We start from the raw sequence: 71,912 nt of genomic DNA on the forward strand, positions 1-71,912 counted from the left end.
CTATTCAATAAATGAAACTGAAACTGAGCTACTTGTGTAAAAGGCAAAACCCCCTAGCTATATATTTGGCGCCATCTCATGGCCATGTAGGGAAACAGCGTTTGCCTGGAGCACCAATGAGATTGAGGGAGCGGGGAAAATACAGTTCATGGCGGAAATGAGACGAAACAGACAAATTGACGCTCGTCACTAGTTACCACAGCCACAAAGTTGGAAAAAAATAAAGTCCTAAGTCAAAAAATGTATGAAAACAAAAATGTGCTTTTAGGTCTTAATTTAATTTTAGGCATAATGTTAGTAGTGTGATTAGGGTTAGTGCTAAACAGCGCACTTGCACTTGATATACGATTTTAGGCTATGAATGAGAAAGTGAATGTCATTTCCAAACGTTTAACTCAGTCTTATGCTGCTTTGCGAACTAGGTTAACAGCAAGGTTTGCATTTGGCGATGTTCAATTCATTCGCACATAACGTATTAACAAAAGCAATCACAGCGAAAGTTAATACATGTAGGCCCTTCATATATAAACTATGAGCAGCACTTTGTTAAATGTATCGAATCAGTTAATGTTTTTTTGCTCAAACTGCGAGCAACACTTGTCAAAGTCAGACATACATCTCTCAAAACACAAGGATGTCGATTCGCAAAGGACTAGTATTATCAGAGGATTTTGGAGTTAGCCAAAAAAAACAAAAAAAAACATTAGGTTATTCTGTCTGGAATTGTTACTCTACTGCCGTGTAACAATTATTGACATGGCAGATTCGGACGGGACTAAAATGACAGATTTGGTGTTTTGTGCTCGTGTACATAATGACATTACTCGAGCTCGCCCAGTAAAACTAACCCCGTCCGAATAGGGCTTTATATCCTGTTTCCCATATACACATCTACCTCCACCATTCCAATATCCCTGCACGTTGTAAATATGGTATTGGAACTGACCCTGTGTATATAGTATGCTTACTGTTTTTTCCTAGTATTACATTGTTATTGATTGTTGCATTGCTGGGTTTTGAGTTTACAAGAAATGTATTCCACTGTACTTGCTTATGTGACATTAAAAAGGCGGGGTTTAACCATAATTATGATTTTGTGATAACTAGTGATGACCCTAGTTGACAAACTCACACTTGGGAGTGCTTGGAAGCAGAATTACAGTGTAAATTAATGTTGACTTTGGCACTAAAATGCTGGTATTTATTTCGTAGTGAATACACCATATAACAACAACACTATAAATTATTTTCAAGTCACGAATTGGTTGTCAACTAAACCAGTGCTAGCTAAACACGATAGAATTTGATCAGTGGATTTAACAGCTGCTAGCGGGCAGATTTGAGGCAAATGTCGATTCAGTACGAAGATCCTGTGCAGGCAGAGAGATATGGTGTTGTACAATCTTTCGCAAATGATTAAGGCTACGGACAGTAAACCAAGGACTGCGGAGAATTGGTAAATCGTACATTCAAAGGGTTTGTTGTGTTCCTAGTTCAGGTTAGTTATACAATGAGCCTGTGCATCGTTGCCGCCTAGTCATACAAACTATAATGTTTATGCATGGCACACGACTCAAATTGATAAACTAGCTAGTCAAGTCATCTACACTAAAAGGCTCTATCGTTAATCTGATGTCTGAAGTGGCCGTACAGCATTTACTGCGATGCAGACGTGAGGGCTGTCCTACTTCTTGCACTTAAACGGAGCAGAGCTAAGGTGATGGAAGTTGTCAAGGAAGTGTGTTTGTACAGGATTTACCGCCCCCACCTACCGTCAACCAATCATGTCAATGCGAAGCTATACGGTGCCCTCCACAGAATGTAAGAGGCCATGCTGTACAGAGCTTGATTTGGCCACTGCGTGTCTCTGGCAGATTCGCAATTGCGTCACACCCGCTACACGAAGCCTCCGACCACATTTCGGATCAAGCATAAATTTGCTTTGTCTATTGTGCTCCACTATCCAGGTTGTATTCCACAAGATGTCGCCAAACGAGACCCTGTTCTTGGAGAGCACCAACAAAATCTACAATGTTGACATCTCCAGTAGCTTTTTCGTCAATTTCCAAATCGGGGATTTGCCTGGTCAAGTGGACTATGAGATGATCTTCAGGGGTACGGGGGCTTTGATCGTGTCATTGATGCTCAAGTGAGACTATTAGAACAGTTAGATGTTGCACTACCCATGGCAAACATTGAGAAGGCTGTATAGCCTACAGTTTCAGATTTGTATGTAATTAAAAATAGGTGACTCTCCTCTGCTTAGAGGGGTTTGTCTTTGTTACTTTTTTGACCGGACCAGGGCCTGGTCAAAAGTAGTGCACTATATAGGGCAGGGGTGGACAACTCCAGTCTCCGAGGGCCTGATTGGTGTCAGACTGTTTCTCCATCCCTAACAAACACAGCTGATTAATCACATTGCATTCTAAACTGAAGATCATGACTGGGTGATTATTAGAGTCAGGTGTGTTGACTGAGGCTGGGGCTGAAAAACTGTGACACCAATCAGGACCTCGAGGACTGGAATTGCCCACCCGATATAGGGGATAGGGCGCCATTCAGGACAGCCATTATGATTATATGGTTTGTCAATCATCTGACAACCCATTGGGTTGATTCTGCTGGTTCTACCATTGTGAGATTATGCTTGCATTGCTTTGTTCTGCTTTTGAGTGCAAACGGAGTGAATCATATCTAATATGATGTCAGATGCCATAAGGTTATAAATACCTTGTTTTTTTAGTATATAAAAAAAAATAGAGTAAATTAAGCATTTAAAGGGTTTGAATTACAAGAGAAATGTGAATGTCTCCCACAACATTTTTCTGAAATTGTGTGAAGCATTAAAGATATTTTTTCATTTGAATATTGTCGTTCATCACTGTAACGTCACCGTTTTAAGCATCCAGTCTACCATTTCGGATCCTATGGTAAATGTATTGTCTTGATCGAAACAAAATTTCCTCAGTGGTTGGAACAACAAGCAACTTGTCTAAAAGGAAGAAATTAAGTTTGTTTTGGCTCGTCATGGTGTAAAACTTCCATCCCTCTCCTTGCCCCTACCTGGGCTCGAACCAGGTACCCTTTGCACACATCGTTACCCACTGCTCCACAAAAAGCGCGACCCTTGCAGAGCAAGGAGAACAACTACTTCAAGGTCTCAGAGCGAGTGACGTCACGGATTGAAACGCTATTAGCGCGCACCACCGCGAGCTAGCTAGCCATTTAACATCGGTTACAATAGCACTGTTGGTGTGTCATTGGGAGCAGTACTGTACATGACTATTGATCTACTAAGGAAAAGAAGCACAAAAAAGCAGAGTATGGTGTCTGTAACCAGGTTACCATCCGATCGTTTTATGCACGTAAAGTACATATTGGATAAAATATAAAGTGTTAACGACAGTCCTGATGGATACAGCAATTTTTTCGGTAAACTTTCCAAATGTCGACAGCAAAAAAATACGCTAGACAAGGTGGGATGTTTTTTTGGCGGTAAAATGAATGATGCGAAATTGGGGGTGGAAACGCCCATCGTGCACAAATAATAACCATCATATTGAAGTGAGTCACGCGATGACGTCGTGTGGTCCTCCCACTACGACTCGAGAACACGTGCAGTTTATTAGGCTACAGATTAAATAAATTACAATGAACTTCATAGGGTGGTGAAATGCAAGATGATGAGCTTCATGCTACTTTCCAATAAATATCAAGGGTTTTATTCTGGCGACATGATGATCGATGCTTGGCTGCCGTTTGGCAAATAAAAAATGATCTAGCGCTTTTGTCCATAATAATCTCCTGCAAGGCTATACCAGCACTGTATCTGCGAGCTGTTGACTAGAGAGCATATGCCAATCAATATCAAGAGTGGGTACGTTCGCTATATTACGCAACATTCTTTATGACAAAACCATCAGAAGAGTTGAAATAGAAATGGAAACCCATTTCACTTGTATTTTTTTATTTGGTACATGCGAATGTAAAAAGAAACGTTATATTTATGTGCACTACGTCATCACGGACAGACAAGTCAATTTGAAGGAAACACATCAATGGGGGGAACATTTGCATATTTTATTTAAGCATATTTTATCATATTTGCATGAAAATCTGTCATTAATTGGATGGAAACCTAGATAAAAATTAAGTTTCCATCCACAGTTTTTATGCGAGTAAAGACATACCATATACAAAATGACAGTGATGGATGACAGTGATGGAAACAGAAAGTTACGATACAATTTTACAAATGCCAACAGATCATTTTTTTCAGTGAACATGGTGGGATCTTTTTGTGTCGGTAAGATTAATTATGCCAGTGGAAATGCCTTTATACGTAAATATTGATATAATAATCATAATATTGAAGTAAATCTACCCCCACAGCCTACCTGTACTGTATCTTGGCTAGAGAATACGTGCCAAGACCAAAGTGGGCACATTTGCTTTTTAACACAACAGTTTTTGTGACGAAACTATTAATAGAGTTGAAAATGCGATGGAAACAAATTGAACTTTAGATTTTCATTCCGTATGTGAAAACTTAAGTGAAAAGGTACATTTTGTGTGCACTATGTCATCACTCACAGATTTTTATCTACAGCAAGTCAATTTGGTGGGAACACACCACTGGTGGGAAAATGTCAATATTTTCTTAATGCAGATTTTAGAATATTCACATGAAAATCTGTCACCAATCAGATGGAAACCTAGCTAGTGTTACTCTACCCGTGACTTTGTCTCAACATTGGTGACCTTACTCTATGTACAGTTGAAGTCGGAAGTTTACATATACCTTAGCCAAATACATTTAAACTCAGTTTTTCACAATTCCTGACATTTAATCTTAGTAAAAATTCCCTGTCTTGGGTCAGTTAGGATCACCACTTTATTTTAAGAATGTGAAATGTCAGAATAATAGTAGAGAGAATGATTTATTTCAGCTTGTATTTCTTCAATCACATTCCCAGTGGGTCAGAAGATTACATACACTCAATTAGTATTTGGTAGAATTGCCTTTAAATTGTTTAACTTGGGTCAAACATTTCGGGTAGGGTAGCGGCAGGGTAGCCTAGTGGTTAGAGCAAGTTCAAACCCCCGAGCTGACAAGGTACAAATCTGTCGTTCTGCCCCTGAACAGGCAGTTAACCCACTGTTCCTAGGCCGTCATTGAAAATAAGAATTTGTTCTTAACTGACTTGCCTAGTTAAATAAAGGTAAAATAAAAAATAAAAAAACATTTCGGGTAGCCTTCCACAAGCTTCCAACAATAAATTGGGTGAATTTTGGCCCATTCCTCCTGACAGAGCTGGTGTAACTGAGTCAAGTTTGAAGGCCTCCTTGCTCACACACTCTTTTTCAGTACTGCCCAGAAATGTTCTATGGGATTGAGGTCAGGGCTTTGTGATGGCCACTCCAATACCTTGACTTTGTAGTCCTTAAGCCATTTTACTACAAATTTGGAAGTATGCTTGGGGTCATTGTCCATTTGGAAGACCTATTTGCAACCAAGCTTTAACTTCCTGACTGATGTCTTGAGATGTTGCTTCAATATATCCACGTAATTTTCTTTCCTCATGATGCCATCTATTTTGTAAAGTGCACCAGTCCCTCCAGCAGCAAAGCACCCACACAACAGGATACTGCCACCCGTGTGCTTCACGGTTGGGATGGTGTTCTTTTTTTTCATCAGACCAGAGGACATTTCTCCAAAAAGTACAATATTTGTCCCCATGTGCAGTTGTAAACCGTAGTCTGGCTTTTTTTATTGCGGTTTTGGAGCAGTGGCTTCTTCCATGCTGAGCGGCCTTTCAGGTTATGTCGATATAGGACTCGTTTTACTGTGGATATAGATACTTTTGTACCTGTTTCCTCCAGCATCTTCACATGGTCCTTTGTTGTTGTTCTGGGACTGATTTGCACTTTTTGCACCAAAGTACCTTCATCTCTAGGAGACAGAACGCATCTCCTTCCTGAGCGATATGACGGCTGCGTGGTCCCATGGTGTTTACACTTGCGTACTATTGTTTGCACAGATGAACGTGGTTCCTTCAGGCGTTTGGAAATTGCTCCCAAGGATGAACCAGACTTGTGGAGGTCTACAATTTTGTTTCTGAGGTCTTGGCTAATTTCTTTAGATTTTTCTATGATGTCAAGCAAAGAGGCTCTGAGTTTGAAGGTAGGCCTTGAAATACATCCACAGCTACACCTCCAATTGACTCACATGATGTCAATTAGCCTATCAGAAGCTTCTAAAGCCATGACATTATATTCTGGAATTTTACAAGCTGTTTAAAGACACAGTCAACTTAGTGTATGTAAACTTCTGACCCACTGGAATTGTGACACAGTGTATTTATTATAAGTGAAATAATCTGTCTGTAAACAATTGTTGGAAAAATGACTTGTGTCATGCACAAATTAGATGTCCTAACCGACTTTCCAAAACTATAGTTTTTTTTAAATAAATTTGTGGAGTGGTTGAAAAACTAGTTTTAATGACTCCAACCTAAGTATATGTAAACTTCCGACTTCGACTGTATATGTATGTGTAACCGATGTGAAATGGCTAGCTAGTTAGCGGTGGTACACGCTAAGTTTCAATCGGTGACGTCACTCGCTCTGAGACCTTGAAGTAGTGGTTCCCCTTGCTCTACAAGGGCCGCGGCTTTTGTGTAGCGATGGGTAACGATGCTTCGTGGGTGTCAGTTGTCTTTGTGTGCAGAGGGTCCCTGGTTCAAGGGGTGAGGGGACGGGCGAAAGTTATACTGTTACATATGGGACTCCCGAGTGGCGCAGCAGTCTAAGGCACTGCATCTCAGTGCTTGAGGCGTCACTACAGACACCCTGGTTCGAATACAGGCTGTATCACAACCGGCTGTGATTGGAAGTCCAATAGGGCGGGGTGTAGGCCGTCATTGTAAATAAGAATGTGTTCTTTAACTGTCGTGTCTGGTTAAATGTTAGATTTCAAAAAGCTTACGTTTAAGATGTTCAAAATTAATGAGCCATGAGTTGTTGTCCCTCAGGTAGATCTTCTGATGTTGGGAATGATTAGGTCAGGTGGTTGATATCAACCATAGAGGATGTTTCATTATTCCATTGCATAATGTGACCCCCCCCCCCCCCTCATTATTTAAATAATTGAAGCATTATAGAACCCCCCCTGAAGCATATCCACAAGCTTTTTAACAGTACAGGGTAAACTATCAAGATAACTAGGTTGAAATATGTATGTGACACAACGCCTCGTTAATACTCCACATGTGCTCATACATTTTGTCATGCCTAATGAGTAGTGGCAGGATGGAGCCACATCGTATTGAACGTACATCTCTAATCAACCCCAGACCTGCAGTTTGGAGTGGTGGAAAATGGGAGGTACATTTTTTTAGGGGGGGGGGGGGGGGGGTGATATCTTGCATGCTAGAGTTTCTCAGGGACCAGCAGTTTCTTGTGACCGCAGAGAATGTAATCTGGTGAGTAAATCAGTAAGGAACCCTAATTGAGTCTGAATGAATGACAACACAAAGTTTTTCACCTTTATTTAACCAGATATGCTTGTTGAGAACAAGTTCTCATTTGCAATTGCGACCTGGCCAAGATAAAGCATAGCAGTTCGACACATACAACAACACAGAGTTACACATGGAATGAACAAAACATAGTCAATAATACAGTAGAGAAAAAGAAAACAAAGTCTATATAAAGTGAGTGCAAATTAGGTCAAATAAGGGAGTTAAGGCAATAAATAGGCCATGGAATGGTAGATGTGCAAAAGATGGATGTGCAAGTAGAGATACTGTGGTGCAAAAGGAGCAAAATAAATAAATACAGTATGGGGATGAGGTAGATGGGCTATGAACAGGTGCAGTGATCTGTGAGCTGCTCTGACAGCTGGTCTTAAAGCTAGTGAGGGAGATGGGAATCTCTCTCCAGCTTCAGTGATTTTTGCAGTTCGTTCCAGTCAGTGGCAGCAGAGGACTGGAAGGAAAGGCGACCAAAGGAGGAATTGGCTTTGGGGGTGACCAGTGAGATATACCTGCTGGAGCATGTGCTACGAGTGGGTACTGCTATGGTGACCAGCGAGCTGAGATAGGGTGGGGCTTTACCTAGCAGAGACTTGTAGCTAACCTGTAGCCAGTGTGTTTGGCGATGAGTATGAAGCGAGGGCCAGTCAACGAGAGCATATAGGTCGCAGTGGTGAGTAGTGTATGGGGCTTTGGTGGCAAAACGGATGGCACTGTGATAGACTACATCCAGTTTGCTGAGTAGAGTGTTGGAGGCTATTTTATAGATGACATCGCCGAAGTCAAGGATCGGTAGGATGGTCAGTTTTACGAGGGTATGTTTGGCAGCATGAGTGAAGGAAGCTTTGTTGCAAAATAGGAAGCCAATTCTAGATTTCATTTTTGATTGGAGATGCTTAATGTGAGTCTGGAAGGAGAGTTTACAGTCTAGCCAGACACCTAGGTATTTGTAGTTATCCATGTATTCTAAGTCAGAGCCGTCCAGAGTAGTGATGCTGGATGGGCGGGCAGGTGCGGGCAATGATCGGTTGAATAGCATGCATTTAGTTTCATTTGCGTTTAAGAGCAGTTGGAGGCCACGGAAGGAGAGTTGTATGGCATTGAAGCTCGTCTGGAGGTCAGTTGACACAGTGTCCAAAGAAGGAAGTATACAGAATGGTGTCGTCGGTGTAGAGGTGCATCAGAGAATCACCAGCAGCAAGAGCGACATCAACGAAAGTAAAGCCTTATGGTAGTTCACTGCTTCAGTTTTTACCCAATCAGCTTCTTATCAATCAATATTAGTGCGACATACAGCCTGGTCCCAGATCTGTTTGTGCTCTTGGCAACTCCATTGGTCATGGTCAAGCAAAACATGACATGTCAATTGGGAGTTGACACGATAGTAAAGACTGGCACTCATTCACTCAGGCTAACATAAAGCAGGGACGAAGACATGAGTGGTCTGTGATCCAGAAGTAGCCTATACAGAAGCCTATGGAGTTCTGTTCGTGTTTGACTTTTTCACATTCAAGTCAAAAGCAGCTTCTACAGTGACAACATTGACATGTTGGCTAAAGAAACACGTTTCAAGTTAACGAAAAGCTCAGTAAAGTTTTGTTTGTCTGTGCCATTTGCATTTACTTATGGAAGCCAGTTGACCGCCACCCCCCAAACAATCTGACTTTTGGGGTAAGACTGTTGCTCATGAGGCATTTCCAAGTTACATTCTTCAAGAATCGCTGGTTATATATTCATAATTTAAAATTAAAAAAATATATTAATTAAATCTCATGTCAACCAGATGTCATCAAACAGGTACCAACTCACATCAACAAAACGGTCCATTCCATTAATATGGAACATTATCACCACAAACTCTCTCTCTCTCGTGAACACTCACACACACACAAACACACACACGTGAGATTGACTATAGGATATACATAAGGTTATCCTTGAAAGTTGAGCACATTGGATTCAAATGATATGTTTAGGCAATCTGTATCTCATAATAATGACTTACTGTCTCATAATGATGACTTACTGTCTCATAATAATGACTTACTGTCTCATAATAATGACTTACTGTCTCATAATAATGACTTACTGTCTGGTAATGATGACTTACTGTCTCATAATAATGACTTACTGTCTGGTAATGACTTACTGTCTCATAATAATGACTTACTATCTCATAATAATGACTTACTGTCTCATAATAATGACTTACTGTCTGGTAATGATGACTTACTGTCTCATAATAATGACTTACTGTCTCATAACTATTACTTACTGTATCATAATAATGACTTACTGTCTTGTAATAATGACTTACTGTCTCATAATGATGACTTACTGTCTCATAATAATGACTTACTGTCTCATAGTGATGAGTTTCCTGTTACCTATGCTTCAGCAGTAGAGCGAGGAGGGAGATTTTTTGGGCGGGATTTTACGGCTTTGATTGATGCTGCTGCGCACAGGGAGGTAGCAGGCTCATTATGCATTTCATAGTAGTTGAAGTAGAGGAGGGTGCGCAACTTCTTCCGAGGAGTGTGATCTTGATTGGAGTCAATTCAGCTGCCGGAGAAAAACTGCAAGCCACAGATTGGCGACTGAAACCAAGGGACTACATTTCGCAAAGTTCCCTGACACGCAAAGAGCTGGTGGTAAGATATTTGACATTTGTGAACGTGTTAATAACGAATAATAACACACTTATAGGACTCGATATTATCAGTATTCGATTTAAAACGTGAATTGCCTTATTTCGTTTTAATTTTACTAGACTAAATGTCAACTTTCAGGCAAAGAAAGCACCTAGATAATGCAGTGTCAGTCATGCGAATCGATTCACTGTTCATCCGTTGATATTTATCAGATAACATATTTGGTATATGTTAAATACTTTCATAAATTGGGAAAGGTAACCTGTGTGTTTTTATCAAGAGAACAGATATTCCCGTGGCTTTGTAGGTCAAGAAATCTGGACACACAAAGATAGGCTATCTATCACAGCTGTAACGAGACCTGTCTGACTGTGAGTCAGTAACTAAGGAGGAAAAAGACTCCTGAGCTGAGTCCCGACATCCGTTTTTAAGTGGAAGCGGAATTTAGATTGAAAATCTGTATCCCTTAAAATCTAAAAACGTCCCTACCGTTGACCCCGCAGAGAGTAGTGTTGGTGTGATACCAAACCAGTGATATGAATGCGGGTTGAAAACGAAGCAGATACAGTGCTCTTTAGGAGAGATGTAGTGCTCTTTAGGAGAGATGTAGTGCTCTTTAGGAGAGATGTAGTGCTCTTTAGGAGAGATGCAGTGCTCTTTAGGAGAGATGCAGTGCTCTTTAGGAGAGATGCAGTGCTCTTTAGGAGAGATGCAGTGCTCTTTAGGAGAGATGCAGTGCTCTTTAGGAGAGATGCAGTGCTCTTTAGGAGATATGCAGTGCTCTTTGGGAGAGATGCAGTGCTCTTTAGGAGAGACGCAGTGCTCTTTAGGAGAGACGCAGTGCTCTTTAGGAGAGACGCGGTGCTCTTTAGGAGATACGCGGTGCTCGTTAGGAGAGACGCAGTGCTCTTTAGGAGAGACGCAGTGCTATTTAGGAGATACGCGGTGCTCTTTAGGAGAGACGCGGTGCTCTTTAGGAGAGACGCAGTGCTCTTTAGGAGAGACGCAGTGCTCTTTAGGAGAGACGCAGTGCTCTTTAGGAGAGACGCAGTGCTCTTTAGGAGGAACATTTTATTGGGTGTTGTTTTACACAAGACACAGGCAGAACATGTGACTTATTTCTCTCATAGCCTCTCTCTATCTCTCGCTCTCTCTTTCTCTCTCTCTCTCTCTCGCTCTCAATTCATTTCAGTGGGCTTTGTTGGCATGGTAAACATATGTTTACATTGCCAAAGCAAGTAAAATGGATAAACAAAAGTGAAAAACAGTTTCTCTCTCTCTTACATATTCTCTCTCAGCCTCATGCGCTCTCTCTCTCTCTCTCTCTCTCTCTATTTAGTCGTCATGCTCTCTCAATTCAATTCGAAGAGCTTTATTGGCATGGGAAACCTATTTCACTTGCCAAAGCAAGTGGAATAGATAATAAACAAGAGTAAAATAAGCAATAAAAAATGAACAGTAAACATTACACTCACAAAAGTTCAAAAAGAATAAAGACATTTCAAGTGTCACATTATGTCTATACAGTGTTGTAACGATGTGCAAATAGTTCAAGTACAAAAGAGAAAATAAATATGGATTGTATTTACAAGTGTTAGTTATTCACTGGTTGCCCTTTTCTTGTGGCAACAGGTCACAAACCTCTCTCTCTCCATTAAATGTTTTCTCTCTCAGCCAACAAATGGTTAAATGTCCTCTTTATCTCTCTTTAAACTTTATTTCCTGTATAGACAGTGTCCTGACTAGTATAGGTGTCACAACTTCCGCCGAAGTCGGCTCCTCTCCTTGATCAGACGGCGTTCGGTGGTCAACGTCACCGGTCTTCCAGCCATCGCCGCTCCACTTTTCATTGTTCCATTTGTTTTGTCTTGTTTCTCTGCACACCTGGTTAACATTCCCTAATCACACTACATATACAGTGCCTTGCGAAAGTATTCGGCCCCCTTGAACTTTGCGACCTTTTGCCACATTTCAGGCTTCAAACATAAAGATATAAAACTGTATTTTTTTGTGAAGAATCAACAACAAGTGGGACACAATCATGAAGTGGAACGACATTTATTGGATATTTCAAACTTTTTTAACAAATCAAAAACAGAAAAATTGGGCGTGCAAAATTATTCAGCCCCTTTACTTTCAGTGCAGCAAACTCTCTCCAGAAGTTCAGTGAGGATCTCTGAATGATCCAATGTTGACCTAAATGACTAATGATGATAAATACAATCCACCTGTGTGTAATCAAGTCTCCGTATAAATGCACCTGCACTGTGATAGTCTCAGAGGTCCGTTAAAAGCGCAGAGAGCATCATGAAGAACAAGGAACACACCAGGCAGGTCCGAGATACTGTTGTGAAGAAGTTTAAAGCCGGATTTGGATACAAAAAGATTTCCCAAGCTTTAAACATCCCAAGGAGCACTGTGCAAGCGATAATATTGAAATGGAAGGAGTATCAGACCACTGCAAATCTACCAAGACCTGGCCGTCCCTCTAAACTTTCAGCTCATACAAGGAGAAGACTGATCAGAGATGCAGCCAAGAGGCCCATGATCACTCTGGATGAACTGCAGAGATCTACAGCTGGACAACAATCAGGACAACAATCAGTCGTATATTGCACAAATCTGGCCTTTATGGAAGAGTGGCAAGAAGAAAGCCATTTCTTAAAGATATCCATAAAAAGTGTCGTTTAAAGTTTGCCACTAGCCACCTGGGATACACACCAAACATGTGGAAGAAGGTGCTCTGGTCAGATGAAACCAAAATTGAACTTTTTGGCAACAATGCAAAACGTTATGTTTGGCGTAAAAGCAACAGAGCTGAACACACCATCCCCACTGTCAAACATGGTGGTGGCAGCATCATGGTTTGGGCCTGCTTTTCTTCAGCAGGGACAGGGAAGATGGTTAAAATTGATGGGAAGATGGATGGAGCCAAATACAGGAACATTCTGGAAGAAAACCTGATGGAGTCTGCAAAAGACCTGAGACTGGGACGGAGATTTGTCTTCCAACAAGACAATAATCCAAAACATAAAGCAAAATCTACAATGGAATGGTTAAAAAATAAACATATCCAGGTGTTAGAATGGCCAAGTCAAAGTCCAGACCTGAATCCAATCGAGAATCTGTGGAAAGAACTGAAAACTGCTGTTCACAAATGCTCTCCATCCAACCTCACTGAGCTCGAGCTGTTTTGCAAGGAGGAATGGGAAAAAATTTCAGTCTCTCGATGTGCAAAACTGATAGAGACATACCCCAAGCGACTTACAGCTGTAATCGCAGCAAAAGGTGGCGCTACAAAGTATTAACTTAAGGGGGCTGAATAATTTTGCACGCCCAATTTTTCTGTTTTTGATTTGTTAAAAAAGTTTGAAATATCCAATAAATGTTGTTCCACTTCATGATTGTGTCCCACTTGTTGTTGATTCTTCACAAAAAAATACACTTTTATATCTTTATGTTTGAAGCCTGAAATGTGGCAAAAGGTCGCAAAGTTCAAGGGGGCCGAATACTTTCGCAAGGCACTGTATATTCCCTCTGTTCCCTCCCCATGTCTTTGTGTGGAATTGTTTCGTTACGTGTTTTGTGTGACGCGCCAGGCTGGTTTTTCCCCGGGTACCGTGTTCAACCCGAAGTATGTTTAATTGCTAAACATTTGTATCATTGTGACTGTTGTCACACTTTTCATTTTGCCTTTGGCTGTAGGTTTTTTGACGCAGTTGCGTCCGTCTGTTGTTTGCTTCTGCCAAATAAAGTCTGCGCCTGATCACAACTCTCTGCTCTCCTGCACCTGACTTCTATACCAGTAGAGCACAACTCTCCGCTCTCCTGCACCTGACTTCTATACCAGTAGAGCACAACTCTCCGCTCTCCTGCACCTGACTTCTATACCAGTAGAGCACAACTCTCTGCTCTCCTGCACCTGACTTCTATACCAGTAGAGCACAACACTCCGCTCTCCTGCACCTGACTTCTATACCAGTAGAGCACAACTCTCTGCTCTCCTGCACCTGACTTCTATACCAGTAGAGCACAACTCTCTGCTCTCCTGCACCTGACTTCTATACCAGTAGAGCACAACTCTCTGCTCTCCTGCACCTGACTTCTAGACCAGGAGAGCACAACTCTCTGCTCTCCTGCACCTGACTTCTACACCAGTAGAGCACAACTCTCTGCTCTCCTGCACCTGACTTCTATATCAGTTGAGCACAACTCTCTGCTCTCATGCACCTGACTTCTATACCAGTAGAGCACAACTCTCTGCTCTCCTGCACCTGACTTCTATACCAGTAGATCACAACTCTCTGCTCTACTGCACCTGACTTCTACACCAGTAGAGCACAACTCTCTGCTCTCCTACACCTGACTTCTACACCAGTAGAGCACAACTCTCTGCTCTCCTGCACCTGACTTCTATATCAGTTGAGCACAACTCTCTGCTCTCATGCACCTGACTTCTATACCAGTAGAGCACAACTCTCTGCTCTCCTGCACCTGACTTCTATACCAGTAGATCACAACTCTCTGCTCTACTGCACCTGACTTCTACACCAGTAGATCACAACTCTCTGCTCTCCTGCACCTGACTTCTATACCAGTAGCACACAACCTGACAATAGGGGAGTCCTTGTTCTGTTGCACATATTCCTAGGGCTCTAAACTGGATAGATTGGATAGACAGAGATCATCAACTTGATTCGATCCACAGGCCACCAGTTGGGGAACCCTAATTTCCTGGATCATTCAAACTAAGAGCTTGATTGACCGTGTCCTGACTAGTATAGGGGAGTCATTGTCTAATAGGAAGAATACAATAGGTTTGTTTTCTACTGTTTTACTTTTGTGTGATTTGCCGGCCTTATCAGCATCACCGTTAAAGCAGTTCTGTATAGGATGCCTATGTATCCATCTAAACTAACCAATATCCTCGCCTTCATTCGATCCACTTTGGTCCAACTGTACATATATTGGTTTGATAATTTAAACAATTGGCTTTTTGTGAGGTGTCTTTCCCTGTGAGTAACCAGCAGAAAGGTGGCGGCAGACAGAAAGAACTCACTCATTATTTGTAGGAAAAGAGGAATTTGCCATTTTTAGAACAGAGGGGTGATGGTAGAAAATACATTTTGTCAGCTTTTTTTAATCCTAACATTGCAGCCACATGATTCTGCCCCATTCGGACCACAGTGGCACTCCCCTGACATTCTCCTCATTGGGGAAGGTTGGTTTTGTGTACAATCATTGAAGCTGTGCCAGACGGTTGGCAGGACTTCTAGAGATGGAGTCTTTCCCAGAAACTGCCCGAGAGGGTACACTCTTAGAAAAAATGGTTCCAAAGGGGTTCTTCGGCTGACCCCATAGGTTAACTCTTTTTAGTTCTAGGGAGAACCCTTTTGTGTTCCAGGTAGAACCCTTTTTTCCCCCCTGGAACCAATAATGGTTCTTCAAATGGTTAGCCTATGGGGACACCCAAAGAACCCTTTTAGGTTCTAGATAGCACCTTTTTTTCTAAGAGTGTTTACATCTCAAATGGCACTCTATTCCCTATATAGTGTACTACTTTTGACAAAAGCCCTATGGGGAAGTAGTGCACTATATAAGGAATAGGGTGCCATTTGGGATACACCTCGATACTGGCTCAGGCCATGAGCAGGGGCCATTGACCGACAGGTTGTGAATCATTCACTATCATTATACTGTCACTTCTGTTTCCATTTCCTACTTGCCTGGATAGTTATATAGTGTCAACTCCTTGCTTGGCTAGTGGTGTAGATGAGGCTGGGTCTAGTCATGCTATAGAGGGTGGTGTAGATGAGGCTGGGTCTAGTCATGCTAGAGATGGTGGTGTAGATGAGGCTGGGTCTAGTCAGGCTATAGAGGGTGGTGTAGATGAGGCTGGGTCTAGTCATGCTATGGATGGTGGTGTAGATGAGGCTGGGTCTAGTCATGCTATGGATGGTGGTGTAGATGAGGCTGGGTCTAGTCATGCTAGAGATGGTGGTGTAGATGAGGCTGGGTCTAGTCAGGCTATAGATGGTGGTGTAGATGAGGCTGGGTCTAGTCAGGCTATAGATGGTGGTGTAGATGAGGCTGGGTCTAGTCAGGCTATAGATGGTGGTGTAGATGAGGCTGGGTCTAGTCATGCTAGAGATGGTGGTGTAGATGAGGCTGGGTCTAGTCAGGCTATAGATGGTGGTGTAGATGAGGCTGGGTCTAGTCATGCTAGAGATGGTGGTGTAGATGAGGCTGGGTCTAGTCATGTTATGGATGGTGGTGTAGATGAGGCTGGGTCTAGTCAGGCTATAGATGGTGGTGTAGATGAGGCTGGGTCTAGTCAGGCTATAGATGGTGGTGTAGATGAGGCTGGGTCTAGTCATGCTAGAGATGTTGGTGTAGATGAGGCTGGGCCGAGTCAGGTAATGGATGGTGGTGTAGATGAGGCTGGGTCTAGTCATGTTATGGATGGTGGTGTAGATGAGGCTGGGCCGAGTCAGGTAATGGATGGTGGTGTAGATGAGGCTGGGCCGAGTCAGGTAATGGATGGTGGTGTAGATGAGGCTGGGCCGAGTCAGGTAATGGATGGTGGTGTAGATGAGGCTGGGTCTAGTCATGTTATGGATGGTGGTGTAGATGAGGCTGGGCCGAGTCAGGTAATGGATGGTGGTGTAGATGAGGCTGGGCCGAGTCAGGTAATGCTAGTGGATGAGGAGAGTATAGTGGGGAAGGGTAAGCGACTAGGGGTGTTGGAGGAGGGTGTCATGCAGAAGAGGAAAAAGGTGGAGAAGAAAGAAGGTGGGAGAGGAGAGGCCGGTGTGGTCAACGGCACTAAGGAACCTTTTCCTGGTGCTGGGGAGGAATCCCCGACTAGAGAGAAAGGGCAGGTGGTCAGGATGGGAGGTGAAGATGAAGAGGACGATGAGGAGACTTTCTTTTCAGACTCCTCGTCAATGGGTCCTGAGCTGACAGCCAGAGGGGTCAAAGTCCACAGTGAGAGAACTGTTAAGGTTCCTGAATGAGACTAAAAGGAAAAAGGTTCATCTTTAAGCTTTTTTTGCGATCTGGGAAAGTTTGTAAGATCAGTACAACACACTATGAAAATCAAATCAAAGTTTATTTGTCATGTGCGCCGAATACAACAGGTGTAGTACAGTGAAATGCTGAATACAACAGGTGTAGTAGACCTTACAGTGAAATGCTGAATACAACAGGTGTAGTAGACCTTACAGTAAAATGCTTACTTACAGGCTCTAACCAACAGCGCAAAAAAGGTATTAGGTGAACAATAGGTAAGTAAAGAAATAAAAACAACAGTAAAAAGACAGTGAAAAATAACAGTAGCGAGGATATAACAGTAGCGAGGCTATATACAGTAGTGAGGATATAACAGTAGCGAGGCTATATACAGTAGAGATACTATAACAGTAGCGGGGCTATATCAGTAGTGAGGCTATATCAGTAGTGAGGCTATAACAGTAGTGAGGCTATATACAGTAGTGAGGCTATATACAGTAGTGAGGCTATATACAGTAGTGAGGCTATATACAGTAGTGAGGCTATATACAGTAGTGAGGCTATATCAGTAGTGAGGCTATATACAGTAGTGAGGCTATATACAGTAGCGAGGCTATAACAGTAGTGAGGCTATATAGAGTAGTGAGGCTATATACAGTAGTGAGGCTATATCAGTAGTGAGGCTATAACAGTAGTGAGGCTATATACAGTAGTGAGGCTATATACAGTAGTGAGGCTATAACAGTAGCGAGGCTATAACAGTAGGGAGGCTATATACAGTAGTGAGGCTATAACAGTAGCGAGGATATAACAGTAGTGAGGCTATAACAGTAGTGAGGCTATATACAGTAGTGAGGCTATAACAGTAGTGAGGCTATATACAGTAGTGAGGCTATATACAGTAGTGAGGCTATATACAGTAGAGAGGCTATATACAGTAGTGAGGCTATAACAGTAGAGAGGCTATATACAGTAGTGAGGCCAAATACAGTAGAGAGGCTATATACAGTAGTGAGGCTATATACAGTAGAGAGGCTATATACAGTAGTGAGGCTATATACAGTAGAGAGGCTATATACAGTAGTGAGGCTATAACAGTAGTGAGGCTATATACAGTAGTGAGGCTATATACAGTAGTGAGGCTATATACAGTAGAGAGGATATATACAGTAGAGAGGATATATACAGTAGAGGCTATATACAGTAGTGAGGCTATATACAGTAGAGAGGCTATATACAGTAGAGAGGCTATATACAGTAGTGAGGCTATAACAGTAGTGAGGCTATAACAGTAGAGAGGATATATACAGTAGTGAGGCTATAACAGTAGTGAGGCTATATACAGTAGTGAGGCTATATACAGTAGTGAGGTTATATACAGTAGAGAGGCTATATACAGTAGTGAGGCTATATACAGTAGTGAGGCTATATACAGTAGTGAGGCTATATACAGTAGTGAGGCTATAACAGTAGAGAGGCTATAACAGTAGTGAGGATATAACAGTAGAGAGGCTATATACAGTAGTGAGGCTATAACAGTAGTGAGGCTATATACAGTAGAGAGGCTCCATACAGGCACCGGTTAGTCGGGCTGATTGAGGTAGTATGTACATTAATGTATAGTTAAAGTGACTATGCATATAAGATAAACAGAGAGTAGCAGCTGCGTAAAAGAGGGGTTGGGTGAGGCACACAATGCAAATAGTCCGGGTAGCCATTTGATTACCTGTTCAGGAGTCTTATGTAAAAACTGTTGAGAAGCCTTTTTGTCCTAGACTTGGCACTCCGGTACAGCTTGCTATGCGGTAGTAGAGAGAACAGTCTATGACTGGGGTGGCTGGGGTCTTTGACAATTTTTAGGGCCTTCCTCTGACACCGCCTGGTGTAGAGGTCCTGGATGACAGGTAGCTTAGCCCCAGTGATGCACTGGGCCGTACGCACTACCCTCTGTAGTGCCTTGCGGTCGGAGGCCGAACAATTGCCTAACCAGGCAGTGATGCAACCAGTCAGGATGCTCTCCATCTTGCAGCTGTAGAACCTTTTGAGGATCTGAGGACCCATGCCAAATCTTTTTAGTTTCCTGAGGGGGAATATGCTTTGTTGTGCCCTTTTCACGATTATCTTGGTGCTTGGACCATTCTAGTTTGTTGTTGATGTGGACACCAAGGAACTTGAAGCTCTCAAACTGCTCCACTACAGCCCCGTCGATGAGAATGGGGGCGTGCTCGGTCCTCCTTTTCCAGTAGTCCACAATCATCTCCTTAGTCTTGGTTACGTTGAGGGATAGGTTGTTATTCTGGCACCACCCGGCCTCTCTGACCTCCTCCCTATAGGCAGAGGGTTCTACATGAAGCCCTGGCCACTAGCAGGACTAACATCTAAGGGGACCTCCAGTGGAGGGTTCTACATGAAGCCCTGGCCACTAACAGGACTAACATCTAAGGAGACCTCCAGTGGAGGGTTCTACATGAAGCCCTGGCCACTAACAAGACTAACATCTAAGGGGACCTCCAGTGGAGGGTTCTACATGAAGCCCTGGCCACTAACAGGACTAACATCTAAGGGGACCTCCAGTGGAGGGTTCTACATGAAGCCCTGGCCACTAACAGGACTAACATCTAAGGGGACCTCCAGTGGAGGGTTCTACATGAAGCCCTGGCCACTAACAGGACTAACATCTAAGGGGACCTCCAGTGGAGGGTTCTACATGAAGCCCTGGCCACTAACAGGACTAACATCTAAGGGGACCTCCAGTGGAGGGTTCTACATGAAGCCCTGGCCACTAACAGGGCTAACATCTAAGGGGACCTCCAGTGGAGGGTTCTACATGAAGCCCTGGCCACTAACAGGACTAACATCTAAGGGGACCTCCAGTGGAGGGTTCTACATGAAGCCCTGGCCACTAACAGGACTAACATCTAAGGGGACCTCCAGTGGAGGGTTCTATATGAAGCCCAGGCCACTAACAGGACTAACATCTAAGGAGACCTCCAGTGGAGGGTTCTACATGAAGCCCTGGCCACTAACAGGACTAACATCTAAGGGGACCTCCAGTGGAGGGTTCTACATGAAGCCCTGGCCACTAACAGGACTAACATCTAAGGGGACCTCCAGTGGAGGGTTCTACATGAAGCCCTGGCCACTAACAGGACTAACATCTAAGGAGACCTCCAGTGGAGGGTTCTACATGAAGCCCTGGCCACTAACAGGACTAACATCTAAGGAGACCTCCAGTGGAGGGTTCTACATGAAGCCCTGGCCACTAACAGGACTAACATCTAAGGGCCAGGGCCAGTGGAGGGTTCTACATGAAGCCCTGGCCACTAACAGGACTAACATCTAAGGGGACCTCCAGTGGAGGGTTCTACATGAAGCCCTGGCCACTAACAGGACTAACATCTAAGGGGACCTCCAGTGGAGGGTTCTACATGAAGCCCTGGCCACTAACAGGACTAACATCTAAGGGGACCTCCAGTGGAGGGTTCTACATGAAGCCCTGGCCACTAACAGGACTAACATCTAAGGAGACCTCCAGTGGAGGGTTCTACATGAAGCCCTGGCCACTAACAGGACTAACATCTAAGGGGACCTCCAGTGGAGGGTTCTACATGAAGCCCTGGCCACTAACAGGACTAACATCTAAGGGGACCTCCAGTGGAGGGTTCTACATGAAGCCCTGGCCACTAACAGGGCTAACATCTAAGGGGACCTCCAGTGGAGGGTTCTACATGAAGCCCTGGCCACTAACAGGACTAACATCTAAGGAGACCTCCAGTGGAGGGTTCTACATGAAGCCCTGGCCACTAACAGGACTAACATCTAAGGGGACCTCCAGTGGAGGGTTCTACATGAAGCCCTGGCCACTAACAGCTGGCTGGCACGGAACGACTCGGGAGTCAGACAGGGGTGTCCTTTCTGTGTCATGAGTGAAACTGTGCATCATGTGTTTTCTGTGTGACAGGTTAATGCCGTTAATGTTTCTGTTGGAATGTCTGTGTGAGAGGTCGGGGGTGGAGTTTACTGTCGGGATGTTTATAATGGGGTACAGGTATTCGAATAAGGAAAAGGCCAAATGTGTGTTGTTGAATTTTCTGTTTGCTCAGACAAAGTTGGCTATTTGGCTGACCAGGAGGAACAGGGTCAAAGGTGGGGGGATAACAGACCCTTTACTATTATTTAATGGGATGGTCTCTGCGCGCCTTAGGGTGGAATTTGAGTTGTATAAAATTGTAAAAAGTGTGGAGATATGGTGTTTCGGAGAGGCCGTCTGTATAGCTGGGGAAGATGGTTTGGCTATACGGTTGTAGAAATGGTGAGGTTTTGGTTAATGTGATGTTGTTTTGTATCGTGGGGTAGAGGGCAAGGTGAGTATGCAGCACAGGGGATATAATAAAAGTCAAAAGTCTCTCCCTGTCTGTCTCTCTCCCCAGTCTCTCTTTCTCTCTCTCTCCCCAGTCTCTTTCTCTCTCTCTTCCCAGTCTCTCTTTCTCTCTCTCTCCCCAGTCTCTCTTTCTCGCTCTCTCCCCAGTCTCTCTTTCTCTCTCTCTCCCCAGTCTCTCTTTCTCGCTCTCTCCCCAGTCTCTCTTTCTCTCTCTCTCCCCAGTCTCTCTTTCTCTCTCTCTCCCCAGTCTCTCTTTCTCTCTCTCTCCCCAGTCTCTCTTTCTCTCTCTCTCTCCCCAGTCTCTCTTTCTCTCTCTCTCTCCAGTCTCTCTTTCTCTCTCTCTCTCCCCAGTCTCTCTTTCTCTCTCTCTCCCCAGTCTCTCTTTCTCTCTCTCTCTCCCCAGTCTCTCTTTCTCTCTCTCTCTCCCCAGTCTCTCTTTCTCTCTCTCTCTCCCCAGTCTCTCTTTCTCTCTCTCTCTCCCCAGTCTCTCTTTCTCTCTCTCTCCCCAGTTTCTCTTTCTCTCTCTCTCCCCAGTTTCTCTTTCTCTCCCCAGTCTCATTCTCCCCCGTTTCTCTTTCTCTCTCTCCCCCCCCATTTCTCTCTCTCTCCCCAGTCTCTCTCTCCCCCGTCTCTCTCTTATATTGATTTGTCCTCCACTCCATCTTATAGTTCCTCATACTCCCTCCCTCAAAGCTTGTTGAGTTTCTGGGTTGTGTTGACAGACATTTGTCTCAACAATCCTAAACTGCTTACACATGGAGATGTTACACAAAAAAGTCTAAAATCAATCAGCCATGAAACAGAGGCAACAGGCCATAGGGGTGCCTGAGGCTCTGGGAAAATAAACACAGTTGAGAACATTAACACTCGGGGTCTGGGGTTGGATGGATGGATGCTCCACTGGCTACCAGCAGCTATTTGTTTGGAAAATGTGTTTACATTTTACAAGCATATTTGTTTTGGAATATGACTGACGGCTGATTGTGCAGATTAAGAAAACTTTTGTTTATTTCTTCTTTGGTCAGATTTCCACAGAAAAATAATCTAAATGAAACAGCCTGTTGCCACAAGTAACATTGCTCGAGAAGAGGATTCCAGAGATTCCATGGCTATCTATGACTACATGAAGAATATACAAGATTTATACAGTATCTACACAGTACACAGTATAGATGTATAAAGTATTGATTTATACAGTATAGATGTATACAGTATAGATGTATACAGTATAGATGCATAAAGTATAGATGTATACAGTATAGATGTATACAGTAGATTTATACAGTATAGATGTATAAAGTATAGATTTATACAGTATAGATGTATACAGTATAGATGTATAAAGTATTGATTTATACAGTATAGATGTAAAAAGTATTAATTTATACAGTATAGATGTATACAGTAGATTTATGCAGTATAGATGTATACAGTATAGATGTATACAGTATAGATGCATACAGTAGATTTATACAGTATAGATGTATAAAGTATAGATTTATACAGTATAGATGTATACAGTATAGATGTATACAGTATAGATGTATACAGTAGATTTATACAGTATAGATGTATACAGTATAGATGTATACAGTAGATTTATACAGTATAGATGTATACAGTATAGATGTATACAGTATAGATTTATACAGTAGATTTATACAGTATAGATGTATACAGTATAGATGTATACAGTATAGATGTATACAGTAGATTTATACAGTATAGATGTATACAGTATAGATGTATACAGTAGATTTATACAGTATAGATGTATAAAGTATAGATTTATACAGTATAGATGTATACAGTATAGATGTATACAGTATAGATGTATACAGTAGATTTATACAGTATATATGTATACAGTAGATTTATACAGTATAGATGTATACAGTAGATTTATGCAGTATAGATGTATACAGTAGATTTATACAGTATAGATGTATAAAGTATAGATTTATACAGTATAGATGTATACAGTATAGATGTATACAGTATAGATGTATACAGTAGATTTATACAGTATATATGTATACAGTAGATTTATACAGTATAGATGTATACAGTAGATTTATACAGTATAGATGTATACAGTATAGATGTATACAGTATAGATGTATACAGTAGATTTATACAGTATAGATGTATACAGTATAGATGTATAAAGTATAGATTTATACAGTATAGATGTATAGATGTATAAAGTATTGATTTATACAGTATAGATGTAAAAAGTATTAATTTATACAGTATAGATTTATACAGTATAGATGTATAAAGTATTGATTTATACAGTATAGATTTATACAGTATAGATGTATAAAGTATTGATTTATACAGTATAGATTTATACAGTATAGATGTATACAGTATAGATGTATACAGTATAGATTTATACAGTATAGATGTATACAGTATAGATGTATACAGTATAGATTTATACAGTATAGATGTATAGATGTATAAAGTATTGATTTATACAGTATAGATGTAAAAAGTATTAATTTATACAGTATAGATTTATACAGTATAGATGTATAAAGTATTGATTTATACAGTATAGATTTATACAGTATAGATGTATAAAGTATTGATTTATACAGTATAGATTTATACAGTATAGATGTATACAGTATAGATGTATACAGTATAGATTTATACAGTATAGATGTATACAGTATAGATGTATACAGTATAGATTTATACAGTATAGATGTATAGATGTATAAAGTATTGATTTATACAGTATAGATGTAAAAAGTATTAATTTATACAGTATAGATTTATACAGTATAGATGTATAAAGTATTGATTTATACAGTATAGATTTATACAGTATAGATGTATAAAGTATTGATTTATACAGTATAGATTTATACAGTATAGATGTATACAGTATAGATGTATACAGTATAGATTTATACAGTATAGATGTATACAGTATAGATGTATACAGTATAGATTTATACACTAGATTTATACAGTAGATTTATACAGTAGATTTGTACAGTATAGATGTATAAAGTATTGATTTATACAGTAGATTTATACAGTATAGATGTATACAGTAGATTTATACAGTATAGATGTATAAAGTATTGATTTATACAGTATAGATGTATACAGTATAGATGTATACAGTATAGATGTATACAGTATAGATGTATACAGTATAGATTTATACAGTAGATTTATACAGTAGATTTATACAGTAGATTTGTACAGTAGATTTATACAGTAGATTTGTACAGTAGATGTATACAGTAGATTTATACAGTAGATTTGTACATGCTATATTCCTAATTTCAATAGATTTTTCTTCAGATTTTCTTCTAACTTTATGCTCTTTTTTGTTCGCTTGACTAGACCGACTTCAGCACCAGATCATGCTCAGGCTTTCAGCGCAAAGAAGGCCTTGGCACAGTGATATCTCTATTTGTATCTGGTTTGGCCCTTTGTTTTGGTATGCACCAGAGGTGGTGTAGGGGGGATGTGGTTCTAAGAGTTCTTTCAGGTGCAGCTTGCATTGTTCTCTGCAGGGTAAAAACGGTCAGCTGGAAGCCCAAGCTAAACACAGCCAAGCACGTAGCCTCTCATTAATTTAGCTTTTAATGTTCCTCAATGGGCAGGTGAAAGATCACAGACTCAGGGTTTCTGTTTTAATGTCAGCAAGGGATATTTTGATTACTACCCTACGAGCAGGTGGAGACATTTAATCAGTCCGTGCTTGTAAGTAAATTCAGATAAGAATGAAGATGTCTTCACTTGTCTTCATGTGCTACGCCATCATCATCCTCATCATCATCCTCATCATCATCCTCATCATCATCCTCCATCATCCTCATCATCATCCTCATCGTCATCCTCATCATCATTGCCCAGTGTGTGTTTCCCAGCGCAATGCAGTCTTTTTTCAACACATTGCTTGAAGTGACCTCAGAAGGACGTTGGTCTAGGAATGTTGGGCTTGGTTGACATTCAAGAACTCAGTGTCTCAAAACATCCCGTTTGGGAATGTTGAAACAGACAGAAATTGCATATCGATTTGATGAGAGCTTTCCCCTCAAAGACAACAAATGCGAATGCCAGTAGTGTTCATTTTGGTTTGTGTGGCGCGCAGGCAGCTAACAGCACTTTGTGATCCATCAGGATATCAGCCACTTCACATTGGGGGTGCCGGTACCTGGATAACAGAGAGGAGCAGTCATCTCTTTATACTGGGATAAAGGAGAGAGAGGAGCAGTCATCTCTTTATACTGGGATAAAGGAGAGAGAGGAGCAGTCTTCTCTTTGTACTGGGATAAAGGAGAGAGGGGAGCAGTAATATCTTTATACTGGGATAAAGGAGAGGGGGAGCAGTCATCTCTTTATACTGGGATAAACTAGAGAGAGGAGCAGTCACCTCTTTATACTGGGATAAAGGAGAGAGAGGAGCAGTCACCTCTTTATACTGGGATAAAGGAGAGAGGGGAGCAGTCATCTCTTTGTACTGGGATAAAGGAGAGGGATCTCTTTATACTGGGATAAAGGAGAGAGGGGAGCAGTCATCTCTTTATACTGGGATAAAGGAGAGGGGAGCAGTCATCTCTTTGTACTGGGATAAAGGAGAGGGATCTCTTTATACTGGGATAAAGGAGAGAGGGGAGCAGTCACCTCTTTATACTGGGATAAAGGAGAGGGGAGCAGTAATCTCTTTGTACTGGGATAAAGGAGAGGGATCTCTTTATACTGGGATAAAGGAGAGAGGGGAGCAGTCACCTCTTTATACTGGGATAAAGGAGAGAGGGGAGCAGTCATCTCTTTGTACTGGGATAAAGGAGAGGGATCTCTTTATACTGGGATAAAGGAGAGAGGGGAGCAGTCACCTCTTTATACTGGGATAAAGGAGAGGGGAGCAGTCATCTCTTTATACTGGGATAAAGGTGAGGGAGGAGCAGTCATATCTTTATACTGGGATAAAGGAGAGAGGAGCAGTCATCTCTTTGTATTGGAATAAAGGAGAGAGGGGAGCAGTCATCTCTTTATTCTGGTATAAAGGTGAGGGAGGAGCAGTCATATCTTTATACTGGGATAAAGGAGAGAGGAGCAGTCATCTCTTTATACTGGGATAAAGGGGAGAGGAGCAGTCATCTCTTTGTACTGGGATAAAGGAGAGAGGAGCAGTCATCTCTTTATACTGGGATAAAGGAGAGAGAGGGGAGCAGTCGTTTCTTTGTACTGGGATAAAGGAGAGAGAGGGGAGCAGTCATCTCTTTATACTGGGATAAAGGAGAGAGAGGGGTGCAGTCATCTCTTTATACTGGGATATAGGAGAGTGAGGAGCAGTCATCTCTTTATACTGGGATAAAGGAGAGAGAGGGGTGCAGTCATCTCTTTATACTGGGATAAAGGAGAGAGAGGGGTGCAGTCATCTCTTTATACTGGGATATAGGAGAGTGAGGAGCAGTCATCTCTTTATACTGGGATAAAGGAGAGCGATCTCTTTATACTGGGATAAAGGAGAGGGGAGCAGTCATCTCTTTATACTGGGATAAAGGAGAGAGAGGGGATCAGTCGTCTCTTTGTACTGGGATAAAGGAGAGAGAGGGGAGCAGTCGTCTCTTTGTTCTGGGATAAAGGAGAGAGGGGAGCAGTCATCTCTTCGTTCTGGGATAAAGGAGAGGGGAGCAGTCATATCTTTATACTGGGATAAAGGAGAGAGGAGCAGTCATCTCTTTATACTGGGATAAAGGAGAGAGGAGCAGTCATCTCTTTGTACTGGGATAAAGGAGAGAGGAGCAGTCATCTCTTTATACTGGGATAAAGGGGAGAGAGGGGAGCAGTCGTTTCTTTGTACTGGGATAAAGGAGAGAGAGGGGAGCAGTCGTCTCTTTGTACTGGGATAAAGGAGAGAGAGGGGAGCAGTCGTCTCTTTGTACTGGGATAAAGGAGAGAGAGGGGAGCAGTCGTCTCTTTGTACTGGGATAAAGGAGAGAGAGGGGAGCAGTCTTCTCTTTGTTCTGGGATAAAGGAGAGGGGAGCAGTCGTCCCACCGATAGCCTAATCCATTAATAAATATTAAAGTGAAGTAGGGTAACTATTAAATTACAGTTGATCCCTTGTCCTGTTACTACTATTTCTTACTGTTTTCATATGGTCTAGGACCACTGCATTTTTAGGGTGTTACTGTACCAGATAGAGCCCCCTGCAGAACTAACTCATGGCAGAGAGAGAACCCTGCAGAACTAACTCATGGCAGAGAGAGAACCCTGCAGAACTAACTCATGGCAGAGAGAGCCCCCTGCAGAACTAACTCATGGCAGAGAGAGCCCCCTGCAGAACTAACTCATGGCAGAGAGAGCCCCCTGCAGAACTAACTCATGGCAGAGCTCCCTGCAGAACTAACTCATGGCAGAGAGAGCCCCCTGCAAAACTAACTCATGGCAGAGAGAGAACCCTGCCGAACTAACTCATGACAGAGAGAGCCCCCTGCAGAACTAACTCATGGGAGAGAGAGCCCCCCCCACAGAACTAACTCATGGCAGAGAGAGCCCCCCGCAGAACTAACTCATGGCAGAGAGAGCCCCCTGCAGAACTAACTCATGGCAGAGAGAGAACCTCCCGAACTAACTCAAGGCTCACACACTTCCAACTGGCTCTGCACTCTGAATAAAATGTCAGATTAGAAAGAAAACAAGTTCAGATAGGCCTGGTCTGTCGCTGGGCAATGTGTGAGACAGGGAGAGGCGGCCTGGTCTGTCGCTGGGCCATGTGTGAGACAGAGAGAGGCGGCCTGGTCTGTCGTTGGACTATGTGGAAGACGAAGAGAGAGAGAGAGTTTTGATGTCTGGCTCACAGTACAAAGCCTTCAGAGTCAATGACTTCGATTAATCTTTTACCAGCCAGCGTAACCAATATATCACTGAAGAATATCCATGTGTCCTCCTGGCCAGTGTGAAATGCAGAGTTATAACAGCAGTGTGCTAGGAGAGAAAAACACGTCTCCCACTGATGGCTTTTTGTTTGACTTAACGTCTCACTGGGAGCGCAACGCGGAGACACAGATACATTTTATGTGGTTGGAAGAAAGACACAGTTGGTTGGAAGAAAGACACGTGTAGAAGGATGTGTTCAACCCATCTGTGGCTGAAAACAATGATGCCAGCCAACGTGTGTGTGTGTGTGTGTGTGTGTGTGTGTGTGTGTGCGTGTGCGTGTGCGTGTGCGTGTGTGTGTGTGTTGTTCAGTCAATTCTCTTTATTATTCTCCATATATCTTTGAGGCGTTCCCTCTATACCCAGGTCACGTCCATGTGTATTTCAACCCCCAGTCATAATGACGATGAACCACTGACGTGGCTCATTCAGGGTCAGTCATCTCCCCCACAGGAGACTCTTTGTAGTACAGTAGTTATTGCTATAACAGAAGAGTCTGGACATTGTATAAATGATCTGAAGGTGAATTTAACAAAGCTGTTGTCTGTGGGAGGGTAGACTCAATAGAGTTAGATCATCCAACAGAAAGGCCGTGGTTTTGTATTTCGGACATTTTCTCTTTTCTTTTCTTTTTCTTTTGGTATGACTTTCGTAGAAAGGAATGTCATAATGTCTGTGCTCGGTGACACAACAGCTGGAGTACAAAGAATGTATTTGGAGATGTCATGCCGGGGCCCTCGGAGAGCTGTAGAAGGAGGAACTATGTCCGGAAGAACGGCCATTGTACCAGTGTAGTGGTGATCCTAGGGACGTATGGACCAGAATATAAACCTGAGAGACATTAGCTGGGGAAGTCAAGCTGATTTCCACTGCTCTGACAATAAACAGACATGAAGTGTGATGGAGTTGTGTCTGTTTCGTGTTCCGTCCATTTTGTCTTTGAACTTTGAACTTGCAAAGCCTCAACCCTCTTCAGGCTGATGCGGTCTTGTTCATGGGAAATGATATGACTGAATTGTCCTCTGCTGCTATGACATTTTTGTAAAGGGGCTACTCAACCAAGTTTCAGTTGCTTGATAATAAATAAAATAGACAAAATAAAGGTGGATAAAACAGGAGTTGTTCTTTCACCAGCTCTTCTTTCTTGTTTGCTTGTCATGGTGTTTTAACAGGGACTCGGAATGTTAAATAAAGTCTGAGGCTCTTCATTTTAATGGCACGTAAAATCCCACTCACTGCTGAGATGACTACTTCATGGACCAGATGCACATAGCTTGTGGCTTCCAGTGCATTTACCTCAGTACCTGGAAAACAGAACATCAACCGTTGGATGGGATTCCTTTCATGGGCTATGGTTGACACCCCCACCCCACACACACACTCCGTTCCATATCAAGACACCCCCCCCCTGTGTGCAAATGCATTTCCGAGAAATGAAGTCGGCTTCATTAGGAGCACCAGGTTCTGCATCTCAAATTACACCCTATTCCCTACGTAAGGCACTACTTTTAGACCGCAGTCCTATGGGCCCTGGTTCAAAATGGGTGGCACTATATAGGAAATAGGGTTTCCATTTGGAACGCAGCCTGTTCCTGGGTTCAGTCGCTACTTTGACATGGAGCCTGTGAGGCTGTGACGTCAGTTCTGTCTGATCGGCGGGGGCTGCTGAACCCTTCACCCCCAGGGCCGTCACTTCACTCCCACTTTTAAAAAAAACCCACCGTCTGTTTCTCAGCTGCACATCGCTTAACCCACAACCCTCCTCCTCCTCCTGCTCGCTCCACACTTTTTGACATTCTGAAAGCAGTTCAAGGGTATTCTTTGCCCCGAAAAGAGGGAAAATATTATAAACGAAACGGCTTCCAAGAGAAACATTTGTGTCTGCCTTTAGTCTCTGTCAATGCCATGTTCCTGACATTGTTTCCTTGAGCCGGTGATGCCTAAACTCTTGAGACCTTCTGGCAGTCGTGTAATTCCTGCGGTGAACTACTTTGAACTACTATAAAGGGAATATGGTGCCATTTGTAATGTTGCCAATATGGATCCTAATGGACCCTATCTGCCCTTCCTGTTCCATAGGAAAAGCTGCAGATCCAACCCCTTCTCCGTTTCAGTTTCCACCTCATTTTGTGGGCAGTGTGCACATAGTCTGTTTCTCTTGAGAGCCATGTCTGCCTTCGGCGGCCTTTCTCAATAGCAAGGCTATGCTCACTGAGTCTGTACATAGTCAAAGCTTTCCTTAAGTTTGGGTCAGTCACAGTGGTCAGGTATTCTGTGTAAGGGTCTATGTGTAGCTGGTGCAGAGGAGTCAGGCGCAGGACAGCAGAGATGAGTAAATAAAGGTAACTTTACTCAAAGTCATCAAAATACAAGATAAATCCAAGCCCACAGTACAGACCACAAATACAACAAACATTCACTCACAACCAAACATGGGGTACAGAGGGTTAAATACTAAACAGGTAATTGGGAGAGTGAAACCAGGTGTCTAAGACAAAGACAAAACAAATGGAAAATTAAAAGTCGATCAGCGGTGGCTAGAAGGCTGGTGACCAAATAGCATTCTAGTTTTCTCAATTTTTTGTTAATTCTTTCCAATGTGTCAAGTAATTATCTTTTTGTTTGGTTGGGTCTAATTGTGTTGCTGTCCTGGGGCTCTGTGGGGTCTGTTTGTGTTTGTGAACAGAGCCCCTGGACCTGCTTGCTTTCGGGGGTCTTTTACAGGTTTATTTCTCTGTAGCTGATGGCTTTGTTATGGAAGGTACGGAACTTACTTTCTTTTAGGTGGTTATAGAATTTAACGGCTCTTTTCTGGATTTTGATCATTAGCGGGTATCGGCCTAATTATGCTCTGCATGCATTATTTTGGTGTTTTACGTTGCACACAGAGAATATTTTAGCAAACTTCTGCATGCAGAGTCTTAATTTGGTGTTTGTCCCATTTTTAAAAAAAAACTTGGATGGTGAGCGGACCCCAGACCTCATAACCATAAAGGGCAATGGGTTCTATAACTGATTCAAGTATTTTAAAAAATAAAAATAAAAAAATATATATATATATATATATTTCACCTTTATTTAACCAGGTAGGCCAGTTGAGAACAAGTTCTCATTTACAACTGCGACTTGGCCAAGATAAATCGACAAAAAGTGCAACAAAAACAACAGAATTACACATAAACAAACGTACAGTCAAATAACACAATAAAGAAATCTGTGTACAGTGAAATGTAGAAGAGTGGGGAGGTGGGCAATAAATAGGCCGTAGTGAAATAATTCCATTTAGCCAGATCCTCGTTGGTATGTCAAATTTTATGTTTCTTTGGGTGGCATAGAAGGCCCTTCTTGCCTTGTCTCTCAGATCGTTCAAAGCTTAGTGTAAGTTACCTGTGGTGCTGATGTTTAGGCCGAGGTGTGTATAGTTTTTTTGTGTGCTCTAGGACAATGGTGTCTAGATGGAATTTATATTTGTGGTCCTGGCAACTGGACCTTTTTTGGAACACAATTGTTTTTGTCTGACTGAGACTTACTGTCAGGGCCCAGGTCTGTCAGGGCCCAGGTCTGTCAGGGCCCAGGTCTGTCAGGGCCCAGGTCTGTCAGGGCCCAGGTCTGTCAGGGACCAGGTCTGACAGAATCTATGCAGAATATCTAGGTGCTGCTCTATTCTCTCCTTGGTTGGTGAAGCACCAGTTCATCAGCAAACAGCAGACATTTGACATCAGATTCTAGTAGGGTGAGGCCGGATACTGCAGACTGTTCTGGTGCCCGCGCCAATTCGTTTATATATATGTTGAAGAGCGTGGGGCTTAAGCTGCTTCCCTGTCTCATCCCATGGTCCTGTGGAAAGAAATGTGTGTGTTTTTTGCCAATTTTAACCGCACACTTGTTGTTTGTGTACATGGATTTTATAATGTGGTATGTTATTCCCGCAACACCACTTTCTGTCAATTTGTATAGCAGGCCCTCGTGCCAAATTGCCTTTGCTTTGGTTTGTATGTTTGTCAATTAGAGTGGCAGGGTGAATACGTGGTCTGTCGTACGGTCATTTGGCAAAAAGCCAATTTGACATTTGCTCAGTACATTGTTTTCACTGAGGAAATGTACGAGTCTGCTGTTAATGAAAATGCAGAGGATTTTCCCAAGGTTGCTGTTGACGCATATCCCTCCCTCTCTCTCTCTCTCTCTCCGCATCATTTGTTTTCATGTTCTCAGGGTTCCTGTTAATCACAGATCCAAATGGGTTTCTTATTGATAACAAAACAAACATTACTAGACTGTGTGTGAGAGTTCAATCCCATTAAAACCTCTATTCTCTATCTTCATCTCTAATCAGAGAGCAATAAAAGTTAATAGGCCTTCATTTCCCCTGTATCTGCTGTCTCTCTCTATTTCTCTCTCTCTCTCTCTCTCTCTCTCTCCCCCCCTCTCTAACTCATTCTAATTTCCCCTGTATCTGCTGGCTCTCCTTCTCTCTCTCCTTCCCTCTCTCGCTCTCCCTTTCTCTCTCTCTCTCTCTCTCCATCCCTCTCTCTCTCCCTCTAACTAATTTCCCCTGTATCTGCTGGCTCTCTCCTTCTCTCTCTCCTTCCTTCTCTCTCTCTTTCTCTCTCGCTGTCTCTTTCTCTCTCTCCTTCCTTCCCTCTCTCTCCTTCCTTCCTTCCTTCTCTCTCTCTCTCTCTCTCTCTCTCTCTCTCTTTCTCTTTCTGTCTCTTTCTCTCTCTTTCTCTCTCGCTGTCTCTCTCTCTTTCTCTCTCCTTCCTTGTCTCTCTCTCTCTTTCTCCCTCTTTCTCTCTCTCTCTCTCTTTCTCTCCTTGCCTCTCGCTCCTTCCTTCTCTCTCTCTTTCTCTCTCTCTCTTTCTCTCCTTGCCTCTCTCCTTCCTTCTCTCTCCTTCCCTCTCTCTCTCTTTCTCTCTTTCTCTCCTTGCCTCTCTCTCCTTCCTTCCCTCTTTCTCTCTCTCTTTCACCCTCTTTCTCTCTCGCTCTTTTGCCCTCTTTCTTTCTCTCCCTACCTCTTTCTCTCTTTCTCTCTCTCTCTTTCTCTCTCTAACTCCCATCTCCTAAAACTCAGTTTACCGTTTACCTGTGGATTAATTTCGGAGTAGAGGATATTGTGCATTTCAGCAAGCAAGCTAGCTAGCTAAATTGCCATAAATGTTTGCTTATCGACCTGTCCTCAAACTAATATCATTGGTTCAGAGTTCGTTTTGATATTTCAACCTACTTGTTCTGATCGCGTCTGGTGAGGGGGGACAAAATCAACATGCGTGTTCGGTCTGGTCAACATGTCACTCCCCCGTCCCTCTCTCTTTCCCCTCTCTCTCTCTCTCTCTCTCTCTCTCTCTCTCCCTTGCTCTCTCTATCGCCCCCCTCTCCTTTACTCCCTCCGCCCTCACATGCTCACAGCGCTGTCCTGATTCCTCTCCTCCTTCTCTCAGCTAACACCCCTTCACTGTGGTTGTGATGTTTGACTTCAGGAGGTGAATCAGAAATAAGACAACATGAGTGACCGTTTTGACTGTGGTGAGTGCAAGGAGTCCCTGTACGGACGCAAATACATTCAGGTGGAGGACGTTTCCCACTGCATCCCCTGCTATGACCGCCTGTATGCCAACACATGTCAGGAGTGCAAGGAGCTCATCGCACACAACGCACGGGTAAGCATATACAAGGGTGTGTGTGTGTGTGTGTGTGTGTGTGTGTGTGTTGTGGCTAGTGGGTGTTTTCTGTTGTCTGTCTACACTTCTGTATGTACGGGCTCTTCTGAGGTTTTCACTTGTGTGTGTGTGTGTGTGTGTGTGTGTGTGTTTGTCCTTGTCCTCGTGGTTATATTTTGTGGATTCTAAAGAGCAGGTGGAGTTTTTGGAAAACATAACTTTCCTGCTCTCTATCGAATACCCAGACGTCTGCAAATCCCCTTTGAGTTCCTCCAGCCAGACATTAAGGCCTTTTAGTTAGAGTCAAATGAAAACATAAGGCTGGAGGGAACACCCTTAGGCGCCACGGGGCGCGGGTAACCCCTGAGTTATAGACTCCCTTTGGAGGGGCTCGCAGTAAATCAAGGTTCTGTTAGCTTTGGCCCTCATCCTCCTCCACACACAACTCACAGCACTCATCCTTCTCAGTCCCATTCCCTGTAGTGGTTCTGTAAAAACCTACGCGTGTGTCAGATCTAATAGATTATATATATAGTCTTCACCCAGAACATAATGTGAGACATTAATCATGCAATGTGTGTTAACAGTGTTCGCTTGCACTACGGTTGACCTGGAACAAAAGTGGTGGTGTTTCAATATTTACTTAAAACCTCCTTGTTAACAGATCTGATCTAGTTTCTTGTTAATCTAGCTCCTTGTTAACAGATATAATCTAGTTTCTTGTTAATCTAGCTCCTTGTTAACAGATCTGATCTAGCTCCTTGTTAACAGATCTAATCTAGCTCCTTGTTAACAGATCTGTTCTAGCTCCTTGTTAACATATCTAATCTAGTTTCTTGATAATCTAGCTCCTTGTTAACAGATCTAATCTAGTTTCTTGTTAATCTAGCTCCTTGTTAACAGATCTGATCTAGCTCCTTGTTAACAGATCTAATCTAGCTCCTTGTTAACAGATCTAATCTAGCTCCTTGTTAACAGATCTAATCTAGCTCCTGGTTAACAGATCTAATCTAGCTCCTTGTTAACAGATCTAATCTAGCTCCTGGTTAACAGATCTAATCTAGCTCCTTGTTAACAGATCTAATCTAGCTCTTTGTTAACAGATCTAATCTAGCTCCTGGTTAACAGATCTAATCTAGCTCCTTGTTAACAGATCTAATCTAGCTCCTGGTTAACAGATCTAATCTAGCTCCTTGTTAACATATCTAATCTAGCTCCTGGTTAACAGATCTAATCTAGCTCCTTGTTAACAGATCTAATCTAGCTCGTTGATAATCTAGCTCCTTGTTAACAGATCTAATCTAGCTCCTTGCTTACAGATCTAATCTAGCTCCTTGTTAACAGATCTGATCTAGCTCCTTGTTAACAGATCTGATCTAGCTCCTTGTTAACAGATCTGATCTAGCTCCTTGTTAACAGATCTGATCTAGCTCCTTGTTGATCTAGCTCCTTGTTAACAGATCTAATCTAGTTTCTTGTTAATCTAGCTCCTTGTTAACAGATCTAATCTAGCTCCTTGCTAACAGATCTAATCTAGCTCCTTGTTAACAGATCTAATCTAGCTCCTTGTTAACAGATCTAATCTAGCTCGTTGTTAATCTAGCTCCTTGTTAGCAGATCTAATCTAGTTTCTTGTTAATTTAGCTCCTTGTTAACAGATCTAATCTAGCTCCTTGTTAACAGATCTAATCTAGCTCCTTGTTAACAGATCTGATCTAGCTCCTTGTTAACAGATCTAATCTAGCTCCTTGTTAACAGATCTGATCTAGCTCCTTGTTAACAGATCTGATCTAGCTCCTTGTTAACAGATCTGATCTAGCTCCTTGTTAACAGATCTAATCTAGCTCCTTGTTAACAGATCTGGAAAGGTATGGACCACATCAAAATGGCTACCATGTGTTTGATACCTTTCAAATCATTCCATTCCAACTATTAGAATGAGCCCGACCTCCGATATCTCTGCCCACCAGCCACAATGGATGTGAATGGTCTTTCAATCCCAATTTTACGGATTATAATGCTGTGTTCATGATCAAGTAGGAAGGTGTTAATTACCAGTTGTAAAGTCACAAATACCAGTTGGATGCATTCACATGCTTTGAACTCATTGAGAAATGCTTATTGGCTAATGGCCAACAAGCTGCAGCAACCATAAACTAAAAGTACAGCTATCAATCTTGTAAACAAATTATAGTATTTGTTTACAGTGTTTAAAAAAAAAACGTATGAATAGTTTGCTTTCTATAAATAATGTGTTTTGTTGTTGCATTTAACTGCTGAGTTTCCCATCAGTAATTACCAGTAATGACCTTTCCCTCTCCAGGAGCTGTTCTACGAGGACAGGCACTACCACGAACACTGTTTCCGTTGTTTGCGCTGTGACCGCTCGCTGGCGGACGAGCCCTTCACCAGCCAGGAGGAGGCGCTGCTGTGCAACGACTGCTACCACAACGAGTTCTCGTCCAAGTGTGTGGCCTGCGACAAGACCGTCATGCCAGGTACCCACACCTGCTACTGCTTCCCTTGAGTAGCAGAAACATCGAAACTCCCAAAAACGGATACATGACAACACCCTTTCGTCCTACTGAGCTGAGCCGAGCTGTACTGCGCTGACCTGGTTACCTATCCATCATAGTTGCCATGACATAAAAAATGGCCTGCTTTGGCCTCAGTTACTCAACTGCTGTTCTCACACCTATCACTGACATGCGTTTAACCACTGTCATGACTTTTGACTAAGCAGCTCTCTCTCTCAGTCAACGTCACGCAAGTATAGACATAGGAGTTTTCACAAGCAGTCGCGGAAGGCATAGCTGTATGGGCCTGGTCAGAAGTGGTGCCCTACATAGGGAATAGGGTGCCATTTGAGACGCAATCTAATGTATTTTTGTGGTTGAGCTGGGTGTGACACAGTTTAGATGTGATTGTGATTGTCTGCTCATTTGACCGAAAGTACCTCTCAGTTGACTTCTGGCCCAACGGTCTTTGTGACGGCATGGCAGTGTTACACCACCAGCAGGGGCTGGACAGGACAGGGCTGGACAGGACAGGGCTGGACAGGACAGAACAGGGCTGGATAGGACACAGGATTCAATCTGGACAGGGCAGGTTGGGGGTTATTTATCCACAGTTTCTGTACAACTGAGCACTGAGTAGTCGTTTTGGCTCGTTTCTATGGTCTACCGCAGTTGAACACTACACTGCCTCCTCGCCCCTCTTAAAAATGCAGCCAATTGCGATTGCACTGGCCGACCTCCCCACGTGCGCATTTCAGTTCCCAAAGCTCGTAAAACAAAGGCAATGATTAAGAGATCTGATGTTCATTTTCATAGGCATGTCTCGCTGTTTATTTTGGCTACTTTTATTACCTACTTGGAGGAAGTGTTTATTTGTGGGGGACGCTTAAAGTCAGAAGTTTAAATAAAGTACGAATAATATTACTGGATGTTTGGATGGTGTTACAGCAGGTCAGACTGGATGGTGTTACAGCAAGTCAGACTGGATGGTGTTACAGCAGGTCAGACTGGATGGTGTTACAGCAGGTCAGACTGGATGGTGTTACAGCAAGTCAGACTGGATGGTGTTACAGCAGGTCAGACTGGATGGTGTTACAGCAGGTCAGACTGGATGGTGTTACAACAAGTCAGACTGGATGGTGTTATAGCAGGTCAGACTGGATGGTGTTATAGCAAGTCAGACTGGATGGTGTTATAGCAGGTCAGACTGGATGGTGTTCTAGCAAGTCAGACTGGATGGTGTTACAGCAAGTCAGACTGGATGGTGTTATAGCAAGTCAGACTGGATGGTGTTACAGCAAGTCAGACTGGATGGTGTTACAGCAAGTCAGACTGGATGGTGTTATAGCAAGTCAGACTGGATGGTGTTATAGCAAGTCAGACTGGATGGAGTTATAGCAAGTCAGACTGGATGGAGTTATAGCAAGTCAGACTGGATGGAGTTATAGCAAGTCAAACTGGATGGAGTTATAGCAAGTCAGACTGGATGGAGTTATAGCAAGTCAGACTGGATGGAGTTATAGCAAGTCAGACTGGATGGTGTTATAGCAAGTCAGACTGGATGGAGTTATAGCAAGTCAGACTGGATGGTGTTACAGCAGGTCAGACTGGATGGAGTTATAGCAAGTCAGACTGGATGGTGTTATAGCAAGTCAGACTGGATGGAGTTATAGCAAGTCAGACTGGATGGAGTTATAGCAAGTCAGACTGGATGGAGTTATAGCAAGTCAGACTGGATGGAGTTATAGCAAGTCAGACTGGATGGTGTTAATAGCAAGTCAGACTGGATGGTGTTATAGCAAGTCAGACTGGATGGAGTTATAGCAAGTCAGACTGGATGGTGTTATAGCAAGTCAGACTGGATGGAGTTATAGCAAGTCAAACTGGATGGAGTTATAGCAAGTCAGACTGGATGGAGTTATAGCAAGTCAAACTGGATGGAGTTATAGCAAGTCAGACTGGATGGTGTTATAGCAAGTCAGACTGGATGGAGTTATAGCAAGTCAGACTGGATGGTGTTACAGCAGGTCAGACTGGATGGAGTTATAGCAAGTCAGACTGGATGGTGTTATAGCAAGTCAGACTGGATGGAGTTATAGCAAGTCAGACTGGATGGAGTTATAGCAAGTCAGACTGGATGGTGTTAATAGCAAGTCAGACTGGATGGTGTTAATAGCAAGTCAGACTGGATGGAGTTATAGCAAGTCAGACTGGATGGAGTTATAGCAAGTCAGACTGGATGGTGTTATAGCAAGTCAGACTGGATGGAGTTATAGCAAGTCAGACTGGATGGAGTTATAGCAAGTCAGACTGGATGGAGTTATAGCAAGTCAGACTGGATGGAGTTATAGCAAGTCAGACTGGATGGAGTTATAGCAAGTCAGACTGGATGGTGTTATAGCAAGTCAGACTGGATGGTGTTACAGCAGGTCAGACTGGATGGTGTTACAGCAGGTCAGACTGGATGGAGTTCAGGTTTTACTGAATTATCTGGTTTGGTAAAAAAAAAAAAAAAAAAACTTTATTTAACCTTGATTTTGTCAGATAGTCATATTTAGAACAAAGTATATGAGCCCTGAATTACAACAACAAAATACCAAAAATACACGTCATAAAAAACAAACACATTTATCAGTAGTAAGGTCCTCAATCAGAACCAGCTGTAGCAGTAGGTGTCAGAACTAGGACATTACGCATACTGAGGTTTGACATTCTAACCCAGAACTCAAGTGGCTGACAAGGCACACAAACCGGTAGTTGTGATGACTACACAGGTGATGACTCTTGCAGACAGAGTGAATTATACCAAACCTGTCTGTGTCTCAATATATGTCTCAATCTCAGACTCAATCTCTGTCTCAGTCTCAATCTCTGTCTGTCTCAATCTCTGTCTCAGTCTCAATCTGTCTGTCTCAGTCTCAGTCTGTCTCTGTCTGTCTCAATCTCAGTCTCAATCTATGTCTGTCTCAATCTCAGTCTGTCTCTGTCTCAATCTCTGTCTCTGTCTCAATCTCTGTCTCAGTCTCTGTCTCAATCTGTCTCTCTGTCTCAATCTCTGTCTCTGTCTCAATCTCTGTCTCTGTCTCAATCTCTGTCTCAGTCTCTGTCTGTCTCTGTCTGTCTCTGTCTCAGTCTCAATCTATGTCTGTCTCAATCTCAGTCTGTCTCCATCTCTGTCTCTGTCTCAATCTCTGTCTCAGTCTCAATCTGTCTCAGTCTCAATCTATGTCTCAATCTCAGTCTCAATCTATGTCTGTCTCAATCTCAGTCTGTCTCTGTCTCAATCTCTGTCTCTGTCTCAATCTCTGTCTCAGTCTCAATCTCAATCTCAATCTCAGTCTGTCTCTGTCTCAGTCTCAATCTATGTCTCAATCTCAGTCTCAATCTATGTCTGTCTCAATCTCAGTCTCAGTCTCAATCTCTGTCTCAATCTCAGTCTCAATCTCAGCCTCAATCTCAGTCTCAATCTCAGTCTCAATCTATGTCTGTCTCAATCTCAGTCTGTCTCTGTCTCAGTCTCAATCTATGTCTCAATCTGTCTCAATCTCTGTCTCAATCTCAGTCTCAATCTCTGTCTCAATCTCAGTCTCTGTCTCAATCTCTGTCTCTGTCTCAATATCTGTCTCAATCTGTCTCAATCTCTGTCTCAATCTCTGTCTGTCTCAATCTCTGTCTCAGTCTCTGTCTCAGTCTCAGTCTCAATCTCTGTCTGTCTCAGTCTCTGTCTCAGGCTCAATATCTGTCTCAATCTCTGTCTCAGTCTCAATCTCTGTCTGTCTCAATCTCAGTCTCAATCTATGTCTGTCTCAATCTCAGTCTGTCTCTGTCTCAGTCTATGTCTCAATCTGTCTGTCTCAATCTCAGTCTCTGTCTCAATCTCTGTCTCAATATCTGTCTCAATTTCAGTCTCAATCTCAGTCTCAATCTCAGTCTCTGTCTCAATCTCTGTCTGTCTCTGTCTCTGTCTCAATATCTGTCTCAATCTCTGTCTGTCTCAATCTCTGTCTGTCTCAATCTCTGTCTCAGTCTCTTTCTCAGTCTCAATCTCTGTCTGTCTCAGTCTCTGTCTCAGTCTCAATATCTGTCTCAATCTCTGTCTCAGTCTCAATCTCTGTCTGTCTCAGTCTCTGTCTGTCTCAATCTCAGTCTGTCTCTGTCTCAGTCTCAATCTATGTCTCAATCTATGTCTCAATCTATCTGTCTCAATCGCTGTCTCAATATCTGTCTCAATCTCTGTCTGTCTCAGTCTCTGTCTCAGTCTCAATATCTGTCTCAATCTCTGTCTCAGTCTCTGTCTGTCTCAATCTATGTCTGTGTCAATCGCAGTCTCAGTCTCAATCTCTGTCTCAGTCTCAATCTATGTCTGTCTCAATCTCAGTCTGTCTCTGTCTCAATCTCTGTCTCTGTCTCAATCTCTGTCTCAGTCTCTGTCTCAATCTGTCTCTCTGTCTCAATCTCTGTCTCTGTCTCAATCTCTGTCTCTGTCTCAATCTCTGTCTCAGTCTCTGTCTGTCTCTGTCTGTCTCTGTCTCAGTCTCAATCTATGTCTGTCTCAATCTCAGTCTGTCTCCATCTCTGTCTCTGTCTCAATCTCTGTCTCAGTCTCAATCTGTCTCAGTCTCAATCTATGTCTCAATCTCAGTCTCAATCTATGTCTGTCTCAATCTCAGTCTGTCTCTGTCTCAATCTCTGTCTCTGTCTCAATCTCTGTCTCAGTCTCAATCTCAATCTCAGTCTGTCTCTGTCTCAGTCTCAATCTATGTCTCAATCTCAGTCTCAATCTATGTCTGTCTCAATCTCAGTCTCAGTCTCAATCTCTGTCTCAATCTCAGTCTCAATCTCAGCCTCAATCTCAGTCTCAATCTCAGCCTCAATCTATGTCTGTCTCAATCTCAGTCTGTCTCTGTCTCAGTCTCAATCTATGTCTCAATCTGTCTCAATCTCTGTCTCAATCTCAGTCTCAATCTCTGTCTCAATCTCTGTCTCTGTCTCAATATCTGTCTCAATCTGTCTCAATCTCTGTCTCAATCTCTGTCTGTCTCAATCTCTGTCTCAGTCTCTGTCTCAGTCTCAATCTCTGTCTGTCTCAGTCTCTGTCTCAGGCTCAATATCTGTCTCAATCTCTGTCTCAGTCTCAATCTCTGTCTGTCTCAATCTCAGTCTCAATCTATGTCTGTCTCAATCTCAGTCTGTCTCTGTCTCAGTCTATGTCTCAATCTGTCTGTCTCAATCTCAGTCTCTGTCTCAATCTCTGTCTCAATATCTGTCTCAATTTCAGTCTCAATCTCAGTCTCAATCTCAGTCTCTGTCTCAATCTCTGTCTGTCTCTGTCTCTGTCTCAATATCTGTCTCAATCTCTGTCTGTCTCAATCTCTGTCTGTCTCAATCTCTGTCTCAGTCTCTTTCTCAGTCTCAATCTCTGTCTGTCTCAGTCTCTGTCTCAGTCTCAATATCTGTCTCAATCTCTGTCTCAGTCTCAATCTCTGTCTGTCTCAGTCTCTGTCTGTCTCAATCTCAGTCTGTCTCTGTCTCAGTCTCAATCTATGTCTCAATCTATGTCTCAATCTATCTGTCTCAATCGCTGTCTCTGTCTCAGTCTCAATCTCTGTCTGTCTCAGTCTCTGTCTCAGTCTCAATATCTGTCTCAATCTCAATCTCTGTCTGTCTCAGTCTCTGTCTCAGTCTCAATATCTGTCTCAATCTCTGTCTCAGTCTCTGTCTGTCTCAATCTATGTCTGTGTCAATCGCAGTCTCAGTCTCAATCTCTGTCTCAGTCTCAATCTATGTCAGTCTCTGTCTCAGTCTCTGTCTCAGTCTCAATCTCTGTCTCATTCTCAGTCTCAATCTATGTCTGTGTCAATCGCAGTCTCAATCTCTGTCTCAGTCTCAATCTATGTCTCAGTCTCTCCCGTCCCCTCTCTCTCCTTCTCCCTCTGTCAGGCTCAAAGAAGTTGGAGTATGGGGGCTCTGCGTGGCACGAGGACTGCTTTGTGTGCCATGGCTGTGAGAAGCCCATCGGTGGCCAGTCCTTCATCCCCGACAAAGACGACTACTACTGTGTACCCTGCTACGAGGGCAGGTTCACCCCGCGATGCAGCCACTGCAAAAAGGTGAACCAGGGTCTCCTCGAATCAACATTATCCTCTCCCTGTCACTGTTATTGACGTTCTCACTGTAGTAGATCGGTTTCTTGTGAAACCACTTTGTCAGATCAAGTCAGTAAGGCTGATGGGTATGTATCCTGCGTAGGCGCTGGCGACAGGAGGCGTCAGCTACAAAGATGAGACGTGGCACAAGGAGTGTTTGGTGTGCAACGGCTGTAAGAGCCCACTGGCGGGCCAGCCCTTCACCTCCCAGGGAGACACGCCCTACTGCGTCAAGTGCTTCAGCAGCCTCTACGCACAGAAGTGTGCCTCCTGTAACTCGCCCATCACAGGTCATGTCTTCTCCATTTCACTAGATAATATGGGTTGATTTGAAACACTCAAATGGCACCCTATTCCCTACTTACTGTACTTACACTGTGGCACTAAGTACCCAGGCAAAGACGCCCTGCATGCCAGAGCACAGACATACTGGAAATATACTGGTACAGCCTGTGGCTGTTTAGAAATGCCAGTGTTTCAACTGAACACAGAGAACTGGCAGATGTTCAATGCTGATATTACAGCCAACCATAGAATTACCCACATGCCTTAATGTTCAGAATGTCATTTCTTACTGCACACCTGTCAATCCAGGTGGGAGTCAAAGTTCTCTATGTAGACATAGGCTGCGTCCCACATGGCATCCTATTCCCTTTGTAGTGCACTACTTTTGACCAGGGCCCATAGGACGCCGGTCAAAAGTAGTGCACTATATTGGAAAAAGGGTGGCATTTGGGACGTACTCGTATGCTACTATACATTCTAAGTGTTTTATTCCCTCCAGGGTTTGGCGAGGGGAAGTACATTTCTTTCCAGGATCGGCAGTGGCACCAGCCCTGCTTCAAGTGCTCCCACTGCTCTGTCTCTCTGGTTGGGTCCGGCTTCTTCCCTGACCGGGACCAGATCCTTTGCGGAGACTGCAACAACGACCAAGAAGACCAATGAGAATCACTTTCTCTGTCCTTCAACTGTGCTTGACCAATCACAAATGTACAGTTATAGCCAAACCCTGTTTGTAACACACAGCGGTGACATGACCACCATGACCACCTATCTATCGTACATTTAAGAGAGCCTCTAAACCTCAACCTATATTTAATACTACATCACCCTAAATATATACAGTACCAGTCAAACGTTTGGACACACCTACTCATTCAAGGGTTTTTCTTTATTTTTACTATTTTCTACATTGTAGAATAATAGTGAAGACATCAAAACTATGAAATAACACATATGGAATAAACAAATCAAAATATTTTATATTTGAGATTCTTCAAAGTAGACACCCTTTTCCTTGATGACAGCATTAACCAGCTTCATTAGGAATGCTTTTCCAACAGTCTTGGAGTTCCCACATATGCTGAGCACTTGTTGGCTGGTTTTCCTTCACTCTCCGGTCCAACTCATCCTAAACCATCTCAATTGGTTGAGGTCGAGTGATTGTGGAGGCCAGGTCATCTGATGCAGAACTCCATCACTCTCCTTCTTTGTCAAATAGCCATTACCCAGCCTGGAGGTGTGTTTTGGGTCATTGTCCTGTTGAAAAACAAATGATTCTCCACTAAGCTCAAATCAGATGGGATGGCGTATCGCTGCAGAATGCTGTGGTAGCCATGCTGGTTAAGTGTGCCTTGAATTCAAAATAAATCACACACAGTGTCACCAGCAAAGCACCATCTCACCTCCTCTTCCTCCATGTTTTACAGTGGGACCCACACATGTGGAGATCATCTGTTCACCTACTCTGGGTCTGAAAAAGACACGGCGGTTGGAACCAAAAATCGCACATTTGGACCAGTTTCCACTGGTCTAATGTCCATTGCCTGCGTTTCTTGGCTCAAGAAAGTCTCTTCTTATTGGTGTCCTTTAGTAGTGGTTTCTTTGCAGCAATTCGACCATGAAGGCCTGATTCACGCAGTCTCCTCTGAACAGTTGATTTTGAGATGTGTCTATTACTTGAACTCTGTGAAGCATTTATTTAGGCTGCAATTTATGAGGCAGGTAACTGTAATGAACTTATCCTCTGCAGCAGAGGTAACTCTGGGTCTTCCTTTCCTGAGGCGGTCCTCATGAGAGCCAGTTTCATCATAGCCCTTGATGGTTTTTGCGACTGCACATGAAACTTTCAAATATCTTGACATTTTCCAAGTTTGAATGTCCACGTCTTAAAGTAATGATGGACTGTTGTTTCTCTTTGCTTATTTGAGCTGTTCTTACGATAATATGGACTTGGTATTTTGCCAAGTAGGGCTATTGTAACAGCTGTTTGAAGGAGAGGACCAAGGTGCAGCGTGGTACACGTTCATGATTTTTAATCAAACTGAACACTAGAACAAAAAATTAAAAAGCGGCACACACTAAACAGAAAATAACTACCCACAAAACACAGGTGGGAAAAGGCTACCTAAGTATGGTTCTCAATCAGAGACAACGATAGACAGCTGCCTCTGATTGAGAACCACACCCGGCCAAACACACAGAAATAGAAAACATAGAACACAAAACATAGAATGCCCAACCCAACTCACGCCCTGACCAAACCAAAATAGAGACATAAAAAGGATCTCTAAGGTCAGGGCGAGACAGCTATCTTCTGTATATCACCCATACCTTGTCACAGCACAACTGATTGGCTGAAATGCATTAAGAAGGATAGAAATTCCACAAATTAACTTTTAGCAAGGCACATATGTTAATTGAAATGCATTCCAGGTGACTACCTCATGAAGCTGGTTGAGAGAATGACAAGAGTGTGTAAAGTTGTCATCAAGACAAAGGGTGGATACTTTGAAGAATCTCAAATGTAAAATATATTTTGATTTGTTCAACACTTCTTTGGTTACTACATGATTCCATGTGTGTTATTTCATGGTTCTGATGTCTTCACTATTATTCTACAATGTAAAAAATAGTACAAATAAAGAAAAACCCTTGAATGAGTAGGTGTGTCCAAACTTTTGACCTGTACTGTATATATCTTAAAATATATAATACACATTTTTTTCAGTGTTGCATGTATGTCTATGTTGTTAAACTGATTTTCAAACATAAAAAGCACATTGAAATATATTTATAATGTAAACACTTATTTTGTACCCAAAATATTTTTTACCCCTTTTTCTTCCCAATTTCGTGGTATCCAAGTGGTAGTTACAGTCTTGTCTCAACGCTGCAACTCCCTTACGGACTTGAGAGAGACGAAGGTCGAGAGCCATGCGTCCTCCGAAACACAACCTAACCAAGCCGCACTGCTTCTTGACACAATGCCCACAACCCAGAAGCCAGCCGCACCAATGTGTCGGAGGAAACACCGTACGTACACCTGGGGACTGTGTCAGCGTGCAATGCGCCCGGCCCGCCACAGGAGTCGCTAGAGCACTTGTAGGAATACATTATCTATTCGTATCCTAAAGGAACTTACATATTAATGCAGCTGACCTGAGCTCTGCTGAAATCTGGCATTAATGATGCGCACACAGTCTGAACTAAATAGTGTCTTAACAGCTGTATTTTATTGCAGCTATATCAAACAGTCAATTATATTTCTTTGTATTATTTGATCACTTTCTTTCCTCTGTTTGCTGTATTGTAACCAGTAATATTACAACTCTAAACCAATCCAGTATGTACTGTAATAATAACCCCATTGGGTCAGAATACTGTGTTTGTAAAGGTGGGCCAAAATAAACACTTTGTAAGGCTTCTTTGAGGTGTGTTGTCTTCCAATGAGAACAGCCTTTGGACTACTGCGTACATTACACATGAATACTTTTCTTACTTAACCCCCGGTGTGAACAGATTTGATCATTTTTACAATGGTCATGCCAGGGTGGCGGTGCCAATGTGATGCCAGGCCAGGGTGGTGTCCAGTGCCCACTCCCTGGAATCCAGTGAAGGTTCAGGGAGACCAACACAAAAGCGTTGTAGCAGAGGACAAAGGCAAACTGTCCCAGAAGGCTGATTTGAATCTTTATTTAGTCTGGAATGTCATTTTCCTCAAACTCCATAACAGGCTCTATATTTGCACCCATTGTTTTGGATTTCTATCACAAAATAAGTTACTTGCTAAAGCCTTGGCATTATGGAAACTGTAAGGCTCTATGGAAAAGCCCATACTCTCCATTTGTACCTTAGAAGACTACATAGAGAACAGGTAAAGACATGCTCCGGAACTTTGGCGACTACTAAGTATTTTTTTTAAACCTACTGCTTTGATCTGGATGTGTCAATGTGTAGTTCATACATGCAGAAGTACTGTCTAACTTCTAATAGCCACTAAATCCCTAGGCCACTAAATCTAATAGCCACTAAATCCCTAGGAATTGTCTGTAGAGCTCCGAGACAGGATTGTGATCTACACATTCATTAATTAATTGATCTAGGGAAGGGTATTAAAACATAAAAAATGTCTGCAGCATTAACGGTACCCAAGAACACAGTGGCCTCCATCATTCTTAAATAGAAGAAGTTTGGAACAACCAAGACTTTTCCTACAGCTAGCTGCCCAGCCAAGCTGAGCAATTGGGGAAGAAGGGCCTTGGTCAGGAAGGTGTCCTTCCAGAAGGACAACCGTCTCTGCAGCACTCCACCAATCAGGCCTTTATGGTAGAGGGGCCAGACGGAGACCACTCTTCAGTAAAAGGCACATTACAGCCTGCTTGGAGTTTGCCAAAAGGCACCTAAAGGACTCTCAGACCATGAGAAACAAGATTCTCTGGTCTGATGAAACCAAGATTGAATTATTTTGCCTGAATGCCAAACATCACGTCTGGAGGAAACATGGCACCATCCCTACGGTGAAGCATATTGGTGGCAGCATCATGCTGTGGGGATGTTTTTCAGTGGTATGGACTGGGAGACTAGTCAGGATTGAGGGAAAGATGAACGGAGCAAAGTACAGAGAGATCCTTGATGAAAACACTTCAGAGCGCTCAGGACCTCAGACTGGGGGCGAAGGTTCACCTTCCAACAGGACAACGATCCTAAGCACACAGCTAAGACAACGCAGGAGTGGCTTCGGGACATTTCTGAATGTCCTTGAGTGGCCCAACCAGAGCCTGGACTTGAACCCAATCGAACATCTCTGGAGAGACCTGGAAATAGAAACCCAGAGACGCTCACCATCCAACCTGACAGAGCTTCAGAGGATCTGCAGAGAAGAATGGGAGATACTCAAATACAGGTGTGCCAAGCTTGTAGTGTCATACCCAAGAAGACGATTCGAGGCTGTAATCACTGCAAAAAGTTCTTCAACAAAGTACTGAGTAAAGAGTCTGAAAACGTATGTAAATGTGGTATTTGAGTAAAAAAAAAAAAAAGTCAAGGGGTCTGAATACTTTCCGAATGCACAGTACAAAGGTACCGGATAATCTCTTTAAAAAGAGATCTGTTGGTCACTGGGGTCAATAGCAAAACACAACACTGTTCACACATTAATAACAGGATTGACAGCTGTGTGTCTGTAGTAAATGAAACTATGGTTCACAGTAAGTGAGGGGCTATAACCTATGAAGTCACAAGGGCTTGAGGATACACCCTCTGGGACCAGCAGACCAGTATCAGCACCCAGATTGATGCAGTGTGTACGCATCGGTCAAAAATGGGGGGGGACGGATAATCGGAATTTAGGTGGGGATTCAATCTGAGGCGCGTTGTATAGTCCCAGCCATACGTACGCATGGCATCATTCGCAGGTGTCTTAGCAGTGGATCATAACAGTGTAATAGATCATGCAACTCTCATTCAAAACCGATTTGTTTTGTTCCCATAATGCATTTGGACCCATATTAGAAACACCAACTGCGACACAAAAGCCTATCTATTAAAACAAGGGCACTGTTGTTTTTATATGTAGCTTTTCCCATGACTTCTCCTGGAACACGGCTGACCCTGTTTGGTCCCACAAGGACTATCAGCCAGGCCACACGACCCACTGAGATCTGTGCATCAGATCTGGCACTGGGGACTAGCAGTGAACAGGCCCCATTGAAAACTACTATACATCCCAAATGGCTCCCTATTCCCTATATACCGCACTACTTTATAGGGAAGGTATAGGAAATAGGATGCCTTTTGGGACGCATATCTAGTCAACAGAGTTCTGCTGGTGGCAGCTGCAAAACAAATCGCCACCCACGGGCCATTACATCACTGAAATTACAGGCCTCACATCACTGAGATACAGGCCTCACATCACTGAGATACAGGCCTCACATCACTGAGATACAGGCCTCACATCACTGAGATTACAGGCCTCACATCACTGAGATTACAGGCCTCACATCACTGAGATACAGGCCTCACATCACTGAGATTACAGGCCTCACATCACTGAGATACAGGCTTCACATCACTGAGATACAGGCCTCACATCACTGAGATACAGGCCTCACATCACTGAGATACAGGCTTCACATCACTGAGATACAGGCCTCACATCACTGAGATACAGGCCTCACATCACTGAGATACAGGACTCACATCACTGAGATACAGGCCTCACATCACTGAGATACAGGCCTCACATCAACGAGATACAGGCCTCACATCACTGAGATTACAGGCCTCACATCACTGAGATACAGGCCTCACATCACTGAGATACAGGCCTCACATCACTGAGATACAGGCCTCACATCACTGAGATACAGGCCTCACATCACTGAGATTACAGGCCTCACATCACTGAGATACAGGCCTCACATCACTGTGATACAGGCCTCACATCACTGTGATACAGGCCTCACATCACTGAGATACAGGCCTCACATCACTGTGATACAGGCCTCACATCACTGAGATACAGGCCTCACATCACTGAGATACAGGCCTCACATCACTGAAATACAGGCCTCACATCACTGAGATACAGGCCTCACATCACTGAGATTACAGGCCTCACATCACTGAGATACAGGCCTCACATCACTGAGATTACAGGCCTCATATCACTGAGATACAGGCCTCACATCACTGTGATACAGGCCTCACATCACTGTGATACAGGCCTCACATCACTGTGATACAGGCCTCACATCACTGAGATACAGGCCTCACATCACTGTGATACAGAACTCACATCACTGAGATACAGGCCTCACATCACTGAGATACAGGCCTCACATCACTGAGATACAGGCCTCACATCACTGAGATACAGGCCTCACATCACTGAGATACAGGCCTCACATCACTGAGATACAGGCCTCACATCACTGAGATTACAGGCCTCACATCACTGAGATACAGGCCTCACATCACTGAGATACAGGTCTCACATCACTGAGATACAGGCCTCACATCACTGAGATACAGGCCTCACATCACTGTGATACAGGCCTCACATCACTGTGATACAGGCCTCACATCACTGTGATACAGGCCTCACATCACTGTGATACAGGCCTCACATCACTGAGATACAGGCCTCACATCACTGTGATACAGGCCTAACATCACTGAGATTACAGGCCTCACATCACTGTGATACAGGCCTCACATCACTGTGATACAGGCCTCACATCACTGTGATACAGGCCTCACATCACTGAGATACAGGCCTCACATCACTGAGATTACAGGCCTCACATCACTGAGATTACAGGCCTCACATCACTGAGATACAGGCCTCACATCACTGAGATACAGGCCTCACATCACTGAGATTACAGGCCTCACATCACTGAGATACAGGCTTCACATCACTGAGATACAGGCCTCACATCACTAAGATACAGGCCTCACATCACTGAGATACAGGCTTCACATCACTGAGATACAGGCCTCACATAACTGAGATACAGGCCTCACATCACTGAGATACAGGACTCACATCACTGAGATACAGGCCTCACATCACTGAGATACAGGCCTCACATCACTGAGATACAGGCCTCACATCACTGAGATTACAGGCCTCACATCACTGAGATACAGGCCTCACATCACTGAGATACAGGCCTCACATCACTGTGATACAGGCCTCACATCACTGTGATACAGGCCTCACATCACTGAGATACAGGCCTCACATCACTGAGATACAGGCCTCACATCACTGAGATACAGGCCTCACATCACTGAGATACAGGCCTCACATCACTGAGATACAGGCCTCACATCACTGAGATACAGGCCTCACATCACTGTGATACAGGCCTCACATCACTGAGATACAGGCCTCACATCACTGTGATACAGGCCTCACATCACTGAGATACAGGCCTCACATCACTGAGATACAGGCCTCACATCACTGAGATTACAGGCCTCACATCACTGAGATACAGGCCTCACATCACTGAGATTACAGGCCTCATATCACTGAGATACAGGCCTCACATCACTGTGATACAGGCCTCACATCACTGTGATACAGGCCTCACATCACTGTGATACAGGCCTCACATCACTGTGATACAGGCCTCACATCACTGAGATACAGGCCTCACATCACTGAGATACAGGCCTCACATCACTGTGATACAGGCATCACATCACTGAGATACAGGCCTCACATCACTGAGATACAGGCCTCACATCACTGAGATACAGGCCTCACATCACTGAGATACAGGCCTCACATCACTGAGATACAGGCCTCACATCACTGAGATTACAGGCCTCACATCACTGAGATACAGGCCTCACATCACTGAGATACAGATCTCACATCACTGAGATACAGGCCTCACATCACTGAGATACAGGCCTCACATCACTGTGATACAGGCCTCACATCACTGTGATACAGGCCTCACATCACTGTGATACAGGCCTCACATCACTGTGATACAGGCCTCACATCACTGTGATACAGGCCTCACATCACTGAGATACAGGCCTCACATCACTGTGATACAGGCCTCACATCACTGAGATTACAGGCCTCACATCACTGTGATACAGGCCTCACATCACTGTGATACAGGCCTCACATCACTGTGATACAGGCCTCACATCACTGTGATACAGGCCTCACATCACTGAGATACAGGCCTCACATCACTGTTATACAAGTCTCACATCACTGAGATACAGGCCTCACATCACTGAGATACAGGCCTCACATCACTGTGATACAGGCCTCACATCACTGAGATACAGGCCTCACATCACTGAGATACAGGCCTCACATCACTGAGTTACAGGCCTCACATCACTGAGATACAGGCCTCATATCACTGAGATACAGGCCTAACATCACTGAGATACAGGCCTCACATGTCACCACTCACAGGCCTCACATCACTGAGATACAGGCCTAACATGATACACTGGGTCTATAACAGGATACAGCACCATATGCTGTAGGCTACTGGAATGAACCTCACAACACAGAATCAAATCTCAAGTGCACGCTGGCCAGCTACTTCATTTGGCTAACACTTATGTTAAGTTTGCCATGGGAGAGTACACTAGAACCAATTACACAACTTAGTGCCATTTGGAGGAACCCATTCGTTCCAGGAAACTTTCAGTCCCAGAATTTCCATCAGGATTCTTCAGTTCATGAATTTCCTGAACTGTCTGGAATCAAAATACAATTGTCCCTGATCATGTAGTACATGTGTATTTTTCAAGCTCATTTACACAATCCATTGATCAGATCAGAATGTTTTTTTTATGGAGCAGTAAACAGCCGGCAGATCATATTGCTACAGTAAACAGCTGCCAGATCATATTGCTACAGTAAACAGCTGCCAGATCATATTGCTACAGTAAACAGCTGCCAGATCATATTTCTACAGTAAACAGCTGCCAGATCATATTTCTACAGTAAACAGCTGCCAGATCATATTGCTACAGTAAACAGCTGCCAGATCATATTGCTACAGTAAACAGCTGCCAGATCATATTTCTACAGTAAAAAGCTGCCAGATCATATTGCTACAGTAAACAGCTGCCAGATCATATTGCTACAGTAAACAGCCGCCAGATCATATTGCTACAGTAAACAGCTGCCATATCATATTGCTACAGTAGAACTGAGTAACTTTTGTACCTACAGTATGACACACGACTGAATCATGGACTGAAATGTGACTTGCTCTAATCACAAGCTGCTCATGTCAGATGCCATGGCAACAGACATGGGAGGAGACAGGGAGATGGGAAGAGACAGGGAGGGGAGACACTGGTTTAGTAGAGAATGGAAAGAAGTATGTCATTTGAAATGCAACATTATTCTTTATGAGTGATTATGGTTGGGGTAAAAGCTAGAGGATACAATTTGTTAGAGAAAACCCAAAATCTTTATTACATAAATCCCCACACATCAACAACAACACCCAAATCCAAGGGGAGTGGTAGGCCTAACTGTGGCAAGTAGCATCAACGAGAGGACAAATCAAATATAATTCTATAGTACATTCCAAATGAAATGTGACTGTAAAATGTGTGGCAGGAGAACAGCGTGAAACAGAGATTGAGTAATTCCAGAGAGCCTCTCCATCTTGCTTGTCAGAAGTTTGGCTTTGCCTGGGTTTCTCCAGTGAGATGATGCTTGGAACCATTCAGACTGCATCCCAAATTGCACCCTCTCTCTCCTATATAGTGCACAGCTTTTGACCAGGGCCAATAGTGCTTTGGTCAAAAGTAGTACATTATTTAGGTTATAGGGTGCCATTGGGGACACACAGTCTGTTACTAACGTCCTAGTCACTACGTCATTAATAGGTCAGTGTTCTGACTAACCTTTGCTGTACTGCCCATAACAGAACTGAGAGGTGTGTGATTTTTAAAGAGGATGACCTCTTCTAAATACTACTGAGGAGATACAATGTGTATCCCAAATGGCACCCTATTCCCTATATAGTGCACTACTTTTAACCAGAGCCCATGTGTCCTGATCAAAAGTAGTGCTCTAAATAGGGAATAGGGTGCTATAGTAGTGTACTAAATAGGGAATAGGGTGCCATTTGGGATGTGCCCGGATATCCATGAGCCAAGCCCAAAAGCCCTGGTCGTAAAGGTCTTTAAGTGTGCCTTGGGGACATCATACTGTTTGCATGGCAGAATATAGGTTTGGCGGACAAACACCCTATTCATCTGAGGATCTTTGGCCTTACAGAGAATTAAAGAACAGCATAAACCGTGCATTTGATAGATTGATGGCAGATTTAACAACCCACTTATGACTCATAGTCCTAGTAGTCAGACTGTGAGTAGGACTTTGTTTATGATACGGGAAAGCCTGTGGTTGAAAGACATTTAAGGCAATGCTTTGAGTACTGTCAAACACGCATTGTGAAGTAGCACTACCTAGTGAAGGAATGTGGTATTGCATATTGACAAAGTATTCACTAATAAGCATATCTACTTTAAATAGACGTAATACTATATTGTTATCTGGACGATTGTTATCATCCAGATTGATGTATTCACCAAACTATTTCAATACTACACATCTGATCAGTACTGGTCGCACACAGGGAACATTCTAGAAATAGCACGGGACCAGTGTTGGAGAAGCTACTCTTAAAATATAGATTTCCAAGCTAACATTTACATCTCACTGGCAGACATTAAGCTACGCTAATGCTATCCTTAAGAAAAATGTAGTTTACTTTAAAGTTGCTTTGAAAAAGTAGTTCACTACATCCAAACTACTTTGTGAAAAAGTATATCTAAATCTTAAAAAATGTCAGACTACAAATTCCAAGAACAGATCGCACGAGGATCAAATGTTAAAAGGTGTAATTTAGCCTATTATACACACTACAATGTTTCAAGTGAGAATTAGGCAGGTATGATGCCGAAAAATAAACGATTACCTACTTCAGCCACATTTTATTTTCCTTTTGCAAACGTGTGTAGTTCCAGTAGTTAGCTACACAACAAAAAGTTACCTACTGAAAACAGTACCAAGATTTGAATTTCGTTCAAGTACCAACCAACCTACTGTAAAATGTAGTTCAATTACTAGTTAAACTTCATATAGTACACTGTTCCCCAACATGGCATGGGTCATGTGTTTTCAGCCTGTTGCCCCCTGGTTCACTTCAAACTGCCACTGCTCAGAAATCAAACTCAAATCTCTGAAACGGCCACCGTAGGAATGCCATGATGACGTCATATCTTTGTGTGTAAACAGTTATTTTAATCATACTTGGGAGCCAAAATAAAGCCGTTTGAAGTTGAACACAGTACTAAAACAATTTCCATGAACTCACTGAAACTTCATCAATCAAACGTAGTGTAGTATAAATGGAATAGGGAGCTATTTGAAACTCTAATAATAAGATGGTGGACTAGAGAAAGAGCCTCGTCTGAGCACCTTGGCAGGTAACAGGGCGATGAAGAAGCCACAATGAAACCAGACAGTAGATGCCGTCAGACACAGATGTTGGTCTGTTGGTCATAAACTAGCTTCCCTATTGATTTCCCTGCTATATCATCACTGAAGAGTGCAGAGTAAAGACAGAGATGAGATTTTGATTAACAGCAAGACATTTTCAATGCTTCTGGTGGGCTAAGACCTTCACAAATTTAGATTTTTACCATAAACTATACATAGTAATATTTATCATTTCAATGTTTTATTACATAGCTATGCTAAACAAATCTCAAAATAAAATGTAAAAAAACAGAAGCTGGGATACTCTAGAGCTAACAAACCCACACAACGACAAATATAATCTTATTTTTGTCACAAGAAGAGCAGAGGAAAATGTGAAGTTACATGATAAATATAGAACGTTCAACACTATACAATAACCCCAGCTGGGTATTGAGTAACATGCAATTACACACCTTGTACTTTTCTGCAGGAAAATCATGAAACACAAATATTTCTAGTTGCCGGTGGGGAGGGGCAACATTTCATACAATATACACAAAGCAGAAACCAAGTCAGTTAACATAAGGCATATAAAGTTCACAAAGCCCAGAGAAGGGATTCTCTGCTTCACTGAAGACTTCTCCTGTGTGGCCAGTTCTGGTCTGAAGTGCTTAACACCCCCATTCATCATGTTGAATAGTCCTGTGGAACAACAAGAACGTCGACGACAGAATTAAAAACAAAAAACTTTAAATATTTCTAAATCACACATTTCTTTATTGGAAGCTCAAGACAACATAACATTCCAATAGCTTACCGCTCTGGGTTTTTTGTTCACCTTCATGTCGAATCTAAAAACCAAAAAAAAAAGCTAGAGTTACGACAGGTCTTTCAGGTTTCACTAAATACAACACGAGTAACCATGGAGACAACAAGCACCACTACAGTTACTCAAGCTAAGAGACCAAGCAACACACAAGGAGACAACTAGAAGAACCATATGAAAGCCTGGGATGTGCTGAAAGATATGGGTTTTTACTCAACCTGTGAGCTCCCCATCTCATTTTGGCAGGAAGAGCAGACTTTTTCATAACTGGATTAAGGGAACAGGACCTTTATGGAATGAAACCAGGGTCAAGAAATAAACGGAGCTTCTAAAGTAGTGTTTATGCCCCTCTGACTCAAAACACTGCAGAATCTAGCGTTGAGTCTACAGAAGCTAGGTGCAAATACTTTATTAGATACAATGCATTATTTGAGAAATAAAGTGTGCATCCCCAAATGGCACCCTAATTCCTATTTGGGCCCTGATCAAAAGTAGTGCACTAAATAGGGAATAGGATGCCATTTGGGATATAAACAAAGATTTGGACATGTAGTAATGATAGATTTTCTATGATGACACATTAACCGTGACAGAAGCAGATGGAGAGCTGAGGGAGAGAGAGAGAGAGTGGGAACGTCAGGATGTGGTCAGAGAAGGCAGGGGTAGTTCCCCCCCAAATGGCACCCTATTCCTGACGTAGTGCACCATTTTTGACCAGAGCCCTATGGGTCATAAGAGCTCTGGTCAAAGGCAGTGCACTATATAGGGAATAGGGTGCCATTTGGGACACACGCAGGATGTATCACCACAGGAAGCAGGAAGTAAAAATGTGAGACTTACTCAAAGTCATAATGAAACATGGCAGAAGGGCTGGGGCAGCATTAGGGGAAGTAGAGAGCAGTAGTAATTAGTACACCAGACTGACTCACTCTAAATGGATGCTGTTGTATCTGGAAAATACAGGCTTGTTAATAAGTCAACTAGCTACCACAATATTTTAACTTATTGAGATGATTTTGTCTAAATATGCGGTGGTTTTATTAGGCTACATACAACATAACACAATGTGGCTAGGAACCAGTGTGATGAGTTAACGCAGCTGGGAAAGTTGGCATCGTTTCTTACTTCTCCTCACATTCCAGCTCCAATACAAACAGACTAAGCCACTTGCTATAAACCAGTAGTACAGCCAATCAAACAGACCCTCCTGACGTTTATACAGTAGTACAGCCAATCAAACAGACCCTCCTGATGTTTATACAGTAGTACAGCCAATCAAACAGACCCTCCTGACGTTTATACAGTAGTACAGCCAATCAAACAGACCCTCCTGATGTTTATACAGTAGTACAACCAATCAAACAGACCCTCCTGATGTTTATACAGTAGTACAGCCAATCAAACAGACCCTCCTGACGTTTATACAGTAGAACTGCCAATCAAACAGACCCTCCTGACGTTTATACAGTAGAACAGCCAATCAAACAGACCCTCCTGACATTTATACAGTAGTACAGCCAATCAAACAGACCCTCCTGATGTTTATACAGTAGAACAGCCAATCAAACGGACCCTCCTGACGTTTATACAGTAGAACAGCCAATCAAACAGACCCTCCTGACGTTTATACAGTAGTACAGCCAATCAAACAGACCCTCCTGACATTTATACAGTAGTACAGCCAATCAAACAGACCCTCCTGATGTTTATACAGTAGTACAGCCAATCAAACAGACCCTCCTGACGTTTATACAGTAGTACAGCCAATCAAACAGACCCTCCTGACGTTTATACAGTAGTACAGCCAATCAAACAGACCCTCCTGACATTTATACAGTAGTACAGCCAATCAAACAGACCCTCCTGATGTTTATACAGTAGTACAGCCAATCAAACAGACCCTCCTGATGTTTATACAGTAGTACAGCCAATCAATCTGACCCTCCCAGACAACTTTTTTTTAAAAAGTTACCTTGCTGCCAAGAGATACACTTGCACATATTTCAGAATTGATAGCAGGGCCATGTTCTGTAGCCAACGGTTGCAGATAGAAATTACGTTAATAGACCCACTTTGATTCCATATTCTACATATCAGAGAGGCATGTTTGTTCTACAATGCATATTTCTATCCGAACGTTCCACAACGTTGTGTTCTGCTGAACGTGCCCTAGGAGTTAGTCTAGACCAGCGACTGCGTTTAGGGTCGAGTACCTGTGTCTGTTTTTGTTCTTCCTTTTCTTGTGGCTCCCATGGTGGCTTCCGGAGGAGGACGAGGCAGCCTTCTGGGGTTTGAGGTCCTGCAGTGCCCCGTCTGCGTCCTCAGTGTCCTCCTGACTTGGCTCGTTCTCCTGGTTCTGGAGGTCTGGGGATGTGTCGCTCTCTGTCCCACTGCCGGGCTCACCTGAAGGGCCAGACAACAGAAGAGCAGCATGCCACCTTGGAGCTCAACTCCCTCACATACCAGTAGGCTACATTCAGTAAGCACTGTGGCAAACAAAAGTTTATCAATTTGGGATGGCTGATTCATATACTTACGCTTTTCATTCATGTGATCTGGTATCCCGCCAAGTGCACAGACAGCCTGTTCAACAAAGACGAACAGTTGGTCAGCATTTACACGTTATTACAATCATAGATGGCCTCCTAGGACAATACCGAGAGGACCGATGGCCTCCTAGGAAAATACAGAGAAAATAAATGGCCTCCTAGGAAAATACAGAGAGGACCGATGGCCTCCTAGGACAATACAGAGGACAGGCAGAAAATAGAGTGAGGCACTCACTGCTACAGAAGTGACTGAAGACTTGCTGAACAGACGCTCTGCCTCCTTGAACTTTCTGTTTCTTCGGTCTGTCTTGCTGTTGGAATTTCTGACAGAACGATACAAAAACAGAGTAAATAGATCATAAACACAGGCAAGGTGATTCAATAGCAACACTTTATGTCTGAGTAGCCATGGTCCATGTCTTGCTTACTTTTGGTTGGTGAGGTATCTGTCCCATCCTCTAATGATATTCCCATACATCTGGGTGTCTTCCAAGTAGCTGCCCTCAAATGCATAGATCTGTCTTTCCAAGTTCACCAATGTCTCCTGTGGAAAGTATGTAAAAGGCATTAGACTTTGCATTTCAAATGTATGAAACTGACCGAAAGTGTAATTACTATATAGCCAGAGACAGTACCACAGCCATGCCCATGGTGATGTGGGCATTAGTATGTAGGGTTTGACAGCACCTTGTGGACAAAGGAAGTTACTACTTAACTCCAACGACATTGTACATAAACATTGATATATCTAGTAAAAAAAGAAAATGCAATACCTATGGATGTATGACGCTGAATAAAAGTATATACTTTGTTACATTTTATAATGTTTCATTAGAATTGTAACGTTAACTAAAGTATCTTGTCAGCGAGCAACAAATATTTACCGGCAGAGTAGAGAGCCGAGGCCTAGTCGTAGTAGCTTAGCTAGGATAGCCAGTGCGGCCTAGTAAACTAGCAAAAGCTACCTTGCAACTTAAACATAAGATGCAGCAAATACGCATGTAGCAAAAATATTTACTCATACGGAAACGTATCTAACTACAGCAGCTAATAAACTTACCGCAAGTTCTTGTTTCCTCTTGACCAGTTCCGAGAGTTCCCGACGTGTGTCGGGAATCTGTGGCGGTGTCGCCTTCGTATGCATCGCCATGATGAATCTCCGAAAAACAAAACAGCGTCTTCAATGATGAGTTAAAATAGGGAAAAGCAAAGACTTTCACCACAAGTGGGCGCTAGATGACTGGTACGTTTGCTTGTCTTGCAAACGAGCCAAATGCCTTTTCTTTTCCTGCCGCTCTGCTTTCACCGAGTACTCGCTGTCGTGGAAACAGATCATTGTATCCACACTCAGAAGTTTGTTTTCTGACTACAGTAACTTTACAGTGTGGTGAATGAATGAATTTTTGTTGCATCCTAGGATCACTTTGCGAATTTGGTCAACGTAGTCGGGCTACATTTACCATTCAAATTGCTACCTAGTCAGCATGAGGGTGTTGCAGTCCTTGCTTGAGTTGGGTACCAGCAGCACCTCACATGTTCTACTGCTTGAGCCCCTGTACTTCCTATAAAAATATAGTGAAGTTCAAGCTCCTGCACGTAAATATGAACAGTACCGGCACCCAAAATGATTACAGGTACCTATTTCAGTCCAAGTCAAGCACTGGTGACATTACAAACTCTCCTCCCTTCTAAACAGATTGTCAGGCGATGCAATACATGTCAGGCACCTGTCCCTCCTTTTGTGTTGTAACTCTCTTCGCTAATGATGGGGAAAAATACACAGAGAATGACATTAAGTGTCCTTTTTTTTTGCCTTGCATCCCGTGTAAATCTAAATGATGCTCAGACTTCTGCTATCGCTTTTTACATTAATCTAGGCGGCAAACATCTAGAATACATTTCATCAATACCCACCAAATACCAAACACAGGTGATAATCAATGAGGTCGATAAGAAGGGGTTCTTGTCACCAGCTAAGAGGTTATTTTCAGAAGACAGTCAGGTAGATATGTCAACCAATAAATCAATCTACCCTCCAGCTAATTAATACATTAATCAGCCAATGAATTGTCAAATTAAGATGTGATTTTTACATTTAGTTTTCAGAATCAAAACCCAGGGCCAGGCACATACAGTGGGGCAAAAAAAGTATTTAGTCAGCCACCAATTGTGCAAGTTCTCCCACTTAAAAAGATGAGAGAGGCCTGTAATTTTCATCATAGGTACACTTCAACTATGACAGACAAAATGAGAAGAAAAAAAATCCAGAAAATCACATTGTAGGATTTTTAATGAATTTATTTGCAAATTATGGTGGAAAATAAAAATAAGTAAATGATCTAATGATTCTGTCTCTTCGCAGCAAAATCTGCAGAGCTGGGAAGGTTGTATATATATATATATACAGTTAAAGTCAGAAGTTTACATACACTTAGGTTGGTGTCACTAAAACTTGTTTTTCAACCACTCCACATTTTTCTTGTTAACAAACTATAGTTTTGGCAAGTCGGTTAGGACATCTACTTTGTGCATGTAATGCAAGTAATATTTCCAACAATTGTTTACAGACAGATTATTTCACTTATAATTCACTGCATCACAATTCCACTGGGTCAGAAGTTTACATACACTAAGTTGACTGTGCCTTTAAACAGCTTGGAAAATTCCAGAAAATGATGTCATGGCTTTAGCTTCTGATTGTTTAATTGACATCATTTGAGTCAATTGGAAGTGTATTTGTTGATGTATTTCAAGGACTACCTTCAAACTCAGGTCCTCTTTGCTTGACATCATGGGAAAATCAAAAGAAATCAGCCAAGACCTCAGAAAAAAAATTGTACACCTCCACAAGTCTGGTTCATCCTTGGGAGCAATTTCCAAATGCCTGACTGTACAAAGTTCGTCTGTACAAACAATAGTACGTAAGTATAAACACCATGGGACCATGCAGCCGACATACCGCTGAGGAAGGAGATGCTGTCTCCTAGAGATGAACGTACTTTGGTGTGAAAAGTGCAAATCAATCCCAGAACAACAAGCAAAGGACCTTGTGAAAATGCTGGAGGAAACCGGTACAAAATTATCTATATCCACAGTAAAACAGGTCCTATATCGACATAACCTGAAAGGAAGGAAGCAGCCACTGCTCCAAAACTGCCATAAAAAAGCCAGACTACGGTTTGCAACTGCACATGGGGACAAAGATTGTACTTTACAACAATTTGGCCATAATGACCATCGTTATGTTTGGAGGAAAGAGGGGGAGGCTTGCAAGCCGAAGAACACCACCCCAACCATGAAACACGGGGGTGGCAGTATCTTATTGTGTGGGTGCTTTGCTGCAGGAAGGACTGGTGCACTTCACAAAATAGATGGCATCATGAGGAAAGAAAAGTATGTGGATATATTGAAGAAACATCTCAAGACCTCAGTCAGGAAGTTAAAGCTTGGTTGCAAATGGGTCTACCAAATGGACAATGACCCCAAGCATACTTCCAAAGTTGTGGCAAAATGGCTTAAGGACAACAAAGTCAAGGTATTGGAGTGGTCATCACAAAGCCCTGACCTTAATCCCAAAATGTGTGGGCAGAACTGAAAAAGCTTATACGAGCAAAGAGGCTCGTTACACCAGCTCTGTCAGGAGGAATGGGCCAAAATTCACCCAACTTATTGTGGGAAGCTTGTGGAAGTCTACCTGAAACATTTGACCCAAGTTAAACAATTTATAGGCAATGCTAGCAAATACTAATTGAGTGTATGTAAACTTCTGACGCACTGGGTATGTGATGAAAGAAATAAAAGCTGAAATAAATCACTCTCTACTATTATTCTCACATTTCACATTCTTAAAATAAAGTGGTGATCCCAACGGACCTAAGGCAGGGAATGTTTACTCTGATTAAATGTCAGGAGTTGTGAAAAACGGAGTTTAGATGTATTTGGCTAAGGTGTGTGTAAACTTCCGACTTCAACTGTATATACACAGTTGAAGTCAGAAGTTTACATACACCTTAGCCATTTGCAAAAAAAAAAACTATTCTATAAACCTGTTTTCATTTTGTCATTATGGGGTATTGGGTGTAGAGTGATGAGGAAAAACATTTATTTAATCTATTTTAGAATAAGTCTGTAACGTAACAACTTTGGAAAAAGTCAAGGGCTCTGAATACTTTCCGAAAGCACTGAATGTACAGTATTCAAACCATAAATCTGAGAAGGGGGAGGGCTGACCTAGAATCAGTTTTTCATTTAGATCAGAATGAAGAAGTCTGCATGGACAGGGGGGGGGGGGGGGGGTGGGGGGGCTGACCCTAGGTCAGCACACCTACTCTGCTTTATGAATACGGATCCAGGACGTGCAATAGTTTCTATGACAACACCTCTCTGGTCATAAATGGTTTCCCATGCCTTTTAACCCTTGTCCAAGGAGGAGACATTACCTGGGAACATTCTCCTGAAGAACCCTCCCCCGCCCCCGCCTGACCCTGGGCAGGATGATGTAGTGAACTACGGGGGCCTGGCCAAGCACTTCATGTCCAGTGCTGTGTTTGTTTCTGGGACAAGCCATGGACCCAGGATGTGTGAGGCCAGGGATTCCCAGGTCCAGGTACTGCATCATTGATCCTCCTAGATTGTGTCCTAAATTGCACCCTATTCCCTATCTAGCGTACTACTTTTTTTATACCAGGGTTCATAGGGCTGCGGTCAAAAGTAGTGCGCTATATAGGGAATAGGGTGCCATTTGGGATACACACCAAGCCACACAGTTAGAATGGACACTTTTCCTATCCGGTTGTAACCAATCATATCGTATGAGCATTATACATTTGTGTTTTATACAATGTTTTGACTATTATTATTATTATTGATATTCTTACGTTTAACTTTCATCTCAGTGAAGAGGATATTGATTGATCTTCAGGTCTTTTCTGTTCATAGGTTTTCTCACACCTTAAACAGACCTCCTCCCCAGTGTCTCACACCTTATACAGACCCCCTCCCCACTGGGGAGGCAGCAACCGAAAGGTTGCAAGTTCAAATCCCCGAGATGTAGCCATATATTCAGTAATTGTATTTCCATATATCCTTAAGAAGAAACACATGTTTTTTTTGTCCAGTAATGTAGAGAGGATTCACAGTAATAGAACAGTAGTCGTTGACAACTGCTAGGCCTCGTGCTGCCAGCGGTACCCCCCAATAACAGCTGGGCACACGAGACCACATAGCCAAAGCAACTGTTGGGGACGTGCTGAGGGGTGGGACACTGGGGAGAGGGTCTGTATGAAGGGTGGTACTCTGGTGAGGAGGTCTGTATTAGGAGTGAGACATTGGGGAGGGGGTCTGTATTAGGAGTGAGACATTGGGGAGGGGGTCTGTATTAGGAGTGAGACACTAGGGAGGGGGTCTGTATTAGGAGTGAGACATTGGGGAGGGAGTCTGTATTAGGATTGAGACACTGGGGAGGTAGTCTGTATAAGGTGTGAGACACTGGGGAGGGGGTCTGTATTAGGATTGAGACACTGGGGAGGGTGTCTGTATAAGGTGTGAGACACTGGGTAGGGGGTCTGTATTAGGAGTGAGACATTGGGGAGGGGGTCTGTATTAGGAGTGAGACACTAGGGAGGGGGTCTGTATTAGGAGTGAGACATTGGGGAGGGAGTCTGTATTAGGATTGAGATACTGGGGAGGTAGTCTGTATAAGGTGTGAGACACTGGGGAGGGGGTCTGTATTAGGATTGAGACACTGGGGAGGGAGTCTGTATAAGGTGTGAGACACTGGGTAGGGCGTCTGTATTAGGATTGAGACACTGGGTAGGGGGTCTGTATAAGGTGTGAGACACTGGGTAGGGGGTCTGTATTAGGATTGAGACACTGGGGAGGGAGTCTGTATGAGGGGTGAGACTGAGGAGAACAGCTGCAGATACTGTATATTCAGACAAGTCAATATTCTGTCCACTAAAACACTCCCTGTAAAACCAAACCTCCGTTGATATGACTTTCACTCCCCAAACGAGGCTTCTGTCTGAGCTCCCTGCTTTCATTACTCCTCTGGTCTTCCATTGGTCTGAAAGACTTTTAGGAAAACAAATGAATCTTGTAAAATAAAAACTTGGAGAGACTCGGTTTAAGACCTTTAGGAAGCTTTGAGATCTGGGGATCTCAACAGAAGAGGCATTACCTACTCTGACTGACCTTGATTTCAGCTGCCCCCGGTGGATTGATCTCTTGACATTTAAACTATTGTCTCAACTGCTGTTGTCTGAAGCCACTAGTGTTGTAGTTGAAGTGCCAAAGGGGACAGAGACACTGGAAGACAAACCTCTGGCTTTATCGGAGCTGACTGAGCTCCATTATAGCTTGTAGTCAAATTGGGCAAGTATAAACATGTTCATTCAAAGGGGCCCTTCCTGAGACAGCCTTTTGTTGTGAGTGTGTGCATTTAGGAATGTCTGTGTATTCTATCCCCATGTACTGGTACTGTATGGTAAGTAGGTGTACAGCGAGACACATGACTGACCCTAAACCTAATTACAATTTAACGCTAACATCTGTATCACTCTCTATTATTATACTTCTTAGCCAATAGAAATAAACATGAGAGCACCGACAGGCATGATACATACTCAGCATGAGCCAATAACCATTCTTTCTTGAAACTAAGGAAAGTACATCTATGAGATTTTATAAAATAAAAAGAGGAATAACCCCTTAATTCATCACTTTAATTAGATTTGGCTCTGAAGTTACTGATAGTTATCAGAAAAAAAACAAAAGGAATGAGAGATGCAATTGTATTGTGGGATTCATCATTTGAAGTATCCACAGAATGGTGCTAATGTGATGGGGTGGATGAGAGCATCTTCAGTCATATTCATGGTAGAGCTAATTGTGTCAGCCTAATCTTATATCTGTGACTTGGCAGTACATCAGTGGATTACGGGCACAATATGGTGCTATTATTTCATAGCGATTTGCATAAGACGTTTAAAAAGTGCCAGAGATACTTACTGGAGCGTGGAGACATGATTTTATTCCATCTCAGAGTGCTTCGATGTGGTTAACAAAATTAGAACCTCTGTTTTATTGTTAATTGTGATTTTCCTCCGGGTGGGATTGTGAGAGGCTTTGATTGGTTGAGTTTGGTAGCTGTGCTTTAATTATTAATGTGCAATAGGCTGGGTGGATGGATGGATGGATGTGTGGGTGGGTGGGTGGGTGGGTGGGTGGGTGGGTGGGTGGGTGGGTGGGTGGGTGGGTGGATGGGTGGGTGGATGGATGGGATAAATGATGGATAGGTGGATGACTGGAGGGATAGATGGGTGGATGGAGATTAGCACAAGTGGAACCTACATGTAGGATGGTTATTCTTTCATCGTCATCATTGACTTAACACCTTCATCAGTGGCTTAACATGGTCATCAGTGACTTAACACCGTCATCAGTGGTTTAACATGGTCATCAGTGACTTAAAATCATCATCAGTGACTTAACACCGTCATCAGTGGCTTAACATGGTCATCAGTGACTTAACACCGTCATCAGTGGCTTAACATGGTCATCAGTGACTTAACACCGTCATCAGTGGCTTAACACCGTCATCAGTGACTTAACATGGTCACCAGTGGCTTAACATGGTCACCAGTGGCTTAACATGGTCACCAGTGGCTTAACATGGTCAACAGTGGCTTAACATGGTCATCAGTGGCTTAACATGGTCACCAGTGACTTAACATGGTCACCAGTGACTTAACATGGTCATCAGTGGCTTAACATGGTCATCAGTGGCTTAACATGGTCATCAGTGGCTTAACATGGTCATCAGTGACTTAACATGGTCACCAGTGGCTTAACATGGTCAACAGTGACTTAACACTGTCATCAGTGGCTTAACATGGTCAACAGTGACTTAACACCATCTTTAGTGGCTTAACATGGTCATCAGTGTCTTAACATGGTCATCAGTGTCTTAACATGGTCATCAGTGACGTAACATCGTCATCAGTGTCTTAAAGTCATCATCAGCTCAACAAAGAACCCATTCATGTATCCATCTTCCTTTTGTATAGCTGTTAAACATTAATGGGATGATTTGTGGAAGAATTGGCTACGTAATGGCTGTTTGTATCATCAGGGGACACAAGCCCTCAGGAATCAAGACTTATCAATTCTCTTTTCATACTGAATCAGCACAAACATGAATTGGAGCCTGGTTGAATGCACTGCATTGTTGAATATACAGTATTCTCAAACAGGAACTTTCAGGGAGCAAGAAATACGAGAAGAATGAAGGAAATTATGGAATTAAATAACCTGAAAACACTGCCGCATAATGTCTTAACTGGCCGTACATATGTATAAGTTTCTTGAGAGAGAGAGAGAGAGAGAGAAAGAGAGAAAGAGAGAGAGAGAAAGAGAGAAAGAGAGAAAGAGAGAGAGCGAGAGAGAGAGAAAGAGAACGAGAGAAAGAGAAAGAGAGAGAGAGAGAGAGAGAGAGAGAGAGAGACCCCACAGAGCCCCAGGACAGTAACACAATTAGACCCAACCAAATCATGAGAAAACAAAAATATTATTACTTGACACATTGAAAAGAATTAACAAAAAATAGAGCAAACTAGAATGCTATTTGGCCCTAAACAGAGAGTACACAGTGGCAGAATACCTGACCACTGTGACTGACCCAAACTTAAGGAAAGCTTTGACTATGTACAGACTCAGTGAGCCTTGCTATTGAGAAAAGCCGCCGAAGGCAGACCTGGCTCTCAAGAGAAGACAGGCTATGTGCACACTGCCTACAAAATTAGGTGGAAACTGAGCTGCACTTCCTAACCTCCTTCCAAATGTATGACCATATTAGAGACACATATTTCCCTCAGATAACACAGATCCACAAGGAATTGGAAAACAATTCCAGTTTTGATAAACTTCCATATCTACTGGGTGATGTACCACAGTGTGCCATCACAGCAGCAACATTTGTGACCTGTTGCCACAAGAAAAGGGCAACCAGTGAAGAACAAACACCATTGTAAATACAACCCATATTTATGCTTATTTATTTTCTCTTTTGTACTTTCACTATTTGCACATTGTTACAACACTGTATAAAGACATAATATGACATTTGCAATGTCTTTATTCTTTTGGAACTTCTGTGAGTGTAATGTTTACTGTTCATTTTTATTGTTTATTTCACTTTTGTATATTATCTACTTCACTTGTTTTGGCAATGTTAACATATATTTCCCATGCCAATAAAGCCCCTTGAATTGAATTGAGAGAGAGAAAGGGAGAGAGAGACTATTTAACAATCGAGCATGATCCTACCTCATCTTGGATGGGCGTGGGTGATTGACTGTCCATTCCCCCAGCCCCTACTTCTCGTCCTTGCTGCTTCTCAAAAGCTCATTACTGCGTCACTAAATCATGTATTTCTCCCTCACAGGCACTGTGGTTTAATTCATACTAATAAAAACCAATTCCATTATGGATGCCGGTGCTGCTAGCCTTGGATAGGCTGTTGATGGGTTTGAGAGAGGCAATACCATAGAAATTGAATCACTACAAAAGTAAATTGCTGCTTTCTGATGGGCTTTTCCCTTTCTAGTAATTATATTTCTATGGGTAGTACTCAGTAGATGGATAAGCAACATCCTCCCCTAACACAATTCATCTGGGTGTATTTAATCTCCCCTAACACAATTCATCTGGGTGTATTTCATCTCCCCTAACACAATTCATCTGGGTGTATTTCATCTCCCCTAACACAATTAATCTGGGTGGTGTATTTCATCTCCCCTAACACAATTAATCTGGGTGGTGTATTTCATCTCCCCTAACACCATCTTAATGGTGTATTTAATCCTCCCCTAACACAATTAATCTTGATGGATTCTCTTACTTTCTCGTGTTCTTTTTATTTCTCATGTGTTTTTGTTCTACCTTGTTATTTTTAGTGTTACATTGATATTGATTACTGCATTGTTGGGTTTGATTAATTGTTCAGCAGTCTTAATGCTTGGGGGTAGAAGCTGTTAAGGAGCCTTTTGGACCTAGACTTGGCGCCCCGGTACCGCTTGCCGTGCAGTAGCAGAGACAACAGTCTATGACTTGGGTGACTGGAGTCTTTGACAATTTTTTGGGCCTTCCTCTGACACCGCCTATTATATAGGTCCTGGATGTCAGGAAGCTTGGCCCCAGTGATGTACTAGGCCGTACACATTACCCTCTGTAGCGCCTTACGGTTAGATGCCGAGCAGTTGCCATACCAGGCGGCGATGTAACCGGTCGGGATGCTCTCGATGGTGTAGAACTTCTTGAGGATCTGGGGACCCATGCCAAATCTTTTCAGTCTCCTGAGGGTGAAAAGGTGCTATCGTGCCCTCTTCACGACTGTCTTGGTGTGTTTGGACCATGATAGTTTGTTGAGATGTTGCCCTTAGTTCCGATTCTCAAGCTTGTAAACAATTTCTGGAATATTTGTATTGCTGTACTGCGCTAAGTGGGTCATGCATTTTTTATTTGTGTCTCAACACCCAGAAATGCATTTTGCCTGTATTCAAAGCATTCTGACATGAACTGTCCCTATTCTCTGAGTCTGCAGGGGTTTAGCAGAAGAATGTATCTGCAGTGGTTTAGCAGAGTCTACTTGCTGCATGGTGTTGATGCAAAATGCAGAATGTTTTACAAAGGCGAAGAGAAGGTGAATCTCTATACTTTTAGTAATAGTAATCCTGTGTACTGGTTTATGATTTTACACTAGAATACTGCCATACATCATGTACATCTAACAGGCAGTAGGTAATATCAATATCAATCTGCACAGTTTATAAGAGACAAATCCTACCAATGAGGCTGGGGACACTTTTTTTGTGTGTTTTTTTGTTGTTGAATTTTACCTCTTTTTCCCCCCAATTTCGTGGTATCCAATTGTTTAGTAGCTACTATCTTGTCTCATCGCTACAACTCCCGTACGGGCTCGGGAGAGACGAAGGTTGAAAGTCATGCGTCCTCTGATACACAACCCAACCAAGCCGCACTGCTTCTGAACACAGCGCGCATCCAACCCGGAAGCCAGCCGCACCAATGTGTCGGAGGAAACACTGTGCACCTGGCAACCTTGGTTAGCGCGCACTGCGCCGGCCAAACCCTCCCTAACCCGGACACGCTAGGCCAATTGTGCATCGCCCCACGGACCTCCCGGTCGCGGCCGGTTACGACAGAGCTGGGGCCACTCGATGTAAAAATGTATGCATGCACGACTGAGTCGCTTTGGATAAAAGCATCTGGTAAATGACATATAGTATTATTTATTATATTACTGTATGAGACATGGATGTACAGAGAGATACTTTATGATGAAGATTATCTTGAAACATCTGTAATTGACCTCATTTTGAATTAAAAGTGTTGTAAAAGGACAAGTGGTTGGAACCCTGCCGCCCCAGGGTGTGCTTTAGTAGCTCTAAACCTAGTCTCAAAAGTAAGGGAATCCAGTAGAAGTTCCACTCTGTGTATTGTGTCTTTGTGTAACAGGGCTGTTCCAGCTCTAACTCACTCACCCTGCCTTACCTAAATGGAAAATAGACACCAGACTTCCACCTCTGACTGCAGGATAAATGCATTAATTCTTAACGATCTTGTCACAGTGTCAAACTACAGGCTGAATGAATTAAAACAGAAATGATTCACGTGAGACTATTCGTTCCATCCATTGATTGCCTCGCATAAAAAATAAAGAGGAACCCAAATTAGAAAACATGCAGGTCCAACTGCAACGGGCAGCTTAGCTGAATTCAAGAGATCATGTTAAGAACCCTCTTTTGATGAATGACATGTTAATAATGCTGCATTAAACTGTTATTATGGCAATAGCACAGATGTCTGTGGGCTCCTTAGATAGATACATTGCTTTGAGTGTTCAGCGTGTGTATCTGATGGCTGCAACCATTTCTAACAGGGGGATCATTGTTTTGCAAGTTCGATATATTCTCCCATTTCCCCCGTCAAACCATATACTCTAAGTGTACAAAAATGCAACTGTAAATCAATTATCGAGACGGGTTAAACATTTGGTAACATTTTGTCGGTTAAATTATTCTGATCAAAAGGTGCACCGGGTTTTGCTTAACCCCCGGTAAGATAGATGGTACAGTCAATCAGAGAGGCAGGCAGCGGCTGTCGGGTGCAGATATTCGACAAGCAGTCCTATTGCTACGATTAAGTCTCTGCCTAGCTCGGACTTTTCCTTTGGTCAACTCTGTTGATATTAATGTGTCATACAATATGACCTGACAGTGACAGGGTCTGTAGTTCAAGAGTAAATAAGAGAGACGTACATAGACTACTTGTCATCGTGATTTTTCTGTCTAGTTATTCTATCGTTTGATTCCCCTACCGTTCCCTCTTGGATTTACGAAGAGCATGTTGGTGATCTGAGTATACAGAGAGTTTTTCTCCTGTCCTTCGATATATTTGAGGAATGACTGCAACTGGAAAGGGACTGACAATCGCTTGAATGGAAAAAATGGAATACAACGATCTTGAGAAAAAAATTGAGGAGAAACTGACATTAACAGATACATGTAAGTTATTTTATACTCGCCACCATAGGACACATTAGCCACACTTAATGCGGTGCTAAAGGATCAAATTAACAATACAATATATTTCAACAGTGGGGGGGATTGAATGCTTGGAGTAAATGTGTTGGTATTCATGGACGTGTTGATAAAATCTGTGTGCCTGCGCATGCCAAAGCATTATGTTTGTTCTGTTCAATCAAAATCAACAGGCCACCATTTGAATAGACATTAACATAAACATGAATTTTAAAAAAAAAACAATAAAAAAAACATAATTCATATCTTATTGATTGATACCCTACTATTCCCATCAGACATTTTTTCACCAAAGCATCAATGCCGGTTTTTTGTTGCCTTTTGGCCACCTGCTCTCCCGATTAAATGACCAGAAAGATGCATGCTCATAATAGTGCAACATGCCCTGACATCTTTCCTTGGCCAGAGAGCTGTGAAATACTGCGACCTATATGTAATTCTTTATTACCATCCAATACCAATGAACCAATCCAGCACCAGGCACAACAAACAATGCCGTTTTCAAATTAACCTGACTTTGGAAATCTGCTGGTGTCTCTACAGTGTCCAGTTGCTGTCAGCGTCAAACCCTATACCTCAAAATAGATTACCATAGCAGACCAGCACCTTGGTAACAAACAATAATATTCCACCAGTAAACCTGGCCCATGCAGTCGGTTAGCTCTGGTCCAAGGCCTAGTGCACGTTCGCCCTGGACCAGAGCTAGCAGTGGTCTGGCCTGGTCTGATTACACCCTCTAGTCATGAACCAGCTGATAGCAGTGGTCTGGCCTGGTCTGATTACACCCTCTAGTCATGAACCAGCTGATAGCAGTGATGGCTGTTAT

The 71,912-nt window shown here is 42.8% G+C and overlaps 4 protein-coding genes across 23 annotated transcripts in view; 2 read left to right on the forward strand and 2 right to left on the reverse strand.

Annotated features, from left to right (window-relative positions):
* Positions 1-55, reverse strand: part of LOC139372758 (c-Myc-binding protein-like) — a 3,180-nt gene extending 3,125 nt beyond the window's left edge. Inside the window, exon 1 of the mRNA XM_071112559.1 lies at positions 1-55. This exon is cut by the window's left edge and continues 274 nt beyond it. The gene's annotated coding sequence lies outside the window, so the exon portion shown is untranslated.
* A 9,967-nt stretch (positions 56-10,022) lies between these two features.
* On the forward strand, positions 10,023-46,517 carry LOC139373829 (four and a half LIM domains protein 3-like). Of its 2 annotated transcripts, XM_071114880.1 has the most exons (6): positions 10,023-10,186; positions 33,970-34,149; positions 36,473-36,647; positions 42,606-42,775; positions 42,915-43,101; positions 43,596-46,517. In XM_071114880.1, the coding sequence occupies exons 2-6, from the start codon at positions 33,994-33,996 to the stop codon at positions 43,754-43,756; spliced, it is 849 nt and encodes a 282-aa protein (XP_070970981.1). In that variant the 5' UTR covers positions 10,023-10,186; positions 33,970-33,993; the 3' UTR covers positions 43,757-46,517. The 2 variants fall into 2 exon arrangements, with proteins under 2 accessions (XP_070970981.1, XP_070970982.1); XM_071114881.1 differs by lacking the exon at positions 10,023-10,186 and having other exon boundaries at positions 33,931-34,149.
* A 6,527-nt stretch (positions 46,518-53,044) lies between these two features.
* Positions 53,045-59,676, reverse strand: LOC139373830 (chromatin modification-related protein MEAF6). 6 transcript variants are annotated; one of them, XM_071114882.1, is made up of 9 exons: positions 59,530-59,658; positions 58,898-59,013; positions 58,705-58,792; positions 58,458-58,503; positions 58,134-58,323; positions 56,761-56,790; positions 56,139-56,207; positions 55,912-55,945; positions 54,590-55,796 (listed from the first exon to the last, which is right to left on the reverse strand). In XM_071114882.1, exons 1-9 carry the CDS (start codon positions 59,617-59,619, stop codon positions 55,782-55,784), a joined length of 678 nt encoding a protein of 225 aa, XP_070970983.1. In that variant the 5' UTR covers positions 59,620-59,658; the 3' UTR covers positions 54,590-55,781. The 6 variants fall into 6 exon arrangements, 3 of the variants coding, with proteins under 3 accessions (XP_070970985.1, XP_070970984.1, XP_070970983.1); XR_011627611.1 differs by lacking the exons at positions 56,139-56,207; positions 56,761-56,790 and adding an exon at positions 53,045-53,615 and having other exon boundaries at positions 53,855-55,796; positions 59,530-59,676; XR_011627612.1 differs by lacking the exons at positions 56,139-56,207; positions 56,761-56,790 and adding an exon at positions 53,045-53,615 and having other exon boundaries at positions 53,829-55,796; positions 59,530-59,676.
* A 10,965-nt stretch (positions 59,677-70,641) lies between these two features.
* LOC139373832 (MAP7 domain-containing protein 1-like) overlaps positions 70,642-71,912 on the forward strand; it is a 78,791-nt gene continuing 77,520 nt past the window's right edge. For 5 of the 14 annotated variants that reach the window (XM_071114886.1, XM_071114885.1, XM_071114889.1 and 2 more), the window contains exon 1: positions 70,754-71,050. In XM_071114886.1, coding sequence (XP_070970987.1) covers positions 70,984-71,050 — 67 coding nt within the window. In that variant the 5' untranslated portion in view covers positions 70,754-70,983. Of the gene's footprint in view, positions 71,051-71,912 lie in introns of all 14 variants that reach the window. The other 9 variants (XM_071114891.1, XM_071114893.1, XM_071114901.1 and 6 more) reach the window with 6 other exon arrangements.

Source organism: Oncorhynchus clarkii, chromosome 18, assembly GCF_045791955.1.
Source record: "Oncorhynchus clarkii lewisi isolate Uvic-CL-2024 chromosome 18, UVic_Ocla_1.0, whole genome shotgun sequence".
NCBI classification, from domain to species: Eukaryota; Metazoa; Chordata; class Actinopteri; order Salmoniformes; family Salmonidae; genus Oncorhynchus; species Oncorhynchus clarkii.

What these genes read in the sequence shown, in the direction of transcription:
- LOC139373829 (XM_071114880.1), top strand. Translation starts at nt 33,994, where the DNA reads ATGAGTGACCGTTTTGACTGTGGTGAGTGCAAGGAGTCCCTGTACGGA. An exon ending in TCATCGCACACAACGCACGG is followed by an intron (nt 34,150 to 36,472) that starts GTAAGCATATAC and finishes TTCCCTCTCCAG; the next exon opens with GAGCTGTTCTACGAGGACAG. An exon ending in CGACAAGACCGTCATGCCAG is followed by an intron (nt 36,648 to 42,605) that starts GTACCCACACCT and finishes TCCCTCTGTCAG; the next exon opens with GCTCAAAGAAGTTGGAGTAT.
- LOC139373830 (XM_071114882.1), bottom strand. Translation starts at nt 59,619, where the DNA reads ATGGCGATGCATACGAAGGCGACACCGCCACAGATTCCCGACACACGT. An exon ending in AGATCACATGAATGAAAAGC is followed by an intron (nt 58,324 to 58,457) that starts GTAAGTATATGA and finishes CTGGCCCTTCAG; the next exon opens with GTGAGCCCGGCAGTGGGACA. An exon ending in ATGAGATGGGGAGCTCACAG is followed by an intron (nt 55,946 to 56,138) that starts GTTGAGTAAAAA and finishes TTTGGTTTTTAG; the next exon opens with ATTCGACATGAAGGTGAACA.